General features: G+C 42.2%; 3 protein-coding genes and 2 long non-coding RNA genes across 7 annotated transcripts; 3 read left to right on the top strand and 2 right to left on the bottom strand.

Moving 5' to 3' along the window:
* Nucleotides 1-632: 632 nt before the first annotated feature.
* LOC144710672 (uncharacterized) lies at nt 633-3,224 on the bottom strand. The gene is made up of 4 exons (XR_013583368.1): nt 2,962-3,224; nt 1,161-1,335; nt 973-1,044; nt 633-807 (listed from the first exon to the last, which is right to left on the bottom strand). It is a non-coding gene; the product is annotated as an uncharacterized LOC144710672 (long non-coding RNA).
* A 3,631-nt stretch (nt 3,225-6,855) lies between these two features.
* Nucleotides 6,856-9,542, top strand: LOC144710664 (nuclear transcription factor Y subunit B-4-like). The gene is made up of 2 exons (XM_078584495.1): nt 6,856-7,458; nt 9,205-9,542. Exons 1-2 carry the CDS (start codon nt 6,985-6,987, stop codon nt 9,226-9,228), a joined length of 498 nt encoding a protein of 165 aa, XP_078440621.1. The 5' UTR covers nt 6,856-6,984; the 3' UTR covers nt 9,229-9,542.
* A 6,946-nt stretch (nt 9,543-16,488) lies between these two features.
* On the bottom strand, nt 16,489-19,921 carry LOC144716688 (uncharacterized). Of its 3 annotated transcripts, none has more exons than XR_013584973.1 (4): nt 19,454-19,921; nt 17,101-17,275; nt 16,913-16,984; nt 16,489-16,747 (listed from the first exon to the last, which is right to left on the bottom strand). It is a non-coding gene; the product is annotated as an uncharacterized LOC144716688 (long non-coding RNA). The 3 variants fall into 3 exon arrangements; XR_013584972.1 differs by lacking the exon at nt 19,454-19,921 and adding an exon at nt 18,894-19,009; XR_013584974.1 differs by lacking the exon at nt 19,454-19,921 and adding an exon at nt 18,894-19,003 and having other exon boundaries at nt 17,101-17,268.
* Nucleotides 19,922-22,806: 2,885 nt separating this feature from the next.
* Nucleotides 22,807-25,493, top strand: LOC144716683 (nuclear transcription factor Y subunit B-4-like). The gene is made up of 2 exons (XM_078591890.1): nt 22,807-23,409; nt 25,156-25,493. Exons 1-2 carry the CDS (start codon nt 22,936-22,938, stop codon nt 25,177-25,179), a joined length of 498 nt encoding a protein of 165 aa, XP_078448016.1. The 5' UTR covers nt 22,807-22,935; the 3' UTR covers nt 25,180-25,493.
* A 13,265-nt stretch (nt 25,494-38,758) lies between these two features.
* LOC144716677 (nuclear transcription factor Y subunit B-4-like) lies at nt 38,759-41,444 on the top strand. The gene is made up of 2 exons (XM_078591884.1): nt 38,759-39,361; nt 41,107-41,444. The coding sequence occupies exons 1-2, from the start codon at nt 38,888-38,890 to the stop codon at nt 41,128-41,130; spliced, it is 498 nt and encodes a 165-aa protein (XP_078448010.1). The 5' UTR covers nt 38,759-38,887; the 3' UTR covers nt 41,131-41,444.
* The last annotated feature ends 30,645 nt before the right edge of the window (nt 41,445-72,089 follow it).

Raw genomic sequence — 72,089 nt, 5'->3', positions numbered from 1 at the left:
ACTTGGTTAGAGGGTAGAACGATTAGGTTTCAATAAAAATATATTAAGGTATTTCTACAATAATAATATAACTTTTTTTAAGTTCTCATATCGTAACAAATTCAAGATGCTGTTTTTTAAAACAAATGTTAGTGTTCCTAGTTTTGTCAGAGAGAGAATGCAAGAGATAAGGAAAGGGAGAGGGACAGGGAGAGAGGAGAGGGAGAGGGAGAGAGTGAGTGAAAGAGAGAAGAAGAGGAGAGCGTGAGGGTGAGTAAGGGAGAGGAAGATAGAGGGAATGAGAGCGATGGTGAGAATGTGGGACAGTGAATTGTAGAAGGAAAGGGATAGGGAGATATAGAGATGAAGATAAAGGGGATTAAAGACAGAGAAAGGAGATTTTGATAGATATAAAGGGAATAAGAGATAGTGACAAAATCAAAGAATTAAAAGGAGAGAGAGAATCGGAGATAGAAAAAGAGAAGATCAGCGAATGATAGAAAGGGAGAAAGAGATACTTAGGGAGAGAGAAAGATGGAGAAAACTGGAGACAAAGTTAGGAAATGAGAGAAAAGTAGAGTGGAGCAATAACTGTCTTCAAAATAAGTGGTTACACCATGTCTATCTTAAAGAGTACTCATTTTTAGGAAAATAACTGTCTTCAAAGTTGACGTCCCTCTACAGACCCAAACCTTCAAAATTCCAGTCAGATTTCTGGCTGGGTATTTTGAGCTGCAGAACTAGCTTTCTGCCTCCTGGCCGAATATATGTTTCGACGATGGTTGAATCCTGAGTAGCGCCCTCAGCCCAATGACGAGTACTCCTGTTCTGCACATGTAAAGAAAGAGAGATTTGAAGACAGAGTTACGGAATGATATGAAAGTGGAGAGGTTAAAGCAACGAAAAGAGAGAATCAGCTAATTTGAGAGATATAAGGAAGCGAGAATCAGAGATGAAGATAAAACCATATAATGATAGAGAGAGGAAAAAAACCAGATGAATCTCGCATTTAGACCACGGGATTCTTCCATCATTGTAGGCGGTATTGTGTGGTGGAGCGCTAATCTGCGTGTTGAAAAAAGAAATAAATTGACATCACACAATCATAGTTTTTGTTAGCGAAGGCAAAGATAAATAATAGAGCTCTCTACACAAGGCAAGGAGCAAGTACAGAGTCTAACCCGTCGGTGCATTGAGACGTATGTTAAATGGTCCATCCTCTTCATCACCGTCTTCGTCCTCATCTGCTCTCAGGTCGTCGTTGCTGTACCATGACTTCAGCATCATTAACACCTCAACACTCTCTGTCGTGAGCCTCGATCGCCAATAGTTGATTACTCGGCGACCCTCTGAAAACTGGACATTTGTTTAAAAATGCTGTTGAGATATATTAGATCATATATATGTTCCTATTATTCTATCACTCTCTATCGTTCTCTCACTTTTTTAATCTTACCCGGTGGCAACACCTTATTGGATCAAGTTCAATTAGATAAAAACAGGCCAACCAGATCACCAGTCACACTGTTGTATCAACTTCATTGATCGGATCATCTTATGGATCATTTGATCAGTCCACTAGATTGGTCATATATCAATCACACTGTTCTATTTCTCGTTTTTTATCTGGGATAAATTCTCCACAGAAGACCTCCCCCTCTGACACGATTAAATGAATCCCCAACCGCAAGGAAGGACAGGTAGATATCAGAAGAAGAAGAAATATTATAAATGCCCAAAAATAACGAAGAGAGGTGCAAGGCAAATAGAGAATATTTATATGTATATAAGGTCAGAGGATATGGAAGAGAGGCATAGGAGAGATTTGAGAAAATATGGGAGAGAGAATTGTAAGAAAGTGAGAAATAAGAATCTATTTTAAAAATTAAAAGCTCAAAGTGAGTGACAAATAAATAGACTGATATGAGAGAGAAATTATAAAAGAGTTTTAAATATGAAAGCCCAAAGAGAGACTTTAATCAGCACCAAATCCTCAGCACAAAACCCTCTAGAAGATCCACAAATATGAAAACCCAAAACAAAACAGAGCCCGTGAAGGTAGACAAACAAACAGAGAAAGAGAGAGAAATCGGATAGCATACCTTCAAAACAGAGGGAGAGACACAATTTAAAAGAGGAAGAGAGAGAGATTGGAGAGAAATGGGTGAATACACATAAAAAGCAAAGTGCGAAACCCAAAATCCCAGTGGGAGATTCATAAATTAAAAACCCAAAGATGGTAGAAAGAGAGGTACAGAGAGAGAGACACAATTTAAAAGAGAAAGAGAGAGAGAAAAAGAGAGAGGGGAGAGAAATGGGTAAATACTCATGCACAGCAAAGTGCAAAACCCAAAATCCCAGTGGGGGATTCGTAAATTTAAAAACCCAAAGAAGGTAGAGAGAGAGAGAGGTACACAGGGAGAGACACAATTTAAAAAAGTAAGAGAGAGAGAAAGAGAGAGGAAGAGAGGCGCATGAGCACATGGAGTGTGAGAAATAGAGGGCGACTTGGATAGTTTGATCTCTCGTACTCAACCTTAAATCAATAGTTTCATCTCACTTTACAATGGCCCAGAGGACATTGCAAATTCCTACAGGATTCGATCGACAAGTCTTTATTTTCTTCATCAATTCTCCTTTCCAGGATGACTATGACAATGAAAAACTAGTTTCATCATCGTTCCTACGTTAAAACTCACTCAGACGACGAAAGAAGATGATGAAATCAGAAATCGTCACCATCACGCAAGCCACAGACGATGTTGATGACGATTATGACGACTTTGTCGGATGAAGCTGAACATAAGGGGGAAAAAGAAAGAGGCAGAAATCTAACAAATGACTCGCAGGAACGGCAGAGGAAGTCAAATTTCCTAGAGAATAATCACCGCAGTTCCAACTTCCAAGCAAATGCATCGATTCAAAAAGCTAAAACGAGACATACAAGATAGATTTTTCCCGCAATCAAAAGGGCGAGGATACCTTAAAATGTCGGGAAGCTCCGTGATTGAGTGAGCAGAGAGCAGAGAGAGGCGAGAATAGAGAGTAGAGAGAATGAGAGAGAGACTCGATAGAGCTTTCTACAGGCCGTCGTCGAGTTAGAGGCGCATTAGAGGCGTGTCCACAGGCCGCCGTCGAGACTCAAGAGAGCTTGAGAGAAGGAGAAAATGAGGTAGAATGGGGGAGGCAAAGCGGGAAGCATTCTTTCTAAGTTCTAAGTTTGTTAATTTGTATAAAATATTTTACAAATACATTCGCACAAATCGCACAAAGCGAACCGCACACGAGCGTGTGCGAAGTTCTGTTTGTTTCCAGATTTGTTCTGTTCGGAAATCCGAACAGAACGAACAATTTGCTCAAGTTCGCACCAATCGAACAGAACGACCATGTCTACGCGCAGGTGAAGGCGTCCCCACTGTCCATGGGTGACAAAACAAAATCGACGATGCGAGGAGGAGCCTCCGTAAAACCACGAAGGACCTCCAAAAACAGTAAAACTGCACGAATTCAAGACAAAACAACTTGACGCGAGTGCGATTTAAACCTGGTAGGGGAAGTTTGGGTTCTTAACGTCGGCTCGGGCTCCGCATAGTGGCTGACGATGAGCTGGTGCGTTCCGGACAAGATGATCCTCCATCAGAGAGAGAGGGGGGGAGAAAGAGCGAAGGAGAGAGAGAGAGAGAGAGCAGGGGAGAGGGATAGGGGGAGAGAGGGAGAGACGGATAGAGGGAGGGAGGAGAGAGAGGGAGAGAGAGATAGACAGATGACTAATGCGAATGACGGATAGCCCTCCGTTTAGTCATCTGTCCGTCTAGGGATTGTCCATCCGATATCTGTCCGATATCCGGTATCGGACATTCGATATCCAAGAAAAAATGGGACGGTGTCTGATATCAGATATCGGATATCTGACGATATCCTTCCAATAAGTGAATACGGATATCGAATGGGTAAGGATGAGACGGATATCGGATACCAGATATTGGATTTCGATATCCAGATATCGGATTCAGTGTCAACAGAAAAAAATCAATATTCATAATCATTATAGGTACTTATGCTAACAATGCCATGTGTTTTTAACATGTATTCTACCTTGTTTAATATATAGACCTTAAACTTTTGATTTTTTTCCATATGGGATAACAGGATTCGGAGTTTAACACTAACTAAGAATCCTATTGTCCCATATGGAAGAGTACAGAAATTCTGAGCTGTATATATGAAACGAGGTAGGATATACATTAAATAATCTAATAATTTTATAATAAATAATTACTATATTATTAGCCCATAATACGTGTAACATATTTTGAAAATATATATATATTTAACATATAGTTTACTCGTTCAATAAATACAGTTCAAAATTTTCTAATTTCTTCCATATGGGACAAGAGGATTCGGAGTTTAATGTTAAATTCTGAATCCTGTAATTCCATATGGAAAGAAAAAAATGTTCGGGCTGCATATATTAAACGAGCTACAGAGCAAATTAGAAAGCTCTATGCTTACCCGCTGGCCCACGTAAATCTTCTCCGACCGTTGCACTATGATGATTTCATTATATTGTATACCACATTCTAAGTTGGATATCGAAATCCGATATCCAACTCTGATATCTGATATCGTCATCCTCCTCGAGAGAAGGAGGCAGATGACGACATCGGGACGGATACTAATATCAGATATCGGTACTGTAGCAACCGATATCCGATATCCGATATCCTTATCCGATATCCGGATATCGGAAAATAGGGATACCGAAAATTTGATTTTCGGTACCCAGTACAGCATCCCTCCCGATTCCGTAATCCGATACTGGTATCGGGACGGGCGATCCGTACGTCCCTTGCTCCGGACGATGACGGATGACAATTTTAGAATGGACAAATGATGAAACGTCATCCATCCTACAGCTCTAAGGGGAGCGAGATATAGGGAGAGAGGTAGAGTGGGAGAGAGAGTGGATGTGGTAGAGAGAGTGGAGAGGCAGAGAGAGGAGAGGCACAGAGAGAGGAGAGGGAGTGGAGAGGTACAGAGAGAGGGAGAGGAGTGGGAGAGGTAGAGACAGAGCCAGAGAGGGAGAGAGAGAGAGTGAGAGAGGGGGAGGGAGGAGGGGAGGGATAGAAAGAGAGAAAATAGAGAGGGGCGGAGCGAGAGAGAGAATAGAGAGAGGGACGGAGCGAGAGAGGGAGAGTGATAGAGGGAGAGAGGGAGAGAGGAGTGAGAGTGGGAGAGGTAGAGCGAGAGTGTGCGTGTGAGAGGGTGACAGAGGGGAGGGAGGAAGAGAATGGGTGAGCGAGAGAGGGGAAAGGGAGAAAGAGAATAGAGAGGGGAGCGAGAGGGTGACAGAGGGGAGGGAGGGAGAGAATGGGTGAGCGAGAGAGGGAAAGGAGAAAGAGAATAGAGAGGGGGAGCGAGAGAGGGTGACAGAGGGGAGGAGGGAGAGAATGGGTGAGCGAGAGAGGGGAAAGGGAGAAAGAGAACAGAGAGAGGGGAAGAGAGAGAAAGAGGGAGAGGGTGAGAGAGGGGAAGGAGTTAGAGAAGGGGTGAGAGTGAGAGAGAGGGGAGGAGAGAGGGTGACAGAGGGGAGGGGAGGAAGAGAACGGGTGAGAGAGGGAGAGGGGAGAGAGAGAGAGGGTGAGGGAGGAGAGAGCGGGTGAGAGAGAGAGGGGAGAGAGAGAGAGAGAGGAGGAGAGAGGAGAGCGGTGAGAGAGAGAGAGGGGGAGGGAGGGAGGAGGAGAGGAGGAGGAGAGAGAGCGGGTGATAGAGAGAGAAGCGGGGAGGAAGAAAGAGAGCGGGTGATAGAGAGAGAAGGGGGGAGGAAGAAGAGAGCGAGAGGAATAGAGACATTTTCGGGCCAATGGAATCTAAGCAGATAGAAAGATTTATATAAAACTGACAGAACGTACAGTAAACGGCAAGAAGATCTACTTTGTGATGTAACATCTTCTCAGCAGATCACACGCCGAAGCCCTGGTTTTAAACGTGGGCAACTGTCACAGGGCATCACGCGTCCAAAATCAATCGGCCTTGAAATCAATAGAAATAAAAGATTAATTTAAGGCGGTATAAAGAGCCAGCTATGAAGCACGTTTAAAATACTTATATATCATCTGGACGAAAGTAGCAACTAATATCATGCTGCATGTTAGATAATCCTAGAGGTGTCTCCTTAAGCCTTCAAAGGTTATAAGAACAAACTCCCATTTCGCAACCAATAGTAAGAAAGGGAGAGAGAAACAAAGACCAAAAAAGCAACAAAAGTAGGCTTGTTGTCCGGACGAAAAGGGGACTGAATGGACTTCATTTCTTTGGGATTAGTCATCAACATTTTATTTCTTCCGGAACATTTGATTTCATTTCATCATCATTCATCATCGTGACAACTCCATCATGAGTCCCATTTCGTGATTGTTACAAAAGGTAAAGCAATCCTCAAGAGAAAAGTAAAGCAATAATAAGAGAAGAAAATATATCATCCCCACTGGATCTGTCCTTTCTCCCCAAGAGACCAGGGCAATACAGAGGAGAACGCAACCGACAGCGACGTGACAACAAAGAGGAAGTAGAACTCCAGCTACCCTTTGCAAACATGGCTCGGATTATGGAGAAGCAAGGCCATTCGTTGCAAATCGTAATGACAGCCCACGCAGGAATCGCGAGAAGATCTAGATTCAGACGTAGCATCGCAGAAACTCATTTTAAACGTGGGATGACTATCACATGTAGGATAAAATCGAGCAGCATTGTATCAAAACCTAGCAGCTTGTGATCTGCATTAAAGGTGAGCTGTAGAGCCAGCTCACAGTCACGTTGAGAGGACTCAGATTCCTAAGAGTGTCATCCAGAATATGTGAACTTCTGCGGCGCCACGTGTCAGAAACGAGCTCCCATTTTCTAACCAATCGGAAAAAGTTTTGTGATGGAGTATAAGAATATCCGTCCGACAGAGAATAGCAGACAAGCTAGAGTGAGTAAGATCTGAAAAGACATCATCCCATGTCGCTCTTTCCTTTCTTCCCCCGAGAGATGATAAGCAGCGAAGTGGGGAACGCAAACGAGAGCGACGGGTCCTCAGGTTTGCCCGCGCGCCCGGAGGCCTACGTGGACAACAACGGGGAGCTCGATCTGCTGCTACCACTTGCAAACGTGGGTCGGATTATGAAGAAGATCTTGCCGCCAAACGCCAAGGTCTCGCAGGAAGCGAAGGAGACCATGCAAGAGTCCGCCACCGAGTTCGTCCGGTTCGTGACCAGCGAGGCCGCGACCAAGTGCATGAAAGAGGACCGGAAGACGATCAACGGTGATGATATTTGCTGGGCTCTCGAGAATGTTGGGTTAAACAACTACGCCTCGGCTTCCAGGAGGTACCTTCAGAAGTATAGAGACGACGAGCTTGCGAGGCTGGTCGCCTCCCAGGGCGGTCCCGCTGACGAAGAGTATCATACGCTTCGGTTATTCGAAGGAAGCAAGGTCAGAAATTAGGAAAATCCTACCTGCTCCCTCTTTGATATTTTCTTTTTTGTGGCTTCTTGCCGGATGATGCATGACTCGTAAATCAGCATTGATCTCTTCAGGGCGATCATACGTACTTTTAAATGAACAAAATATGACCTGTTTTTTAGGAACTAGGCTCTTAGAAATGTAAAGAGCATCTCAATTGGTGCGGCCGCTGTGATGGGTATCCCCATTAACAAGATGCACATTTTCTTCCTTTATTCTTGTCTTTGAACGAGTTGGAGACACCGACCTTGTTGGGGGTGATTTGCATCCCGTAGGGGAGGAAGCATCATTTCAGACTAGACATTACGTTCATGCCGTAATTTCTCTGTCTTTATTTATCAATTCGGCCAAAATATTTGATGGGTAACTTTCAGCAATGGTTTTTCGGTGGGTTCACAATTTCCTTTTATGGTTCGTTGGAGCTCTGGAAATGCAGAGTTTGTTGCTTACCAAGTTTGTAGTCGTTGACTTTTTCAAAGTAGATGAACAATTTGGTGTGCTGTACAAATGATAAATATTCTACAGGATTATTTCGAAGGAAACAAGGTCAGAAAGAAGGAAAGTGTCATCCCTTCTCTCTTTGATTTTGTGGTCAACATGCATGTTTTAGCTATTGAGCATATAAATAACTGTAGGGATAAGGCCGTAAAAAATGTAAAGAAGTCGTGCCCATCACAGAGAAGTATTAACGTGGTCTTTTCTTCTGTCCTCGGAAGGATTTCTTTGATGTGCTGGTGATCGGCCTCATCAATATATACGATGTTTTCCCCATTCTTCTTCTTGTGATATAATTGTGGTGGTTTGCTTCCTCTTGGAAAACTAGGCATCATTAAGGGCCATATTCTTTTTCTACTTAACCTATCAATTCGAAGTGTAAATTTCAATAATCTTCTTTCGGTGGGTTCACGTATTTAATCGGTTGGGTTGGAGACTTGCCTTTGATTCACTAAAGTTATTCAATTAAAGAGTTTGCCGATAACGTAACTTGAAATCAATGATTTATTTTTTTGGTACATGAGCCACACGTTGTACTGTCCAGATGATGAATAGCCTGCAGAATGAATTATAAGCATCAAGATTCTGTGTTGACGACTCAAATTGACAAAGAAAATATACGCGAAGATCAACAAATCGTCCTCATCAATCAGAGGCTCCAACAAAAAAAAATTAGATAAAAACATGAGCAAGAGTTTAGATGTCTAAATTTTTTTGTTGACGGTGGAGTTTCATTTTTTTACTCGTTCCGGGAATAACAGTGTGTTACTTTTGAACTTTGCACAATCATATCTATCAAACAGGCATTTCGTGTTGGAAAGTATTGGAAAGCTAAACTGAATTTGTCATTCCATCGACAAAGATAGATGTACTTTAGGATGAAAATAAATTCCCGATCAAAACCATTTTCTACTGTCATAAGCTCATGGTCTTTTATAAATCTGTAATTTCCAATGGCTAGCCTTACCTAATTATTTTTTTACTGTATTGCACCACATGAAATTTTAGAGGTTCCAAAGCCCTTTCCTGCCTAAGAGATAATAATTCCGTAAACAAATGGCAAAATTTCTGCGTTTTTCTCTTGTCCGTAAACAGAAACATGAAGCACTGTACAGATTATTGTGTAAAAAAGGCAATCTTTAACTGCATTTTGGATTTATTTCCTATCCCAGGTTTCCTTTCCTCTGAGTGAGTTGTTTTCCACTTTTTTTAATGAAACAGGAAACCTCGATTAATAGACGATAAAGTTAGAGGAATTGCGGTGATGCTGGCGCAAGACACGAAACCGAAGGTTATCCATTGGCCTAACACAGGATTGCTTCCTCATTCGTCATTATTTTCTATAATCGCAGATTTCATGGATGCTATTTACCTGATGCACCTTTCCATCATTTATTGTTAAATTTCGACTCGAGTAAAGATAGACTTTAAGAACCATACCGCCCAATCGGCCTCTATACCATCAATGATTTTCCAAATGCATACAAAGTTCCCTTATGAAATGTAGTGTCTTCATGGTTGCCTTTGGACATTCCCTTGGATGGAAAACCCAATATGCTATGAAAGTACCAACGTTGCCGTGCAGTTTCAGTTAATATGGAGTGATGCGTTTAAAATTGTGCAGGTAATTTTTCGTAAAATCTTATTCTTAGTACAGGTAACGTCTCTTCTGCAACTCAAAAGCTGCATTTGAAGATAGACGGATGATTGATCTCACGGGGAGTCCTTAAATTATTTTAAGGACATTTGAGGATAGAAATGTAAGGGCATTTGAGGATAGACGGATATTTTGTTTGCATGATTGTTGTTTCTAGTGACAGGATCAATCTTAGAAATGTCTGGATGCCTATTGAATTGCGCAGGGGAGTTGAATTATTTCTAGTACAGATTTTTTGTAACCCTGCCATGATCTTGAAGAGGCTCAGTATATGTGAACTGAAACCAAATTTTGGGAAGATGTTTGGAAATATATAGCAAATGAAATCCAGAGGAGACGCTTCACCTGATTGCATATCTCTTACAGGATGTATTATCCCTTTTTTCTGTACAAATGGCTTCTTCATACAATTTAACGACTAATTCTAAGCAACGAGTCGGTCGAATACTTTTTTCAGAGGAGATGAAATCGGCCACTATTTTGTGAAATTCTAGAAAAGGCGGTCTTAATAGCAATGTAATCGCCCGTTAAATATTTCCAGGTATTTCGACCAAGTCCGTAGCCCGGGACAAGGATCCGTAAGAAACAAAACCTTCTTTAGTCAGCAAAATACGACAACACCAATGCTCTGCCGCCCGATCTTTTCCTGGGTTCGAATTGCCGACATCTCGAGTAAATTCTCGAGATTTGAACTCAATGAACAGGGGATGAGCAGAAGTAAAACCCAAAATCATATGAATAATCTTTTAGTGCAGAGACGGACAACTGAAAGTTGCCACAACGCCGATCTTGTTGTTAAACTCGTGTCCCTTGCGCTTGACTCGTGTATTCAACAGACGGCGGAAATTCGACCCTCGATGTGCAAGGTGGAGTTGGGCAGCATTTCAAAACGTCATAAGAACAAAAAAGGGACACTCTTTCTCACTCCCTTACATAAGTTGAACACACGAGATTCAAAAGAAAACATCAATAAAAATTGAGCACTGTAAGATGATCTTCTCCAACCAGAGAAGTGTGAAAAACAAATCTCTCTGGATCAAACTCAAAAGTAGAAGAAAAGAGCTCAAATGTGTCGTTTGATCGTGTTCTACGATGGCGTGCAGGATAGCAGAAGAAAATACCCTTCTCCTGAAAGCTGTCTTTCTCCTTTTTCCGCTTCAGGCGTCCTCCTTAAAACCTCGTTCTCTCTCCTTCCGCCCCAAGCAGGAGAGTGGCCTGGCTATTTGTTGGCTTAAACACGTGGACCAATGTGCCACGTGGGTCAACAGGTGGGTGAGGAGTCAAATCGGTAAACAGGCTCAAGAAAGGGACGAGGCATACAAGCTAACGTATTGGCAAGGGGAGTCTTTTTTGGACACGGCTGCCCAACAGTATGCCAGAATGCATCTGTTGGATTGACAAATGAGTTCTCCAGGTAACCAGTAGGACTTAATTTGAGATTAAACCAGTAAAGAAGAAAGGTAGGCTGTTACAATTTGCGGCTAATATTCAATTGAAATCGAAACATTGATAGTTGGAAATGGAAAGATAGAGAGAGGGGCATAGGAAGGCAGGAAAGATAATATGAAAAACAGAGAGTTTGGATTACATCTAGATATGATGAAAAGTAGAGTGTTAGGGTTTAATCTATTTGGGGCTGTTAGGATTTAATCTATTACAACCATGTGTGTCGGGGACAGAATATTGAAGCCTAGAGTCCTGGTATACTCTTAATTCAGACACATGGGAACAGAGTGCCATGAAAGTTTTACAACAAATGGTCCCAGTTAGCAGCCTGGCCAGAAAAAAAACTTATAAATAGCACCACTGATACTGCTAACTGTTAAATGTTAATATCATATTTGTATATTATGAAGCTTAATATGATAAAATCTATCTTTCATTGATATTCTAATTGTTTCTATTTTCTAGTATGTCATGTAGTTTTCCTACGTCATTTCCATAATAAAATATATTTTCTCAGAGTAAATGTTTATAGAATTTCAACCCTCAGAATTAAAATGGAAATAAAAAAGATCTTTATATTGTTATGTTTTAAGTTTGGACTTGGCACATGCCATGGCCAGTCCATGGTTGTGACCAATGATGACCTTTCCAATCATTACAAAAAGTGCCATTATGACACAGTGATACATGATGCTGATAACACCCAAAATTTGGTATTTAATTCAAGTAATTAGTACATTTTATCTATTTAAAGGGTTTAAAATAGGGGTGTCATCGTATATTTGCATGTTAATTAATATTCCAAGTGAATTCTGATTTTTACCCTAATTTTTTTGTTATGGAATTTATTTAAGCTTGGAATAACTCTATTTAACTGGAAATAACAGGTTTAAAATTAATTTTAATGTTAATTAATATGAGGATTAATTACTAGATCTTTCTATAATTTTATTGATTTTTTTGGGAATTTATTCGAAGAGGAAATGCCTTTTTAAAATGAAAAAGAATATAATTATAGAGAAAATAGTAGTTTAAATCAATTTCTAAAGGCGGGAAGACTTTTCTGAAATTTTGGTTGCAAATATGCCCTTAAACAACTCTCGATTGTGCATTGCAGACATAAATATCCAATTAAAAATAGTTTGAGACTTTTCTATATTTTTTAGGGAAATATGGAGGAGAGAGAAAGCGGAGGGTATATGTACAATTACTTTTGAGCAACGTCTGTTTGTGAGGGCAAATTAAAGCAGGGACTTTTGAATAAAATGTCAAGAAATTGAGTTAGTGACATCACATGGCGAAATCACGACCTTCAGAGCGGAATGTAACATCTTTAATGCAGTCATCAGAATTACTTGTTTTAGGCGGTAAGTGCACCGCCCGTGCTGCACCTACAAAGCGCACACTCGGGAGGTGACGTGGCAACTTTTGAGTGGGTGAAGCTAGTAAAAACACAATGGTACGTGCGTTTTAAAATGTGTTTCTGTTGTTTTTTACTTTCTCTTAATATCATGAAGGCGGTACTTGGTGTGCCAAGCAAGGAGGTGCCAAAAAGACTCCAAATTTTGCCTGCCAATTAGGAGGCAACACGTGATTGCATGTAAAATTTAAATAAATAAATATTGATCTAGTGGCCATAATTGGTCAATATTCATTTATTAATTACTCTTAATCCTGAAGTCAGATTGAGCTCAAAATTTATGGGCTTGTGATAGATAAATGCATGTATATTTCCATACATTTTAGATGTTTTGGTATTATTAAATTAGAATTTATCATGTTATCACCTGAATTAACTAAATATTTATGCACTAGCTATAAATTTTAATTTTTGCACATTATGGTTATTTTTTACCAAACTCCTTGACTTATTTGAATTCAAAGAATTGTAGTGCTGATGAGTTTTCGATAGTTTCACATGTGCAGAAATTTACAGGAATGAGAAGATGGTAACTCTTAAATTGGAGATTTTTTGGATCTTAGTGATTCTAGAAAGGGGCTTGAGAGGATCAAGTGGAGTTGTGGACCTTCAAAAGAGAAATCTGGGAAGATGGGCCCTACTAGACCTGCCCATTGGGCGTTGATAACATAAAATTAGATCAATAAATTTATGCTTTTATACTTAACTTTTAACAAATACTGTTAGATTTGAACTAGCATTCTTCACCATTTAAGGATAAAATGATAGATTTATGATTTATTTTCCTAAGTTCTTTTTTTATATATTTTATTGATTTTTAAGACTTACCCTACTTGATTATGTATAGTCAAGTGGATTTCTCTCATCTTCTTGGAGTTTTATTTGATAAACAGGACTTAGGTAAATATAATGGTGAATTTAAGATACAAATGGGAGGAAATTAGAAATAAAATGGATGATGAGAGAAGGCCCAAAACACAAGAAGAACATTCTAGAAGTCCATTCAAACCTCTTTAAAGCTCATTGTGGAACTAACCAAAAATTTGAATTTGAATGATCTGTTTTCAAATATATCCAATGACTGGAAGTCATGGGTCTAGGCAGGAAATCATGAAATCCTAGCCCTCCAATCCCTTGGAATTATATCCAATGATTGGAAGAGTTAGGCCACTTCTATTTATTCACTTCTCCCATCCCTTTGTATCTTATCATGGATTCTGAGGCCTTGACTTGGATGAGCAGAACAAAACGATGCCCAGCGGAAGACTTTTGCGAATCGAACGGCATCGACAAAAACCATTAAAAAGAGTACCTTTTCACGGATCGCATCCGCGATTTCTTCGATCCCGGAACGAGACGAGTCGAGCTGCTCAAATGTGCAGCCTCTAGACGTATCCACGCGGTCCTCGGCGCGTCAGATCTCCTCCTTCTCATTGAAGAGCCCCGTTCTTTCTCCGTCGACGTCGTTACGTCGTCCGATCACATCAGGGATGGAGGGGTGTAGGGAGAGTGGAGAAGAAGGGAAAGGACCCTGAACAATTCTGGCCTGAGTGAATTTCGTTCAGGGCCTTCCCCTATTTATACTAAGTGGGTATTTTTCATAAAACCCCCAAAACTTAAGTATATCTTCCAACGTCTAACAGACCATTTGCGTGTGACCCTCTAGGCCCATGTATCAGTCTATTCAACGACTCCAACGGCCCAATAACCTTTATTGGCCTTCCAAATTAATTAACTATATCATCATATAGATTAATTAACGTCGGATTGATTTAACCCAATCGATAGGTCGAGACTCCAACACGTGGGGTGTCAAGCTACACCTCGTGTCCTAGAAGATACAAAGGAGTGTGTATCGACTGACTCATGGAACTTGTTCATCATCGGTTACCGTGTATGTATAATCCGTCGTCGACTTGACGCTCCTTGTACGACTTAGGGTATGGTCAACTGTCAAACCCTAATCGGTCATCCGAGTTAGTACTGATGCATTCGAAAATCATCGGAGAACTCTTCTCCGATATTTCACTACCTTGGCCAAGGACTTCATCACATCATCTTCCTTGAGCTGTCACCTCTTATACCGAGGGTGGGCGATCCCATCTTGACCACTCAATCGTCTTCGTGTACTTCTTGATGCACCCAACTAAGACCGTTTAGAATTCCATGAGTAAAGACTCGATGGCCATAGCCAAAGTACAATCGTCCGTCCACAAGACGTCTTTGGTGACTCAGTTCTAAGGACCACTTACACCACCGTGACGTGTATCAACCGGCTTGACAGTTTGGTATAATACCATTCAGGGATTCGCGGATCAATTCAGTGAACTCTTTCCACTAAAGAGCACCCACTATCTATCCTTAGTGTCGCCACACTAATGGCTACGGGACCGGCCATACTCATCATATGAGTGAGGCTAGATAGTGCTATTCTATCATGATAGTTTGATGTCCTTCTCGCGTATCCTTTGAATAGAAATGTTTAGAACACATGCTTAAAGACTAGTGATCTCCGCATTATGATCTCATCATAATTCACTAAGTCCGATCATGTATTCATGGACTTCATTATAACCATCACACGTGCACTATAATGAATATGTTGTATTAATGAAAATGGAACGAGATATGGAATGTGTGATTGGCTTGCCGGCCACATATATTTCCATCATACACACGCAAGTAGACATGGTTGTTATGTTCTGTTCGTTTAAAATGAACAGAAAATTCGCACAAACGGACCGCACAGGGGTGTGTTCGGTGTGCTGTTCTTTTTATGTGCAAAAATTCAAACAATTCGCACAAACGAACAAAATTCGCACAACCGAATAAATTCGCACAATTGAACAAAATTCGCACAAACGAACAAATTCGAACAAACCAAATAATTCGAACAAACGACCAAATTCGAACAAAACAAACAAATTCGAACAGTCGAATAAAATTCACACAAACGAAGAAATTCGCACAGAAAGAACATAATTATTTGGAAATTGCATAAAATGCTCTAAATTGCAAAATATTGTTATGCATAAAGTATAATTTACTTCAAATAATCTAATTCAGTATGACCTTATCTTAATTTACGAATCACAAGTCATGAAACACCATATTCAGTATAATTCTATCAGTATAAATATAACAGTCATTAAATCTAGTGATAATGGCATTTATGCCATTGTTGTAGCTTAGATTTAAGAAAAAAATTTGGAATGATTTAACGAATTCATTTGGCAATTTAATCAGAGGAGGAGATTGTACTGAATTAATTTTGGTAATTCATTTCATTTCATTGGGTGACATAACTGAATTCATTCGTTCTTAAAGGGAAGGAATTAATTGATTTAATACATTTTTTAGAATTAATTTCATTAAAATGACATGCATGAAACAGAGTGTACTTCCATATTTTCTAGGACTTGGTTAGAGGGTAGAACGATTAGGTTTCAATAAAAATATATTAAGGTATTTCTACAATAATAATATAACTTTTTTTAAGTTCTCATATCGTAACAAATTCAAGATGCTGTTTTTTAAAACAAATGTTAGTGTTCCTAGTTTTGTCAGAGAGAGAATGCAAGAGATAAGGAAAGGGAGAGGGACAGGGAGAGGGAGAGGGAGAGGGAGAGGGAGAGAGTGAGTGAAAGAGAGAAGAAGAGGGAGAGCGTGAGGGTGAGTAAGGGAGAGGAAGATAGAGGGAATGAGAGCGATGGTGAGAATGTGGGACAGTGAATTGTAGAAGGAAAGGGATAGGGAGATATAGAGATGAAGATAAAGGGGGGATTAAAGACAGAGAAAGGGAGATTTTGATAGATATAAAGGGGGAATAAGAGATAGTGACAAAATCAAAGAATTAAAAGGAGAGAGAGAATCGGAGATAGAAAAAGAGAAGATCAGCGAATGATAGAAAGGGAGAAAGAGATACTTAGGGAGAGAGAAAGATGGAGAAAACTGGAGACAAAGTTAGGAAATGAGAGAAAAGTAGAGTGGAGCAATAACTGTCTTCAAAATAAGTGGGTTACACCATGTCTATCTTAAAGAGTACGACTCATTTTTTTAGGAAAATAACTGTCTTCAAAGTTGAAGTCCCTCTACAGACCCAAACCTTCAAAATTCCAGTCAGATTTCTGGCTGGGTATTTTGAGCTGCAGAACTAGCTTTCTGCCTCCTGGCCGAATATATGTTTCGACGATGGTTGAATCCTGAGTAGCGCCCTCAGCCCAATGACGAGTACTCCTGTTCTGCACATGTAAAGAAAGAGAGATTTGAAGACAGAGTTACGGAATGATATGAAAGTGGAGAGGTTAAAGCAACGAAAAGAGAGAATCAGCTAATTTGAGAGATATAAGGAAGCGAGAATCAGAGATGAAGATAAAACCATATAATGATAGAGAGAGGAAAAAAACCAGATGAATCTCGCATTTAGACCACGGGATTCTTCCATCATTGTAGGCGGTATTGTGTGGTGGAGCGCTAATCTGCGTGTTGAAAAAAGAAATAAATTGACATCACACAATCATAGTTTTTGTTAGCGAAGGCAAAGATAAATAATAGAGCTCTCTACACAAGGCAAGGAGCAAGTACAGAGTCTAACCCGTCGGTGCATTGAGACGTATGTTAAATGGTCCATCCTCTTCATCACCGTCTTCGTCCTCATCTGCTCTCAGGTCGTCGTTGCTGTACCATGACTTCAGCATCATTAACACCTCAACACTCTCTGTCGTGAGCCTCGATCGCCAATAGTTGATTACTCGGCGACCCTCTGAAAACTGGACATTTGTTTAAAAATGCTGTTGAGATATATTAGATCATATATATGTTCCTATTATTCTATCACTCTCTATCGTTCTCTCACTTTTTTAATCTTACCCGGTGGCAACACCTTATTGGATCAAGTTCAATTAGATAAAAACAGGCCAACCAGATCACCAGTCACACTGTTGTATCAACTTCATTGATCGGATCATCTTATGGATCATTTGATCAGTCCACTAGATTGGTCATATATCAATCACACTGTTCTATTTCTCGTTTTTTATCTGGGATAAATTCTCCACAGAAGACCTCCCCCTCTGACACGATTAAATGAATCCCCAACCGCAAGGAAGGGACAGGTAGATATCAGAAGAAGAAGAAATATTATAAATGCCCAAAAAATAACGAAGAGAGGTGCAAGGCAAATAGAGAATATTTATATGTATATAAGGTCAGAGGATATGGAAGAGAGGCATAGGAGAGATTTGAGAAAATATGGGAGAGAGAATTGTAAGAAAGTGAGAAATAAGAATCTATTTTAAAAATTAAAAGCTCAAAGTGAGTGACAAATAAATAGACTGATATGAGAGAGAAATTATAAAAGAGTTTTAAATATGAAAGCCCAAAGAGAGACTTTAATCAGCACCAAATCCTCAGCACAAAACCCTCTAGAAGATCCACAAATATGAAAACCCAAAACAAAACAGAGCCCGTGAAGGTAGACAAACAAACAGAGAAAGAGAGAGAAATCGGATAGCATACCTTCAAAACAGAGGGAGAGACACAATTTAAAAGAGGAAGAGAGAGAGATTGGAGAGAAATGGGTGAATACACATAAAAGCAAAGTCTGAAACCCAAAATCCCAGTGGGAGATTCATAAATTAAAACCCAAAGATGGTAGAAAGAGAGGTACAGAGAGAGAGACACAATTTAAAAGAGAAAGAGAGAGAGAAAAAGAGAGAGGGGAGAGAAATGGGTAAATACTCATGCACAGCAAAGTGCAAAACCCAAAATCCCAGTGGGGGATTCGTAAATTTAAAAACCCAAAGAAGGTAGAGAGAGAGAGAGAGACACAGGGAGAGACACAATTTAAAAAAGTAAGAGAGAGAGAAAGAGAGAGGAAGAGAGGCATGAGCACATGGAGTGAGAAATAGAGGGCGACTTGGATAGTTTGATCTCTCGTACTCAACCTTAAATCAATAGTTTCATCTCACTTTACAATGGCCCAGAGGACATTGCAAATTCCTACAGGATTCGATCGACAAGTCTTTATTTTCTTCATCAATTCTCCTTTCCAGGATGACTATGACAATGAAAAACTAGTTTCATCATCGTTCCTACGTTAAAACTCACTCAGGCAGCGAAGAAGATGATGAAATCAGAAATCGTCACCATCACGCAAGCCACAGACGATGTTGATGATTTATTATGACGACTTTGTCGGATGAAGCTGAACATAAGGGGAAAAGAAAGAGGCAGAAATCTAACAAATGACTCGCAGGAACGGCAGAGGAAGTCAAATTTCCTAGAGAATAATCACCGCAGTTCCAACTTCCAAGCAAATGCATCGATTCAAAAAGCTAAAGAGACATACAAGATAGATTTTTCCCGCAATCAAAAGGGCGAGGATACCTTAAAATGTCGGGAAGCTCCGTGATTGAGTGAGCAGAGAGCAGAGAGAGGCGAGAATAGAGAGTAGAGAGAATGAGAGAGAGACTCGATAGAGCTTTCTACAGGCCGTCGTCGAGGTAGAGGAGAATTAGAGGCGTGTCCACAGGCCGCCGGCGAGACTCAAGAGAGCTTGAGAGAAGGAGAAAGTGAGGTAGAATGGGGGAGGCAAAGCGGGAAGCATTCTTTCTAAGTTCTAAGTTTGTTAATTTGTATAAAATATTTTACAAATACATTCGCACAAATCGCACAAAGCGAACCGCATACAGCGCAAAGCGTAAGTTCTGTTTGTTTCAGATTTGTTCTGTTCGAAATCCGAACAGAACGAACAATTTGCTCAAGTTCGCACTAATCGAACAGAACGACCATGTCTCACGCGCAGGTGAAGGCGTCCCCACTGTCCATGGGTGACAAAACAAAATCGACGATGCAGGAGGAGCCTCCGTAAACCACGAAGGACCTCCAAAAACAGTAAAACTGCACGAATTCAAGACAAAACAACTTGACGCGAGTGCGATTTAAACCTGGTAGGGGAAGTTTGGGTTCTTAACGTCGGCTCGGGCTCCGCATAGTGGCTGACGATGAGCTGGTGCGTTCCGGACAAGATGATCCTCCATCAGAGAGAGAGGGGGGGAGAAAGAGCGAAGGAGAGAGAGAGAGAGAGAGCAGGGGAGAGGGATAGGGGGAGAGAGGGAGAGACGGATAGAGGGAGGGAGGAGAGAGAGGGAGAGAGAGATAGACAGATGACTAATGCGAATGACGGATAGCCCTCCGTTTAGTCATCTGTCCGTCTAGGGATTGTCCATCCGATATCTGTCCGATATCCGGTATCGGACATTCGATATCCAAGAAAAAATGGGACGGTGTCTGATATCAGATATCGGATATCTGACGATATCCTTCCAATAAGTGAATACGGATATCGAATGGGTAAGGATGAGACGGATATCGGATACCAGATATTGGATTTCGATATCCAGATATCGGATTCAGTGTCAACAGAAAAAAATCAATATTCATAATCATTATAGGTACTTATGCTAACAATGCCATGTGTTTTTAACATGTATTCTACCTTGTTTAATATATAGACCTTAAACTTTTGATTTTTTTCCATATGGGATAACAGGATTCGGAGTTTAACACTAACTAAGAATCCTATTGTCCCATATGGAAGAGTACAGAAATTCTGAGCTGTATATATGAAACGAGGTAGGATATACATTAAATAATCTAATAATTTTATAATAAATAATTACTATATTATTAGCCCATAATACGTGTAACATATTTTGAAAATATATATATATTTAACATATAGTTTACTCGTTCAATAAATACAGTTCAAAATTTTCTAATTTCTTCCATATGGGACAAGAGGATTCGGAGTTTAATGTTAAATTCTGAATCCTGTAATTCCATATGGAAAGAAAAAAATGTTCGGGCTGCATATATTAAACGAGCTACAGAGCAAATTAGAAAGCTCTATGCTTACCGCTGGCCCACGTAAATCTTCTCGACTGCACTATGATGATTTCATTATATTGTATACCACATTCTAAGTTGGATATCGAAATCCGATATCCAACTCTGATATCTGATATCGTCATCCTCCTCGAGAGAAGGAGGCAGATGACGACATCGGGACGGATACTAATATCAGATATCGGTACTGTAGCAACCGATATCCGATATCCGATATCCTTATCCGATATCCGGATATCGGAAAATAGGGATACCGAAAATTTGATTTTCGGTACCCAGTACAGCATCCCTCCCGATTCCGTAATCCGATACTGGTATCGGGACGGGCGATCCGTACGTCCCTTGCTCCGGACGATGACGGATGACAATTTTAGAATGGACAAATGATGAAACGTCATCCATCCTACAGCTCTAAGGGGAGCGAGATATAGGGAGAGAGGTAGAGTGGGAGAGAGAGTGGATGTGGTAGAGAGAGTGGGAGAGGCAGAGAGAGGAGAGGCACAGAGAGAGGGAGAGGGAGTGGGAGAGGTACAGAGAGAGGGAGAGGGAGTGGGAGAGGTAGAGACAGAGCCAGAGAGGGAGAGAGAGAGTGAGAGAGGGGGAGGGAGGGGGAGGGAGGGATAGAAAGAGAGAAAATAGAGAGAGGGGCGGAGCGAGAGAGAGAATAGAGAGAGGGACGGAGCGAGAGAGGGAGAGTGATAGAGGGAGAGAGGGAGAGAGGGAGTGAGAGTGGGAGAGGTAGAGCGAGAGTGTGCGTGTGAGAGAGGGTGACAGAGGGGGAGGGAGGAAGAGAATGGGTGAGCGAGAGAGGGGAAAGGGAGAAAGAGAATAGAGAGGGGGGGGGGGAGAGAGGGTGAGAGAGGGGGAGGGAGGGAGAGAATGGGTGAGCGAGAGAGGGGAAAGGGAGAAAGAGAATAGAGAGGGGGAGCGAGAGAGGGTGACAGAGGGGAGGGAGGAGAGAATGGGTGAGCGAGAGAGGGAAAGGGAGAAAGAGAACAGAGAGGGGGGAAGGGAGAGAGAGAGTGGGAGAGAGGGTGAGAGAGGGGGAAGGAGTTAGAGAAGGGGTGAGAGTGAGAGAGGGGGAGGGAGAGAGGGTGACAGAGGGGGAGGGAGGAAGAGAACGGGTGAGAGAGGGAGAGGGGGGAGGGAGAGAGAGAGGGTGAGGGAGGGAGAGAGCGGGGGAGAGAGAGAGGGGGGGGGAGAGAGAGAGGGGGGGGGGGGGAGAGAGGGGGGGGGGGAGAGAGGGGGGGGAGAGGAGGAGGGAGGAGGGAGAGAGCGGGTGATAGAGAGAGAAGCGGGGAGGGAGAAAGAGAGGGGGTGAGAGAGAGAGGAGGGGGGAGGAAGAAGAGAGCGAGAGGAATAGAGACATTTTCGGGCCAATGGAATCTAAGCAGATAGAAAGATTTATATAAAACTGACAGAACGTACAGTAAACGGCAAGAAGATCTACTTTGTGATGTAACATCTTCTCAGCAGATCACACGCCGAAGCCCTGGTTTTAAACGTGGGCAACTGTCACAGGGCATCACGCGTCCAAAATCAATCGGCCTTGAAATCAATAGAAATAAAAGATTAATTTAAGGCGGTATAAAGAGCCAGCTTCATAAGCACGTTTAAAATACTTATATATCATCTGGACGAAAGTAGCAACTAATATCATGCTGCATGTTAGATAATCCTAGAGGTGTCTCCTTAAGCCTTCAAAGGTTATAAGAACAAACTCCCATTTCGCAACCAATAGTAAGAAAGGGAGAGAGAAACAAAGACCAAAAAAGCAACAAAAGTAGGCTTGTTGTCCGGACGAAAAGGGGACTGAATGGACTTCATTTCTTTGGGATTAGTCATCAACATTTTATTTCTTCCGGAACATTTGATTTCATTTCATCATCATTCATCATCGTGACAACTCCATCATGAGTCCCATTTCGTGATTGTTACAAAAGGTAAAGCAATCCTCAAGAGAAAAGTAAAGCAATAATAAGAGAAGAAAATATATCATCCCCACTGGATCTGTCCTTTCTCCCCCAAGAGACCAGGGGCAATACAGAGGAGAACGCAACCGACAGCGACGTGACAACAAAGAGGAAGTAGAACTCCAGCTACCCTTTGCAAACATGGCTCGGATTATGGAGAAGCAAGGCCATTCGTTGCAAATCGTAATGACAGCCCACGCAGGAATCGCGAGAAGATCTAGATTCAGACGTAGCATCGCAGAAACTCATTTTAAACGTGGGATGACTATCACATGTAGGATAAAATCGAGCAGCATTGTATCAAAACCTAGCAGCTTGTGATCTGCATTAAAGGTGAGCTGTAGAGCCAGCTCACAGTCACGTTGAGAGGACTCAGATTCCTAAGAGTGTCATCCAGAATATGTGAACTTCTGCGGCGCCACGTGTCAGAAACGAGCTCCCATTTTCTAACCAATCGGAAAAAGTTTTGTGATGGAGTATAAGAATATCCGTCCGACAGAGAATAGCAGACAAGCTAGAGTGAGTAAGATCTGAAAAGACATCATCCCATGTCGCTCTTTCCTTTCTTCCCCCGAGAGATGATAAGCAGCGAAGTGGGGAACGCAAACGAGAGCGACGGGTCCTCAGGTTTGCCCGCGCGCCCGGAGGCCTACGTGGACAACAACGGGGAGCTCGATCTGCTGCTACCACTTGCAAACGTGGGTCGGATTATGAAGAAGATCTTGCCGCCAAACGCCAAGGTCTCGCAGGAAGCGAAGGAGACCATGCAAGAGTCCGCCACCGAGTTCGTCCGGTTCGTGACCAGCGAGGCCGCGACCAAGTGCATGAAAGAGGACCGGAAGACGATCAACGGTGATGATATTTGCTGGGCTCTCGAGAATGTTGGGTTAAACAACTACGCCTCGGCTTCCAGGAGGTACCTTCAGAAGTATAGAGACGACGAGCTTGCGAGGCTGGTCGCCTCCCAGGGCGGTCCCGCTGACGAAGAGTATCATACGCTTCGGTTATTCGAAGGAAGCAAGGTCAGAAATTAGGAAAATCCTACCTGCTCCCTCTTTGATATTTTCTTTTTTGTGGCTTCTTGCCGGATGATGCATGACTCGTAAATCAGCATTGATCTCTTCAGGGCGATCATACGTACTTTTAAATGAACAAAATATGACCTGTTTTTTAGGAACTAGGCTCTTAGAAATGTAAAGAGCATCTCAATTGGTGCGGCCGCTGTGATGGGTATCCCCATTAACAAGATGCACATTTTCTTCCTTTATTCTTGTCTTTGAACGAGTTGGAGACACCGACCTTGTTGGGGGTGATTTGCATCCCGTAGGGGAGGAAGCATCATTTCAGACTAGACATTACGTTCATGCCGTAATTTCTCTGTCTTTATTTATCAATTCGGCCAAAATATTTGATGGGTAACTTTCAGCAATGGTTTTTCGGTGGGTTCACAATTTCCTTTTATGGTTCGTTGGAGCTCTGGAAATGCAGAGTTTGTTGCTTACCAAGTTTGTAGTCGTTGACTTTTTCAAAGTAGATGAACAATTTGGTGTGCTGTACAAATGATAAATATTCTACAGGATTATTTCGAAGGAAACAAGGTCAGAAAGAAGGAAAGTGTCATCCCTTCTCTCTTTGATTTTGTGGTCAACATGCATGTTTTAGCTATTGAGCATATAAATAACTGTAGGGATAAGGCCGTAAAAATGTAAAGAAGTCGTGCCCATCACAGAGAAGTATTAACGTGGTCTTTTCTTCTGTCCTCGGAAGGATTTCTTTGATGTGCTGGTGATCGGCCTCATCAATATATACGATGTTTTCCCCATTCTTCTTCTTGTGATATAATTGTGGTGGTTTGCTTCCTCTTGGAAAACTAGGCATCATTAAGGGCCATATTCTTTTTCTACTTAACCTATCAATTCGAAGTGTAAATTTCAATAATCTTCTTTCGGTGGGTTCACGTATTTAATCGGTTGGGTTGAGACTTGCCTTTGATTCACTAAAGTTATTCAATTAAAGAGTTTGCCGATAACGTAACTTGAAATCAATGATTTATTTTTTTGGTACATGAGCCACACGTTGTACTGTCCAGATGATGAATAGCCTGCAGAATGAATTATAAGCATCAAGATTCTGTGTTGACGACTCAAATTGACAAAGAAAATATACGCGAAGATCAACAAATCGTCCTCATCAATCAGAGGCTCCAACAAAAAAAAATTAGATAAAAACATGAGCAAGAGTTTAGATGTCTAAATTTTTTTGTTGACGGTGGAGTTTCATTTTTTTACTCGTTCCGGGAATAACAGTGTGTTACTTTTGAACTTTGCACAATCATATCTATCAAACAGGCATTTCGTGTTGGAAAGTATTGGAAAGCTAAACTGAATTTGTCATTCCATCGACAAAGATAGATGTACTTTAGGATGAAAATAAATTCCCGATCAAAACCATTTTCTACTGTCATAAGCTCATGGTCTTTTATAAATCTGTAATTTCCAATGGCTAGCCTTACCTAATTATTTTTTTACTGTATTGCACCACATGAAATTTTAGAGGTTCCAAAGCCCTTTCCTGCCTAAGAGATAATAATTCCGTAAACAAATGGCAAAATTTCTGCGTTTTTCTCTTGTCCGTAAACAGAAACATGAAGCACTGTACAGATTATTGTGTAAAAAAAAGGCAATCTTTAACTGCATTTTGGATTTATTTCCTATCCCAGGTTTCCTTTCCTCTGAGTGAGTTGTTTTCCACTTTTTTTAATGAAACAGGAAACCTCGATTAATAGACGATAAAGTTAGAGGAATTGCGGTGATGCTGGCGCAAGACACGAAACCGAAGGTTATCCATTGGCCTAACACAGGATTGCTTCCTCATTCGTCATTATTTTCTATAATCGCAGATTTCATGGATGCTATTTACCTGATGCACCTTTCCATCATTTATTGTTAAATTTCGACTCGAGTAAAGATAGACTTTAAGAACCATACCGCCCAATCGGCCTCTATACCATCAATGATTTTCCAAATGCATACAAAGTTCCCTTATGAAATGTAGTGTCTTCATGGTTGCCTTTGGACATTCCCTTGGATGGAAAACCCAATATGCTATGAAAGTACCAACGTTGCCGTGCAGTTTCAGTTAATATGGAGTGATGCGTTTAAAATTGTGCAGGTAATTTTTCGTAAAATCTTATTCTTAGTACAGGTAACGTCTCTTCTGCAACTCAAAAGCTGCATTTGAAGATAGACGGATGATTGATCTCACGGGGAGTCCTTAAATTATTTTAAGGACATTTGAGGATAGAAATGTAAGGGCATTTGAGGATAGACGGATATTTTGTTTGCATGATTGTTGTTTCTAGTGACAGGATCAATCTTAGAAATGTCTGGATGCCTATTGAATTGCGCAGGGGAGTTGAATTATTTCTAGTACAGATTTTTTGTAACCCTGCCATGATCTTGAAGAGGCTCGGAGTATATGTGAACTGAAACCAAATTTTGGGAAGATGTTTGGAAATATATAGCAAATGAAATCCAGAGGAGACGCTTCACCTGATTGCATATCTCTTACAGGATGTATTATCCCTTTTTTCTGTACAAATGGCTTCTTCATACAATTTAACGACTAATTCTAAGCAACGAGTCGGTCGAATACTTTTTTCAGAGGAGATGAAATCGGCCACTATTTTGGGAAATTCTAGAAAAGGCAGTCTTAATAGCAATGTAATCGCCCGTTAAATATTTCCAGGTATTTCTACCAAGTCCTTAGCCCGGGGACAAGGATCCGTAAGAAACAAAACCTTCTTTAGTCAGCAAAATACGACAACACCAATGCTCTGCCGCCCGATCTTTTCCCTGGGTTCGAATTGCCGACATCTCGAGTAAATTCTCGAGATTTGAACTCAATCAACAGGGTATGAGCAGAAGTAAAACCCAAAATCATATGAATAATCTTTTAATGCAGAGACGGACAACTGAAAGTTGCCACAACGCCGATCTTGTTGTTAAACTCTTGTCCCTTGCAATTAAATCGTGTATTCATCAGACGGCGGAAATTCGACCCTCGATGTGCAAGGTGGAGTTGGGCAGCATTTCAAAACGTCATAAGAACAAAAAAGGGACACTCTTTCTCACTCCCTTACATAAGTTGAACACACGAGATTCAAAAGAAAACATCAATAAAAATTGAGCACTGTAAGATGATCTTCTCCAACCAGAGAAGTGTGAAAAACAAATCTCTCTGGATCAAACTCAAAAGTAGAAGAAAAGAGCTCAAATGTGTCGTTTGATCGTGTTCTACGATGGCGTGCAGGATAGCAGAAGAAAATACCCTTCTCCTGAAAGCTGTCTTTCTCCTTTTTCCGCTTCAGGCGTCCTCCTTAAAACCTCGTTCTCTCTCCTTCCGCCCCAAGCAGGAGAGTGGCCTGGCTATTTGTTGGCTTAAACACGTGGACCAATGTGCCACGTGGGTCAACAGGTGGGTGAGGAGTCAAATCGGTAAACAGGCTCAAGAAAGGGACGAGGCATACAAGCTAACGTATTGGCAAGGGGAGTCTTTTTTGGACACGGCTGCCCAACAGTATGCCAGAATGCATCTGTTGGATTGACAAATGAGTTCTCCAGGTAACCAGTAGGACTTAATTTGAGATTAAACCAGTAAAGAAGAAAGGTAGGCTGTTACAATTTGCGGCTAATATTCAATTGAAATCGAAACATTGATAGTTGGAAATGGAAAGATAGAGAGAGGGGCATAGGAAGGCAGGAAAGATAATATGAAAAACAGAGAGTTTGGATTACATCTAGATATGATGAAAAGTAGAGTGTTAGGGTTTAATCTATTTGGGGCTGTTAGGATTTAATCTATTACAACCATGTGTGTCGGGGACAGAATATTGAAGCCTAGAGTCCTGGTATACTCTTAATTCAGACACATGGGAACAGAGTGCCATGAAAGTTTTACAACAAATGGTCCCAGTTAGCAGCCTGGCCAGAAAAAAAACTTATAAATAGCACCACTGATACTGCTAACTGTTAAATGTTAATATCATATTTGTATATTATGAAGCTTAATATGATAAAATCTATCTTTCATTGATATTCTAATTGTTTCTATTTTCTAGTATGTCATGTAGTTTTCCTACGTCATTTCCATAATAAAATATATTTTCTCAGAGTAAATGTTTATAGAATTTCAACCCTCAGAATTAAAATGGAAATAAAAAAGATCTTTATATTGTTATGTTTTAAGTTTGGACTTGGCACATGCCATGGCCAGTCCATGGTTGTGACCAATGATGACCTTTCCAATCATTACAAAAAGTGCCATTATGACACAGTGATACATGATGCTGATAACACCCAAAATTTGGTATTTAATTCAAGTAATTAGTACATTTTATCTATTTAAAGGGTTTAAAATAGGGGTGTCATCGTATATTTGCATGTTAATTAATATTCCAAGTGAATTCTGATTTTTACCCTAATTTTTTTGTTATGGAATTTATTTAAGCTTGGAATAACTCTATTTAACTGGAAATAACAGGTTTAAAATTAATTTTAATGTTAATTAATATGAGGATTAATTACTAGATCTTTCTATAATTTTATTGATTTTTGGGAATTTATTCAAGAGGAAATGCCTTTTAAAATGAAAAGAATATAATTATAGAGAAAATAGTAGTTTAAATCAATTTCTAAAGCGGAAGACTTTTCTGAAATTTTGGTTGCAAATATGCCCTTAAACAACTCTCGATTGTGCATTGCAGACATAAATATCCAATTAAAAATAGTTTGAGACTTTTCTATATTTTTAGGGAAATATGGAGAGAGAAAGCGGAGGGTATATGTACAATTACTTTGAGCAACGTCTGTTTGTGAGGGCAAATTAAAGCAGGGACTTTTGAATAAAATGTCAAGAAATTGAGTTAGTGACATCACATGGCGAAATCACGACCTTCAGAGCGGAATGTAACATCTTTAATGCAGTCATCAGAATTACTTGTTTTAGGCGGTAAGTGCACCGCCGTGCTGCACCTACAAAGCGCACACTCGGGAGGTGACGTGGCAACTTTTGAGTGGGTGAAGCTAGTAAAAACACAATGGTACGTGCGTTTTAAAATGTGTTTCTGTTGTTTTTTACTTTCTCTTAATATCATGAAGGCGGTACTTGGTGTGCCAAGCAAGGAGGTGCCAAAAAGACTCCAAATTTTGCCAATTAGGAGGCAACACGTGATTGCATGTAAAATTTAAATAAATAAATATTGATCTAGTGGCCATAATTGGTCAATATTCATTTATTAATTACTCTTAATCCTGAAGTCAGATTGAGCTCAAAATTTATGGGCTTGTGATAGATAAATGCATGTATATTTCCATACATTTTAGATGTTTTGGTATTATTAAATTAGAATTTATCATGTTATCACCTGAATTAACTAAATATTTATGCACTAGCTATAAATTTTAATTTTTGCACATTATGGTTATTTTTTACCAAACTCCTTGACTTATTTGAATTCAAAGAATTGTAGTGCTGATGAGTTTTCGATAGTTTCACATGTGCAGAAATTTACAGGAATGAGAAGATGGTAACTCTTAAAGAATTGGAGATTTTTTTGGATCTTAGTGATTCTAGAAAGGGGCTTGAGAGGATCAAGTGGAGTTGTGGACCTTCAAAAGAGAAATCTGGGGAAGATGGGCCCTACTAGACCTGCCCATTGGGCTTTGATAACATAAAATTAGATCAATAAATTTATGCTTTTATACTTAACTTTTAACAAATACTGTTAGATTTGAACTAGCATTCTTCACCATTTAAGGATAAAATGATAGATTTATGATTTATTTTCCTAAGTTCTTTTTTTATATATTTTATTGATTTTTAAGACTTACCCTACTTGATTATGTATAGTCAAGTGGATTTCTCTCATCTTCTTGGAGTTTTATTTGATAAACAGGACTTAGGTAAATATAATGGTGAATTTAAGATACAAATGGGAGGAAATTAGAAATAAAATGGATGATGAGAGAAGGCCCAAAACACAAGAAGAACATTCTAGAAGTCCATTCAAACCTCTTTAAAGCTCATTGTGGAACTAACCAAAAATTTGAATTTGAATGATCTGTTTTCAAATATATCCAATGACTGGAAGTCATGGGTCTAGGCAGGAAATCATGAAATCCTAGCCCTCCAATCCCTTGGAATTATATCCAATGATTGGAAGAGTTAGGCCACTTCTATTTATTCACTTCTCCCATCCCTTTGTATCTTATCATGGATTCTGAGGCCTTGACTTGGATGAGCAGAACAAAACGATGCCCAGCGGAAGACTTTTGCGAATCGAACGGCATCGACAAAAACCATTAAAAAGAGTACCTTTTCACGGATCGCATCCGCGATTTCTTCGATCCCGGAACGAGACGAGTCGAGCTGCTCAAATGTGCAGCCTCTAGACGTATCCACGCGGTCCTCGGCGCGTCAGATCTCCTCCTTCTCATTGAAGAGCCCCGTTCTTTCTCCGTCGACGTCGTTACGTCGTCCCGATCACATCAGGGATGGAGAGGGGGTGTAGGGAGAGTGGAGAAGAAGGGGAAAGGACCCTGAACAATTCTGGCCTGAGTGAATTTCGTTCAGGGCCTTCCCCTATTTATACTAAGTGGGTATTTTTCATAAAAGCCCCCAAAACTTAAGTATATCTTCCAACGTCCAAAAGACCATTTGCGTGTGACCCTCTAGGCCCATGTATCAGTCTAGTTAACGACTCCAACGGCCCAATAACCTTTATTGGCCTTCCAAATTAATTAACTATATCATCATATAGATTAATTAACATCGGATTGATTTAACCCAATCGATAGGTCGAGACTCCAACACGTGGGGTGTCAAGCTACACCTCGTGTCCTAGAAGATACAAAGGAGTGTGTATCGACTCACTCATGGAACTTGTTCATCATCGGTTACCGTGTATGTATAATCCCTCATCCACTTGACGCTCCTTGGACGACTTAGGGTATGGTCAACTGTCAAACCCTAATCGGTCATCCGAGTTAGTACTGATGCATTCGAAAATCATCGGAGAACTCTTCTCCGATATTTCACTACCTTGGCCAAGGACTTCATCACATCATCTTCCTTGAGCTGTCACCTCTTATACCGAGGGTGGACGATCCCATCTTGACCACTCAATCGTCTTCGTGTACTTCTTGATGCACCCGAACTAAGACCGTTTAGAATCCCATGATTAAAGACTCGTTGGCCATAGCCAAAGTACAATCGTCCGTCCACAAGACGTCTTTGGTGTCTCAGTTCTAAGGACCACTTACACAACCGTGACGTGAATCAACCTGATTGACAGTTTGGTATAATACCATTCAGGGATTCGTACGGATCAATTCAGTGAACTCTTTCCACTAAAGAGCACCCACTATCTATCCTTAGTGTCGCCACACTAATGGCTACGGGACCGGCCATACTCATCATATGAGTGAGGCTAGATAGTGCTATTCTATCATGATAGTTTGATGTCCTTCTCGCGTATCCTTTGAATAGAAATGTTTAGAACACATGCTTAAAGACTAGTGATCTCCGCATTATGATCTCATCATAATTCACTAAGTCCGATCATGTATTCATGGACTTCATTATAACCATCACACGTGCACTATAATGAATATGTTGTATTAATGAAAATGGAACGAGATATGGAATGTGTGATTGGCTTGCCGGCCACATATATTTCCATCATACACACGCAAGTAGACATGGTTGTTATGTTCTGTTCGTTTAAAATGAACAGAAAATTCGCACAAACGGACCGCACAGGGGTGTGTTCGGTGTGCTGTTCTTTTTATGTGCAAAAATTCAAACAATTCGCACAAACGAACAAAATTCGCACAACCGAATAAATTCGCACAATTGAACAAAATTCGCACAAACGAACAAATTCGAACAAACCAAATAATTCGAACAAACGACCAAATTCGAACAAAACAAACAAATTCGAACAGTCGAATAAAATTCACACAAACGAAGAAATTCGCACAGAAAGAACATAATTATTTGGAAATTGCATAAAATGCTCTAAATTGCAAAATATTGTTATGCATAAAGTATAATTTACTTCAAATAATCTAATTCAGTATGACCTTATCTTAATTTACGAATCACAAGTCATGAAACACCATATTCAGTATAATTCTATCAGTATAAATATAACAGTCATTAAATCTAGTGATAATGGCATTTATGCCATTGTTGTAGCTTAGATTTAAGAAAAAAATTTGGAATGATTTAACGAATTCATTTGGCAATTTAATCAGAGGAGGAGATTGTACTGAATTAATTTTGGTAATTCATTTCATTTCATTGGGTGACATAACTGAATTCATTCGTTCTTAAAGGGAAGGAATTAATTGATTTAATACATTTTTTAGAATTAATTTCATTAAAATGACATGCATGAAACAGAGTGTACTTCCATATTTTCTAGGACTTGGTTAGAGGGTAGAACGATTAGGTTTCAATAAAAATATATTAAGGTATTTCTACAATAATAATATAACTTTTTTAAGTTCTCATATCAGAACAAATTCAAGATGCTGTTTTTAAAACAAATGTTAGTGTTCCTAGTTTTGTCAGAGAGAGAATGCAAGAGATAAGGAAAGGAGAGGGACAGGAGAGGGAGAGGAGAGGGAGAGGGAGAGAGGAGGAAAGAGAGAAGAAGAGGGAGAGCGTGAGGGTGAGTAAGGGAGAGGAAGATAGAGGGAATGAGAGCGATGGTGAGAATGTGGGACAGTGAATTGTAGAAGGAAAGGGATAGGGAGATATAGAGATGAAGATAAAGGGGGATTAAAGACAGAAAGGGAGATTTTGATAGATATAAAGGGGAATAAGAGATAGTGACAAAATCAAAGAATTAAAGGAGAGAGAGAATCGGAGATAGAAAAAGAGAAGATCAGCGAATGATAGAAAGGGAGAAAGAGATACTTAGGAGAGAGAAAGATGGAGAAAACTGGAGACAAAGTTAGGAAATGAGAGAAAAGTAGAGTGGAGCAATAACTGTCTTCAAAATAAGTGGGTTACACCATGTCTATCTTAACGAGTACGACTCATTTTTTTAGGAAAATAACTGTCTTCAAAGTTGAAGTCCTCTACAGACCCAAACCTTCAAAATTCCAGTCAGATTTCTGGCTGGGTATTTTGAGCTGCAGAACTAGCTTTCTGCCTCCTGGCCGAATATATGTTTCACGATGGTTGAATCCTGAGTAGCGCCCTCAGCCCAATGACGAGTACTCCTGTTCTGCACATGTAAAGAAAGAGAGATTTGAAGACAGAGTTACGGAATGATATGAAAGTGGAGAGGTTAAAGCAACGAATAGAGACAATGCGCTAATTTGAGAGATACAAGGAAGCGAGAATCAGAGATGCAGATAAAACCATATAACGATAGCGAGAGGAAAAAAACCAGATGAATCTCGCATTTAGACCACGGGATTCTTCCATCATGGTAGGCGGTATTGTGTGGTGGAGCGCTAATCTGCGTGTTGAAAAAAGAAATAAATTGACATCACACAATCATAGTTTTTGTTAGCGAAGGCAAAGATAAATAATAGAGCTCTCTACACAAGGCAAGGAGCAAGTACAGAGTCTAACCCGTGTGCATTGAGACGTATGTTAAATGGTCCATCCTCTTCATCACCGTCTTCGTCCTCATCTGCTCTCAGGTCGTCGTTGCTGTACCATGACTTCAGCATCATTAACACCTCAACACTCTCTGTCGTGAGCCTCGATCGCCAATAGTTGATTACTCGGCGACCCTCTGAAAACTGGACATTTGTTTAAAAATGCTGTTGAGATATATTAGATCATATATATGTTCCTATTATTCTATCACTCTCTATCGTTCTCTCACTTTTTTAATCTTACCCGGTGGCAACACCTTATTGGATCAAGTTCAATTAGATAAAAACAGGCCAACCAGATCACCAGTCACACTGTTGTATCAACTTCATTGATCGGATCATCTTATGGATCATTTGATCAGTCCACTAGATTGGTCATATATCAATCACACTGTTCTATTTCTCGTTTTATCTGGGATAAATTCTCCACAGAAGACCTCCCCCTCTGACACGATTAAATGAATCCCCAACCGCAAGGAAGGGACAGGTAGATATCAGAAGAAGAAGAAATATTATAAATGCCCAAAAAATAACGAAGAGAGGTGCAAGGCAAATAGAGAATATTTATATGTATATAAGGTCAGAGGATATGGAAGAGAGGCATAGGAGAGATTTGAGAAAATATGGGAGAGAGAATTGTAAGAAAGTGAGAAATAAGAATCTATTTTAAAAATTAAAAGCTCAAAGTGAGTGACAAATAAATAGACTGATATGAGAGAGAAATTATAAAAGAGTTTTAAATATGAAAGCCCAAAGAGAGACTTTAATCAGCACCAAATCCTCAGCACAAAACCCTCTAGAAGATCCACAAATATGAAAACCCAAAACAAAACAGAGCCCGTGAAGGTAGACAAACAAACAGAGAAAGAGAGAGAAATCGGATAGCATACCTTCAAAACAGAGGGAGAGACACAATTTAAAAGAGGAAGAGAGAGAGATTGGAGAGAAATGGGTGAATACACATAAAAAGCAAAGTGCGAAACCCAAAATCCCAGTGGGAGATTCATAAATTAAAAACCCAAAGATGGTAGAAAGAGAGGTACAGAGAGAGAGACACAATTTAAAAGAGAAAGAGAGAGAGAAAAAGAGAGAGGGGAGAGAAATGGGTAAATACTCATGCACAGCAAAGTGCAAAACCCAAAATCCCAGTGGGGGATTCGTAAATTTAAAAACCCAAAGAAGGTAGAGAGAGAGAGGTACACAGGGAGAGACACAATTTAAAAAAGTAAGAGAGAGAGAAAGAGAGAGGAAGAGAGGCGCATGAGCACATGGAGTGTGAGAAATAGAGGGCGACTTGGATAGTTTGATCTCTCGTACTCAACCTTAAATCAATAGTTTCATCTCACTTTACAATGGCCCAGAGGACATTGCAAATTCCTACAGGATTCGATCGACAAGTCTTTATTTTCTTCATCAATTCTCCTTTCCAGGATGACTATGACAATGAAAAACTAGTTTCATCATCGTTCCTACGTTAAAACTCACTCAGACGACGAAAGAAGATGATGAAATCAGAAATCGTCACCATCACGCAAGCCACAGACGATGTTGATGACGATTATGACGACTTTGTCGGATGAAGCTGAACATAAGGGGGAAAAAGAAAGAGGCAGAAATCTAACAAATGACTCGCAGGAACGGCAGAGGAAGTCAAATTTCCTAGAGAATAATCACCGCAGTTCCAACTTCCAAGCAAATGCATCGATTCAAAAAGCTAAAACCAGACATACAAGATAGATTTTTCCCGCAATCAAAAGCGAGGATACCTTAAAATGTCGGGAAGCTCCGTGATTGAGTGAGCAGAGAGCAGAGAGAGGCGAGAATAGAGAGTAGAGAGAATGAGAGAGAGACTCGATAGAGCTTTCTACAGGCCGTCGTCGAGTTAGAGGCGCATTAGAGGCGTGTCCACAGGCATGTCGAGACTCAAGAGAGCTTGAGAGAAGGAGAAAATGAGGTAGAATGGGGAGGCAAAGCGGAAGCATTCTTTCTAAGTTCTAAGTTTGTTAATTTGTATAAAATATTTTACAAATACATTCGCACAAATCGCACAAAGCGAACCGCACACGAGCGTGTGCGAAGTTCTGTTTGTTTCCAGATTTGTTCTGTTCGGAAATCCGAACAGAACGAACAATTTGCTCAAGTTCGCACCAATCGAACAGAACGACCATGTCTACGCGCAGGTGAAGGCGTCCCCACTGTCCATGGGTGACAAAACAAAATCGACGATGCGAGGAGGAGCCTCCGTAAAACCACGAAGGACCTCCAAAAACAGTAAAACTGCACGAATTCAAGACAAAACAACTTGACGCGAGTGCGATTTAAACCTGGTAGGGGAAGTTTGGGTTCTTAACGTCGGCTCGGGCTCCGCATAGTGGCTGACGATGAGCTGGTGCGTTCCGGACAAGATGATCCTCCATCAGAGAGAGAGGGGGGGAGAAAGAGCGAAGGAGAGAGAGAGAGAGAGAGCAGGGGAGAGGGATAGGGGGAGAGAGGGAGAGACGGAGAGAGGGGGGGAGGAGAGAGAGGGAGAGAGAGATAGACAGATGACTAATGCGAATGACGGATAGCCCTCCGTTTAGTCATCTGTCCGTCTAGGGATTGTCCATCCGATATCTGTCCGATATCCGGTATCGGACATTCGATATCCAAGAAAAAATGGGACGGTGTCTGATATCAGATATCGGATATCTGACGATATCCTTCCAATAAGTGAATACGGATATCGAATGGGTAAGGATGAGACGGATATCGGATACCAGATATTGGATTTCGATATCCAGATATCGGATTCAGTGTCAACAGAAAAAAATCAATATTCATAATCATTATAGGTACTTATGCTAACAATGCCATGTGTTTTTAACATGTATTCTACCTTGTTTAATATATAGACCTTAAACTTTTGATTTTTTTCCATATGGGATAACAGGATTCGGAGTTTAACACTAACTAAGAATCCTATTGTCCCATATGGAAGAGTACAGAAATTCTGAGCTGTATATATGAAACGAGGTAGGATATACATTAAATAATCTAATAATTTTATAATAAATAATTACTATATTATTAGCCCATAATACGTGTAACATATTTTGAAAATATATATATATTTAACATATAGTTTACTCGTTCAATAAATACAGTTCAAAATTTTCTAATTTCTTCCATATGGGACAAGAGGATTCGGAGTTTAATGTTAAATTCTGAATCCTGTAATTCCATATGGAAAGAAAAAAATGTTCGGGCTGCATATATTAAACGAGCTACAGAGCAAATTAGAAAGCTCTATGCTTACCCGCTGGCCCACGTAAATCTTCTCCGACCGTTGCACTATGATGATTTCATTATATTGTATACCACATTCTAAGTTGGATATCGAAATCCGATATCCAACTCTGATATCTGATATCGTCATCCTCCTCGAGAGAAGGAGGCAGATGACGACATCGGGACGGATACTAATATCAGATATCGGTACTGTAGCAACCGATATCCGATATCCGATATCCTTATCCGATATCCGGATATCGGAAAATAGGGATACCGAAAATTTGATTTTCGGTACCCAGTACAGCATCCTCCCGATTCCGTAATCCGATACTGGTATCGGACGGGCGATCCGTACGTCCCTTGCTCCGGACGATGACGGATGACAATTTTAGAATGGACAAATGATGAAACGTCATCCATCCTACAGCTCTAAGGGGAGCGAGATATAGGGAGAGAGGTAGAGTGGGAGAGAGAGTGGATGTGGTAGAGAGAGTGGGAGAGGCAGAGAGAGGAGAGGCACAGAGAGAGGGAGAGGGAGTGGGAGAGGTACAGAGAGAGGGAGAGGGAGTGGGAGAGGTAGAGACAGAGCCAGAGAGGGAGAGAGAGAGTGAGAGAGGGGGAGGGAGGGGGAGGGAGGGATAGAAAGAGAGAAAATAGAGAGGGGGGGGGAGGGGGAGAGGGAATGGAGGGAGGGGCGGGGGGAGAGAGGGAGAGGGAGGGAGGGAGAGAGGGAGAGAGGGAGTGAGAGTGGGAGAGGTAGAGCGAGAGTGTGCGTGTGAGAGAGGGTGACAGAGGGGGAGGGAGGAAGAGAATGGGTGAGCGAGAGAGGGGAAAGGGAGAAAGAGAATAGAGAGGGGGGGGAGCGAGAGAGGGAGACAGAGGGGGAGGGAGGGAGAGAATGGGTGAGCGAGAGAGGGGAAAGGGAGAAAGAGAATAGAGAGGGGGGGGAGCGAGAGAGGGTGACAGAGGGGGAGGGAGGGAGAGAATGGGTGAGCGAGAGAGGGGAAAGGGAGAAAGAGAACAGAGAGAGGGGGGAAGCGAGAGAGAAAGAGGGAGAGAGGGTGAGAGAGGGGGAAGGAGTTAGAGAAGGGGTGAGAGAGAGAGAGGGGGAGGGAGAGAGGGGGACAGAGGGGGAGGGAGGAAGAGAACGGGTGAGAGAGGGAGAGGGGGGAGGGAGAGAGAGAGGGGGAGGGAGGGAGAGAGCGGGTGAGAGAGAGAGGGGGGGGGGGAGAGAGAGGAGGAGGGAGGGAGAGAGCGGGTGAGAGAGAGAGGGGGGGAGGGAGGGAGAGAGGAGGAGGGAGGGAGAGAGCGGGTGATAGAGAGAGAAGCGGGGAGGAAGAAAGAGAGCGGGTGATAGAGAGAGAAGGGGGGAGGAAGAAGAGAGCGAGAGGAATAGAGACATTTTCGGGCCAATGGAATCTAAGCAGATAGAAAGATTTATATAAAACTGACAGAACGTACAGTAAACGGCAAGAAGATCTACTTTGTGATGTAACATCTTCTCAGCAGATCACACGCCGAAGCCCTGGTTTTAAACGTGGGCAACTGTCACAGGGCATCACGCGTCCAAAATCAATCGGCCTTGAAATCAATAGAAATAAAAGATTAATTTAAGGCGGTATAAAGAGCCAGCTTCATAAGCACGTTTAAAATACTTATATATCATCTGGACGAAAGTAGCAACTAATATCATGCTGCATGTTAGATAATCCTAGAGGTGTCTCCTTAAGCCTTCAAAGGTTATAAGAACAAACTCCCATTTCGCAACCAATAGTAAGAAAGGAGAGAGAAACAAAGACCAAAAAAGCAACAAAAGTAGGCTTGTTGTCCGGACGAAAAGGGGACTGAATGGACTTCATTTCTTTGGGATTAGTCATCAACATTTTATTTCTTCCGGAACATTTGATTTCATTTCATCATCATTCATCATCGTGACAACTCCATCATGAGTCCCATTTCGTGATTGTTACAAAAGGTAAAGCAATCCTCAAGAGAAAAGTAAAGCAATAATAAGAGAAGAAAATATATCATCCCCACTGGATCTGTCCTTTCTCCCCAAGAGACCAGGGCAATACAGAGGAGAACGCAACCGACAGCGACGTGACAACAAAGAGGAAGTAGAACTCCAGCTACCCTTTGCAAACATGGCTCGGATTATGGAGAAGCAAGGCCATTCGTTGCAAATCGTAATGACAGCCCACGCAGGAATCGCGAGAAGATCTAGATTCAGACGTAGCATCGCAGAAACTCATTTTAAACGTGGGATGACTATCACATGTAGGATAAAATCGAGCAGCATTGTATCAAAACCTAGCAGCTTGTGATCTGCATTAAAGGTGAGCTGTAGAGCCAGCTCACAGTCACGTTGAGAGGACTCAGATTCCTAAGAGTGTCATCCAGAATATGTGAACTTCTGCGGCGCCACGTGTCAGAAACGAGCTCCCATTTTCTAACCAATCGGAAAAAGTTTTGTGATGGAGTATAAGAATATCCGTCCGACAGAGAATAGCAGACAAGCTAGAGTGAGTAAGATCTGAAAAGACATCATCCCATGTCGCTCTTTCCTTTCTTCCCCCGAGAGATGATAAGCAGCGAAGTGGGGAACGCAAACGAGAGCGACGGGTCCTCAGGTTTGCCCGCGCGCCCGGAGGCCTACGTGGACAACAACGGGGAGCTCGATCTGCTGCTACCACTTGCAAACGTGGGTCGGATTATGAAGAAGATCTTGCCGCCAAACGCCAAGGTCTCGCAGGAAGCGAAGGAGACCATGCAAGAGTCCGCCACCGAGTTCGTCCGGTTCGTGACCAGCGAGGCCGCGACCAAGTGCATGAAAGAGGACCGGAAGACGATCAACGGTGATGATATTTGCTGGGCTCTCGAGAATGTTGGGTTAAACAACTACGCCTCGGCTTCCAGGAGGTACCTTCAGAAGTATAGAGACGACGAGCTTGCGAGGCTGGTCGCCTCCCAGGGCGGTCCCGCTGACGAAGAGTATCATACGCTTCGGTTATTCGAAGGAAGCAAGGTCAGAAATTAGGAAAATCCTACCTGCTCCCTCTTTGATATTTTCTTTTTTGTGGCTTCTTGCCGGATGATGCATGACTCGTAAATCAGCATTGATCTCTTCAGGGCGATCATACGTACTTTTAAATGAACAAAATATGACCTGTTTTTTAGGAACTAGGCTCTTAGAAATGTAAAGAGCATCTCAATTGGTGCGGCCGCTGTGATGGGTATCCCCATTAACAAGATGCACATTTTCTTCCTTTATTCTTGTCTTTGAACGAGTTGGAGACACCGACCTTGTTGGGGGTGATTTGCATCCCGTAGGGGAGGAAGCATCATTTCAGACTAGACATTACGTTCATGCCGTAATTTCTCTGTCTTTATTTATCAATTCGGCCAAAATATTTGATGGGTAACTTTCAGCAATGGTTTTTCGGTGGGTTCACAATTTCCTTTTATGGTTCGTTGGAGCTCTGGAAATGCAGAGTTTGTTGCTTACCAAGTTTGTAGTCGTTGACTTTTTCAAAGTAGATGAACAATTTGGTGTGCTGTACAAATGATAAATATTCTACAGGATTATTTCGAAGGAAACAAGGTCAGAAAGAAGGAAAGTGTCATCCCTTCTCTCTTTGATTTTGTGGTCAACATGCATGTTTTAGCTATTGAGCATATAAATAACTGTAGGGATAAGGCCGTAAAAAATGTAAAGAAGTCGTGCCCATCACAGAGAAGTATTAACGTGGTCTTTTCTTCTGTCCTCGGAAGGATTTCTTTGATGTGCTGGTGATCGGCCTCATCAATATATACGATGTTTTCCCATTCTTCTTCTTGTGATATAATTGTGGTGGTTTGCTTCCTCTTGGAAAACTAGGCATCATTAAGGGCCATATTCTTTTCTACTTAACCTATCAATTCGAAGTGTAAATTTCAATAATCTTCTTTCGGTGGGTTCACGTATTTAATCGGTTGGGTTGAGACTTGCCTTTGATTCACTAAAGTTATTCAATTAAAGAGTTTGCCGATAACGTAACTTGAAATCAATGATTTATTTTTTTGGTACATGAGCCACACGTTGTACTGTCCAGATGATGAATAGCCTGCAGAATGAATTATAAGCATCAAGATTCTGTGTTGACGACTCAAATTGACAAAGAAAATATACGCGAAGATCAACAAATCGTCCTCATCAATCAGAGGCTCCAACAAAAAAAAATTAGATAAAAACATGAGCAAGAGTTTAGATGTCTAAATTTTTTTGTTGACGGTGGAGTTTCATTTTTTTACTCGTTCCGGGAATAACAGTGTGTTACTTTTGAACTTTGCACAATCATATCTATCAAACAGGCATTTCGTGTTGGAAAGTATTGGAAAGCTAAACTGAATTTGTCATTCCATCGACAAAGATAGATGTACTTTAGGATGAAAATAAATTCCCGATCAAAACCATTTTCTACTGTCATAAGCTCATGGTCTTTTATAAATCTGTAATTTCCAATGGCTAGCCTTACCTAATTATTTTTTTACTGTATTGCACCACATGAAATTTTAGAGGTTCCAAAGCCCTTTCCTGCCTAAGAGATAATAATTCCGTAAACAAATGGCAAAATTTCTGCGTTTTTCTCTTGTCCGTAAACAGAAACATGAAGCACTGTACAGATTATTGTGTAAAAAAAAGGCAATCTTTAACTGCATTTTGGATTTATTTCCTATCCCAGGTTTCCTTTCCTCTGAGTGAGTTGTTTTCCACTTTTTTTAATGAAACAGGAAACCTCGATTAATAGACGATAAAGTTAGAGGAATTGCGGTGATGCTGGCGCAAGACACGAAACCGAAGGTTATCCATTGGCCTAACACAGGATTGCTTCCTCATTCGTCATTATTTTCTATAATCGCAGATTTCATGGATGCTATTTACCTGATGCACCTTTCCATCATTTATTGTTAAATTTCGACTCGAGTAAAGATAGACTTTAAGAACCATACCGCCCAATCGGCCTCTATACCATCAATGATTTTCCAAATGCATACAAAGTTCCCTTATGAAATGTAGTGTCTTCATGGTTGCCTTTGGACATTCCCTTGGATGGAAAACCCAATATGCTATGAAAGTACCAACGTTGCCGTGCAGTTTCAGTTAATATGGAGTGATGCGTTTAAAATTGTGCAGGTAATTTTTCGTAAAATCTTATTCTTAGTACAGGTAACGTCTCTTCTGCAACTCAAAAGCTGCATTTGAAGATAGACGGATGATTGATCTCACGGGGAGTCCTTAAATTATTTTAAGGACATTTGAGGATAGAAATGTAAGGGCATTTGAGGATAGACGGATATTTTGTTTGCATGATTGTTGTTTCTAGTGACAGGATCAATCTTAGAAATGTCTGGATGCCTATTGAATTGCGCAGGGGAGTTGAATTATTTCTAGTACAGATTTTTTGTAACCCTGCCATGATCTTGAAGAGGCTCGGAGTATATGTGAACTGAAACCAAATTTTGGGAAGATGTTTGGAAATATATAGCAAATGAAATCCAGAGGAGACGCTTCACCTGATTGCATATCTCTTACAGGATGTATTATCCCTTTTTTCTGTACAAATGGCTTCTTCATACAATTTAACGACTAATTCTAAGCAACGAGTCGGTCGAATACTTTTTTCAGAGGAGATGAAATCGGCCACTATTTTGGGAAATTCTAGAAAAGGCAGTCTTAATAGCAATGTAATCGCCCGTTAAATATTTCCAGGTATTTCTACCAAGTCCTTAGCCCGGGGACAAGGATCCGTAAGAAACAAAACCTTCTTTAGTCAGCAAAATACGACAACACCAATGCTCTGCCGCCCGATCTTTTCCCTGGGTTCGAATTGCCGACATCTCGAGTAAATTCTCGAGATTTGAACTCAATCAACAGGGTATGAGCAGAAGTAAAACCCAAAATCATATGAATAATCTTTTAATGCAGAGACGGACAACTGAAAGTTGCCACAACGCCGATCTTGTTGTTAAACTCTTGTCCCTTGCAATTAAATCGTGTATTCATCAGACGGCGGAAATTCGACCCTCGATGTGCAAGGTGGAGTTGGGCAGCATTTCAAAACGTCATAAGAACAAAAAAGGGACACTCTTTCTCACTCCCTTACATAAGTTGAACACACGAGATTCAAAAGAAAACATCAATAAAAATTGAGCACTGTAAGATGATCTTCTCCAACCAGAGAAGTGTGAAAAACAAATCTCTCTGGATCAAACTCAAAAGTAGAAGAAAAGAGCTCAAATGTGTCGTTTGATCGTGTTCTACGATGGCGTGCAGGATAGCAGAAGAAAATACCCTTCTCCTGAAAGCTGTCTTTCTCCTTTTTCCGCTTCAGGCGTCCTCCTTAAAACCTCGTTCTCTCCTTCCGCCCCAAGCAGGAGAGTGGCCTGGCTATTTGTTGGCTTAAACACGTGGACCAATGTGCCACGTGGGTCAACAGGTGGTGAGGAGTCAAATCGGTAAACAGGCTCAAGAAAGGGACGAGGCATACAAGCTAACGTATTGGCAAGGGGAGTCTTTTTTGGACACGGCTGCCCAACAGTATGCCAGAATGCATCTGTTGGATTGACAAATGAGTTCTCCAGGTAACCAGTAGGACTTAATTTGAGATTAAACCAGTAAAGAAGAAAGGTAGGCTGTTACAATTTGGCTAATATTCAATTGAAATCGAAACATTGATAGTTGGAAATGGAAAGATAGAGAGAGGGGCATAGGAAGGCAGGAAAGATAATATGAAAAACAGAGAGTTTGGATTACATCTAGATATGATGAAAAGTAGAGTGTTAGGGTTTAATCTATTTGGGGCTGTTAGGATTTAATCTATTACAACCATGTGTGTCGGGGACAGAATATTGAAGCCTAGAGTCCTGGTATACTCTTAATTCAGACACATGGGAACAGAGTGCCATGAAAGTTTTACAACAAATGGTCCCAGTTAGCAGCCTGGCCAGAAAAAAAACTTATAAATAGCACCACTGATACTGCTAACTGTTAAATGTTAATATCATATTTGTATATTATGAAGCTTAATATGATAAAATCTATCTTTCATTGATATTCTAATTGTTTCTATTTTCTAGTATGTCATGTAGTTTTCCTACGTCATTTCCATAATAAAATATATTTTCTCAGAGTAAATGTTTATAGAATTTCAACCCTCAGAATTAAAATGGAAATAAAAAAGATCTTTATATTGTTATGTTTTAAGTTTGGACTTGGCACATGCCATGGCCAGTCCATGGTTGTGACCAATGATGACCTTTCCAATCATTACAAAAAGTGCCATTATGACACAGTGATACATGATGCTGATAACACCCAAAATTTGGTATTTAATTCAAGTAATTAGTACATTTTATCTATTTAAAGGGTTTAAAATAGGGGTGTCATCGTATATTTGCATGTTAATTAATATTCCAAGTGAATTCTGATTTTTACCCTAATTTTTTTGTTATGGAATTTATTTAAGCTTGGAATAACTCTATTTAACTGGAAATAACAGGTTTAAAATTAATTTTAATGTTAATTAATATGAGGATTAATTACTAGATCTTTCTATAATTTTATTGATTTTTTTGGGAATTTATTCGAAGAGGAAATGCCTTTTTAAAATGAAAAAGAATATAATTATAGAGAAAATAGTAGTTTAAATCAATTTCTAAAGGGAAGACTTTTCTGAAATTTTGTTGCAAATATGCCCTTAAACAACTCTCGATTGTGCATTGCAGACATAAATATCCAATTAAAAATAGTTTGAGACTTTTCTATATTTTTTAGGGAAATATGGAGGAGAGAGAAAGCGGAGGGTATATGTACAATTACTTTTGAGCAACGTCTGTTTGTGAGGGCAAATTAAAGCAGGGACTTTTGAATAAAATGTCAAGAAATTGAGTTAGTGACATCACATGGCGAAATCACGACCTTCAGAGCGGAATGTAACATCTTTAATGCAGTCATCAGAATTACTTGTTTTAGGCGGTAAGTGCACCGCCCGTGCTGCACCTACAAAGCGCACACTCGGGAGGTGACGTGGCAACTTTTGAGTGGGTGAAGCTAGTAAAAACACAATGGTACGTGCGTTTTAAAATGTGTTTCTGTTGTTTTTACTTTCTCTTAATATCATGAAGGCGGTACTTGGTGTGCCAAGCAAGGAGGTGCCAAAAAGACTCCAAATTTTGCCTGCCAATTAGGAGGCAACACGTGATTGCATGTAAAATTTAAATAAATAAATATTGATCTAGTGGCCATAATTGGTCAATATTCATTTATTAATTACTCTTAATCCTGAAGTCAGATTGAGCTCAAAATTTATGGGCTTGTGATAGATAAATGCATGTATATTTCCATACATTTTAGATGTTTTGGTATTATTAAATTAGAATTTATCATGTTATCACCTGAATTAACTAAATATTTATGCACTAGCTATAAATTTTAATTTTTGCACATTATGGTTATTTTTTACCAAACTCCTTGACTTATTTGAATTCAAAGAATTGTAGTGCTGATGAGTTTTCGATAGTTTCACATGTGCAGAAATTTACAGGAATGAGAAGATGGTAACTCTTAAAGAATTGGAGATTTTTTTGGATCTTAGTGATTCTAGAAAGGGGCTTGAGAGGATCAAGTGGAGTTGTGGACCTTCAAAAGAGAAATCTGGGGAAGATGGGCCCTACTAGACCTGCCCATTGGGCTTTGATAACATAAAATTAGATCAATAAATTTATGCTTTTATACTTAACTTTTAACAAATACTGTTAGATTTGAACTAGCATTCTTCACCATTTAAGGATAAAATGATAGATTTATGATTTATTTTCCTAAGTTCTTTTTTTATATATTTTATTGATTTTTAAGACTTACCCTACTTGATTATGTATAGTCAAGTGGATTTCTCTCATCTTCTTGGAGTTTTATTTGATAAACAGGACTTAGGTAAATATAATGGTGAATTTAAGATACAAATGGGAGGAAATTAGAAATAAAATGGATGATGAGAGAAGGCCCAAAACACAAGAAGAACATTCTAGAAGTCCATTCAAACCTCTTTAAAGCTCATTGTGGAACTAACCAAAAATTTGAATTTGAATGATCTGTTTTCAAATATATCCAATGACTGGAAGTCATGGGTCTAGGCAGGAAATCATGAAATCCTAGCCCTCCAATCCCTTGGAATTATATCCAATGATTGGAAGAGTTAGGCCACTTCTATTTATTCACTTCTCCCATCCCTTTGTATCTTATCTTGGATTTCTGCTCCCAACTTCTTGGTGGAGGCCGAGTGCATCAGATTTATTTGATCCATTCTACAAGAGTGTGGGAGAGAGAGTTCAAAGTGACCAAGATTCTTGGAGAAAGAGCACCGCTTGGCCCTTGGGGGGCATGACAACAAGGTTCGTGTGATCTCCTGATGTTTTGATTTGAATTTTCTCAACATTTTATCTAGCCCATAGGATAGCCAAGACTTCAAGCTTTCAAATGCATCAAATGACACTCAAAAATTCATCCCGTAGCAAAAGTTACAGCGACATTGATCCACTAATTTTTTTCTGCAATTTCACAATGCGACATAAGGTTCTATTCATCTTTGAAGTTTTTCTTGCCCTAGAAAAATTCGTAACAATCATGATAAATTATTAGAAGTTATAGTAAACAACATGAAAAAATATTTTATTTATTAAAAATAGTTTTGACTAGTTTTCTATCATTTAGTTGATTTCTTCTTTACAAAATAGTTAAAAATCCAAAAATATATAAAATCACAAAACAAAGTTATTTAAAAATATATTTGAATTACAGTTTAATCTCTCATTACTTGCTTCTTGAGGATTCAACCCTTACCCTACTCTAAGCAAGGAAAATTTTATAAATATTGTTGCATAAATCAGCCCCTTAAACAATTTATTAAACCAAAATTCTGGCTCTAAAAAACTGTATAAAGAGAGAAGCTAGAGATTACAAGGGGAAGATTTTGACCAATAGAGAAAAAGAGGCAAAATGGCAAGAAAAGAGAATAGAAAATGCCCAAAGGGGTATTTTAGTAATTCTCTAAATATACAAATAGACTTTTTCTACATCATTTCCCCTCATCTAGACATGCTCTACCAAGTGGGTGGCCAGTAGGACTAGACATATTTCAGAATCCAGGTTGTTCAACCTACTTAATGTAAGTTTATTGAAGTTTTCTCTTAGTCTCATCTATTGTTTGCATTGAACAACGCCTGATTTTGGTGAAATATAAGGATGCATACTTGAGAGGAAGCATTGAGGGCTTAGTAAACTTGCATTGAGGTTTTAGGAATCTAGATTTAGATTTTCCCCGTCATTATCCATCCATTTACCCTTACCCTTACAATCCCGATGAGAGAGGCCATCCCATGGCCCTCTCATAACACCATCCCGCGATGCCCGTAGGCGGCCCATCACAGCCACCTACGTCGCCCGCACAGACCGCACCCGTCGATGCGGGTGCCGCCGGACCGCCCGGGCCATGTGAGTACACCTGAGCCCACCGTGGACACTAGCGGTCCCCACGTAGTTCCCCGCGGTCACTAGGTGTCTCCTCACTTATTGACAACGGGGACAGGGCGATGATGAGTTATCGTCACCACGAGAAGGCTCCCGTTGACGAGGCTACACCCCGGGCTACCGCCGCACGCGGCCAAGGAGCAGGACGTGGCCGAGGAAGACCGCGCCAACATCACCGAGCCTAGGAGGACCCGTTCGAGGAACAAAGGGCGTATCTCCGCACCATGGCCGCCATCACTGAGGGTGGTAGAGTAGGTGCTCACACGCCCGCTACCCCTTGTATCGACGCCGGCGCTCGTGGCTCAAGAACGAGCCCGCGACCCACCCCGAGTCACGCGTGATGCATGATGACTATGAAGCGGGATGACTAGGGGAGAAGGATGCAGGATCACGAGGGGAAACTAGGTACTAGGACGATATAATGTTGGGGTAGGATAAAACAGACCATGAATCACACGATTGAATTCGAGGATTTAAATCCGGTGAAAATAATGATGGTGCAGCCCCTTTCCTCGTCGAGGGCGGTAGTACTGTCTTACAACCACCGCGGTGAAACAAAGCACCAAGGTCAATAAATTTGAACGGATGATCACTAGAAGATTCAAAGGCCTATTAAGTCTAATCACTTGAAGATTAAAAATCCAAAACTGATCCGATGGCGGTGGATAAACACTCAAAGAATACTGGATGAAGAACACGATCACCAAAGAGTGCAGAAAGTACCTCGGCACTAGAGTAGTGTGTCGTGGCGATGTGGGAAATTCTCGATGTGTAATTTGGGGGGGCGGTTCACGTGCGCTTTGACAGGGTGTCACGGATCCAACTAAACAGTAAACGAGGCGCGTTGTTGCTGGACATAGGATCTGAAGCCCTGGATTTTGATTGCAGAGGTTGTGTGGGCACGCGGTTGTGAATGGCGACCGCGTGGGCTGGTGGTTGTGTGTCGTGGCCTGGGCGCAGGCGGCGACCAAGCGGAGGGCGTGCGCAACCGTGTGCGCTCGAGTGCAAATGGCGATTGAGAGCGCCAGGCGCGAGTGGCGGTCGTGGGCGCTCGGGCGAGGGTGGTAGCTGGGAGGTGGCCTGGGCGTGGGCGGCGATCAAGCACGGGGCGTGCACGCCCGTGCGAGTTGAGCGCGAGCGGCATTCGAGAGCGCACGGGCATAGGTAGCGGCCGTGGGCGCTCGAGCGAGGGCGGCAGCCGAGAGGTAGCCTGGGCGGGGGCAACAACCAAGCATGGGGTGTGGGCGGCCGTGCACACTCAAGCGCAAGTTGTGGCTGAGAGCGCACGGGTGCGAGAGGCAACCGTGTGTGCTCGAGCGAAGGTAGCGGCCGAGAGGCAACCTAGGAGATTCTTGCAATTGGCACAAGAAGGGTCGTTGACAGGAGCGCAGGCAGGTAGTTGAAGGTCTTCCCTCGATGGTGGCGGTGGTGGCAGGAGGCAGCAGTGGTGACTCGGGATGGACGATGGCTAGGGCAAACCTTTCTTTCTGAAGAAGAAACTTCAATTCAAAGAAACATTCACCAAGTGTTTTCTTACAACTTTGGCCTATATATAGGCCTTGGAAGCAATAGAAAATAAGAGAAAATAGACGATGTGTTGACATGTCACATCAAAGGGGAGTTTTGGATCTGACATTGACGATGCATCAAGAGATGGGATATCTCGTGTGGAGGTGGAGGCACGTCCAGTAGCGATGCACAGTTGTGGTCGCCACCAATTCTCCCGAGGTCAGAAGAACTTGACTCTGCCGAGTTGCCGTTACAAAGCTCTAGTGGGACTAGCAGATCCAGGCGAAGGTGAGTCAAGTCCTCTTCTGAGATCCACGCATCATCCGTTGATGGTTTGCCCTCCCAATGAACAAGAAACTTCTACATCACCCCCCCCGGTGAAAGTGATTATCTCATCCAGTATAGCCTCGATGTTCTCTTACCAGTCGAATAGGAATGAAGGAGGGGTGGACAAGTCAAACTTGCTCACTGAAAAGTTCATGGGTAGGGATGGTCATTAAATGAGAGAGATGGGGTTTTATATTCGACCAAGTCCGAAATATTAAAAGTGGTGCTTATCCCCCATGTAGAGGAGAGGGTATACCAACGGCATATGCATTTTCCCCAACTCGCTTGAGGAATGCGAACGGCCCAACACTATGGGCATGAAGCTTGGTAACCCGCATGGGAGAAAATATCTCTGGCCTTACCCTGAGAATCACCATGTCACCTTCATTAAACTCGCAAAAATGACGGTGTAAATCTGCGGTCTATTTGTATGATGCGTTGATATTCGTGATGCAATGATGAATGTCCTCATGCAGACTTCTAATATGATTTTCAAATGACTGACCATCGTCTGAGACTCTAGCATGCAGCAACATGGGTATTAAATCAGTAGGTTTACATGGTGGATGACCATGAAAAATTTCGAAAGGACTCATGCCAGTGGTACGGTTGATAGAAGCGTTATCGGCAAACTCCGCGTGAGGAATGACAGTGTCCCAAGATTTGTGGTTATCCCCAACCAATGATCATAATAGGTTGCCTAGGCTTCTATTAATGACTTCAGTTTGACTGTCAGTTTGGGGATTATAAGCCATTGAAAATTTGAGCTTAGTCTCCAAGAGGTGCCAAAGGGTCTTCCAAAAGTAGCTAGTAAATCTGACATCTCTGTCCAATACTATACTCTTTGGAAGACCATGCAAGCAGAAAACTTCATTAAAATAGATTTGGGCCACACGCGAGGCGTCAGAAGTTTTGGAACAAGCAATAAAGTGGGCCATTTTCTAAAAGCGATCGACAACTACCATGATGGAATCATGACGCTTATGAGTGCAGGGAACTCCTAGAACAAAGTCGATGCTTACATCATCCCAGGGTTTAAGAGGGAATGGTAAGGGAGTATAGAGACCCGTGTTTTGTTTTACCTGTCTAGCGATAGCACACACACGACATTGAGCTACAATATTTATTACATCTCGCTTTAGGGATGGCCAATAAAATTTATGCTCAAGGGTTGTAATTGTCTTATCTCACCCAAAGTGACCACTTAGGCCTCTAGCGTGTATCTTCCAAACGAGAAAGTCTCTAAGTGAAGTCTGTGGGATGCATAGCCGACGGTCGTAGAAAAGGAATCCGTTTTCTAGAATATAGTCCTTGGTTTTTAGATTAGGGTATTTTCCCAAGGACTAGATGATAGGCGCCAAGTCTGGACAATCTATGTAAAGATCCTTTATTTGGTCAAAGCCAATCACCTCGATTTTCATGACATTCAAAAGGTGAACTCATCTACTTCATGCATCAATGACTCTGTTCTCGACGCCTCTCTTATGTTTCAGGTTAAAAGTATATGATTGAATGTACTCAACCCATCGAACATGCCTAGGATTCAACTTCTGCTGGGAATGAAGATACTTTAATGCCTCTTGATCAAAATAGAAAACGAATTCTTTAGAGAGAAAATAGTGGCTCGAGTGACGTAGGGATTGAACAATGGCCTAAAATTCCTTATCATAAGTAGAATATTTGAGCTTGGCATCATTCAACCTTTCACTAAAAAATGAAATGGGATGATTCTCTTGACTCAAAACTCCTCCAATTCCTAACCTAGATGCATCACAAGCAATCTCAAATACTTTACTAAAATCTGGTAAGTGGAGGATTGGAGCTTGGGTCATCTTAATCTTTATATCCTCAATGGATTTCTGTGCTAACGTAGTCCACTCAAAATGGTCACCCTTTAGGCATTCATTCACAGGTGCCATAATAGTACTAAAGTTTGAGATGAAGCGCCGATAGAAAGTCGCTAAACCATGGAAACTATGAATATCATGAACACTCCTAGGAGTGGGCCATTGGGTTATGGCATCTATTTTAGCAGGGTCGACAGAAACACCTTGTGATAAGATAAATCCAAGGAATGAGCATTTCTTTGGATGGGCATACAATTGTTTGGCCTTTAAAACTTCACATACTAGGCGTAGGTGATGGACATGATCGTTCCTAGATTTACTATAAATGAGTATATCATCAAAGTAAACAACAAAGAAATCCCCAATGAATGGTCTAAGGATATGGTTCATCAATCGTTGAAAAGTACTGGGAGCATTCGACAATCCAAAAGGCATAACCTTCCACTCATATAAGCCATCCTTGATTTTAAATGCAGTCTTCCACTCATCTCCAAGACGGATTTGGACTTGATGATAATCACTCTTTAGATCAATTTTTGAGAAAATCACTGAACCAGCCATCATATCAAACATATCATCAATGCAAGGGATTGGAAATCTGTACTTAACGGTGATCTTATTAATGGCTTGACTATCAATACACATGCACCAACTGCCATCCTTTTTGAGAGCTAACAGTGCAGGGACGGCACATGGGCTAAGGCTCTCTTGGAAAAATCCCTTATCCAATAGTTTTTGGACTTGACATTGAAGCTCCTTATATTGTGTGGGATCCATACAATAGTGAGGAAGATTTGGTAAGGATGAACCGAGAATAAAATCAATGCCATGCTGAATATCATGCATAGGGGGTAGGGTGTTGGGTAAATCCTCGAGAAAGACACTCTGAAATTCAGCTATAATTTAGAGACCTCCGGTGGTGGTTGAGTGGAATTTTCTGGAGAATGACCAGGAATCATGGCTAGGCAGATGGACTGCTCACTATCTAATTCCTTTTGAAATTGACACTCGTTGAGGATACATAGACTTAATGACATAGATTTTGGTGTAGGTCTCTAAATTATAAGCATGTCATGGGTATAAGCATGCCATGTGATTTTCTTACCCTTATAAATGAACGAACAAGTGTTACTCCTACCAAAAATATGTACATCATTATCACAAAGCCAAGGATGACCAAGGATAATGCTTCCAACCTTCATGGGTAATACATCACACAATACCTCTTCCTCATATGATTGTACTTTGAGAGAAATGAGGCATTGATTCTTCACAGGGATCGATGTAGCATCGATCCATGATACATAATAGGGATGAGGATGATCAGTAACCCCAAACGTGAAGTCATAACATTGGATACAACATTGATACAACTACACTATCTATGATCGTTTTGCACATCTTATCACCGATCTTAAAATAAGTGTAAAATATGGATGTCCACAATGCAGAATCATTGGAAGATGGTTGATTCAGGGTGCACCGAACAACACCCCTAACTGAAGTAGATGGGTCACATCGTGGGATGGATGGTGGGTAGTCACTGATACCAATGAAACTCACCAAACCATCTTAGTGCACGAATTCATCTACTACATAGTTCTCTACCCTATATTCTTCCTCATCGATAGGTTGTTCTTCCAAGGTCGGCTCACCCTCAATGGACTCATGTCTTATGTGCAAGGCTCAAGAGGGCCACTTGGAGGCTCTATGACCATGTCTCTAGTACTTAAAGCATGTTGCCGGACGGACCGATTTGTGCTAGGTTAGATTGCGGTTGGGCCCTTGCGGTAGAGTCGATGGAGGAAGTGGTACGACTGCTGGGCTTTAGCGGAGTAGAGGATTATGGTGTAGGGGCAGGAACACGGTGCTCTGCGGGAATGCGATTCAGAGTGGGCACTGGCACTGGGAGAGCTAGAGGCGGATTGCGTGGAGCTGATCTGTTAGAGTTGGAGGGATAGGCGCGATTGGTAAGGGCGGGGCGGCCACTAACTACAGGAGTGTTATATAGAGTTTGGTAGAGCTCAAGATCCTCTACAATCTGATAGGCCTGCTCAAGTGTGGCAGCCTTGCGAACAAGTAACTCCGTCTCCAAATATGGATTAAGTCCTGTTCTAAATCGAGATATGACAACTCAAGGATTCTCCTCAACTCGACACCTCATGTAAAACTCTTCAAATTGGGTAATGTAATCAGACGCGGGGCATCTATCTTGTTGTATATTATGCCATTGATCTAGGAGATTATCTAAACAGGCAATGGGGACATATTTCTCACACAATTTGTCTTTCATTTGACGCCACATATCTATTGGTGCTTCTCGTCGATTATAGATTAAAAATTCAAGGTTCTCCCAAAACATTTTGGCTTGACCCCCTAACTTCATTTTGGCATATTGAACTTTCTGCCACTCAAGCATATTATACCATTTGAAATAACTATTGAGCTTAGACTCTGAAACAAGATATTCCTTAGGGTCCCTAGATCCCTCATAATAAGGGACATCGACTTTGACACTCGTTTGAATACATTGCCAATGATTGTCATGATCCAGACGATGGTAATCTTGAGGTGGAGCCCGATCCTCAGGAGGATAGGGATTTTCCAGTTCAGAATAATTCCCATTCCAACCTCGGCGCCTATCATCATGCGGATAGGGCTCATTCTACGGGGGATGATTCCTATCACGACCTGGGATCCTATCCTCTGGCAGATAGTAATCGTCATGGGGAGGACGATTTCTATCTTGTACCGGGTTTCTATCCTCAAGTGGATAGGGATTGTCCTATAGAGGACGATTCCTATCACGGCCCAGGGCTCTATTCTCAAGTGGTTAGAGATCGTCTCGACGATTCCTATCGTGGCCTGGTGTTCTAACCTTAGGAAGATTCAGATCGTCTCGCTCTAGATGATTCTGATTACGACCCCTAGATCTATTCTCAGGTCGATATGGATCATCAGGTTCCTGATGATTTCTATTGTATTCTCGAGGTCTAGGCTCAGACAGGTACGGAGCATCACGATCATGGTGATTCCTATCATGACCGCGATTCTCTAATTGGTAAGTTTGCTCACTAACTGGATCAATAGAATGGGTTATACAATTGTCCACGTTGGTTAGTCGTGTGTTTACATCACAAAAACCATTCTGAACAGCGTCTAACATGCAGTCAACATCCCCACGTGATAAGGATGGTGGAGCAGATGGAGACGAGTTCTGGATAGGGATAGAGGCCTCACAATTTTCTAGGAAAGGTTTTGTCATCACGAGGACAACGAGTTTGCCTGAACTAAGATGCATGCAAATGAAATGATGATGGTTGATGTCTACAAATGGAGAGTGTGAAGGCTAACACAGGTTAGGCTCTGATACCAATTTGATGCAGGATGACTATGACGCAGGACGACTAGGGGAGATGGATGTAGGATGACGAGGGGAAACCAGGTACTAGGACAATCTAATGTTGGGGTAGGATAAAACAGACCACGAATCACACGATCGAATTTGAGGATTTAAATCTGGTGAAAATAATGATGGTGCAACCCCTTTCCTCGTCGAGGGCAGGAGTACTGTCTTATGATCACCTCGATGAAACAAAGCACCAAGGTCAATAAATTCGAACGGATGATCACTAGAAGATTCAAAGGCCTATTCAGTCTAAACGCTGAAGATTCAAAATCCAAAACTAATCCGACGGCGGTGGATAAACACTCGAAGAATACTGGATGAAGAACACGATCACCAAAGAGTGCAGAAAATATCTCGGCACTAGAGTAGTGTGTCGTGGCGATGTGGGAAATTCTTGACGCGTCATTGGCGGGGGCGATTGACGTGCGCTTCAACATGGTGTCATGGATCCAAGTGCCGGGGTATAAGGCAACACCCCAAAACCTAAATGGTAAACGAGGGATGTTGTTGCTGGACGTAGGATTTGAAGCCCTGGATTCTAATTTTGGGGGTCGCTTGGGTGCGTGGCTACGCACGGCGACCGCGTGGGTTGGCGGTTGTGTATGGAAACCTGGGCGCGGGCGGCAACCAAGCGCAAGGCGTGCGCGAGTGTGCGTGCTCGAGCACAAACAGCGGTTGAGAGCGCCGGGTGTAGGCTGCAATAGTGGGTGCTTGGGTAAGTGTGACAGAAGGGAGACATCCTGGGCGCGGGTGGTGATCAAGCGTTGGGCGTGCGCGGCCATGCCCGCTGAGCGCAACCGGTGACTGAGAGCGGACAGGTGTAGGCGGCAGTCGTGGGCGCTCATGCAAGGGCGGCAGCCGGGAGGTAGCCTGGGCATGGGAGACAACCAAGCACGGGGCGTGTGTGACCGTACACGGTCAAGCGCGAGCGGTGGCCGAGAGCTAGTGCATCACCGTTGAGTGACGAGGATGGCCCATAATTTCTTGGGTCAAAATGGTACAGAATTTGAGGAGCAAGTACGTGCCTCCATAGTACCAAATGTCATTATTCCTTACGTGGCTCGACCTAAGGCACGGTCGGCTAACTGTGACGGAGTACATAGAGGCATTCGAGGAGTGCCGGATGCGATGTCGATTCGTGGAGGACCGGCAAATCATCATCAGTCAATTTGCCTACGGGCTACGGCCGGCCCTGTACAAGGAGGTTCTTAAGTGCAACCCTGCTGAGGTCGATGAAGCCAACCACTTAGTGGAGCCCATGGAGCATCCGAGCGACGAGGTCGCCTTGCACGCCACTCACACTACGACAAACTTCAGGTGGGATGGACCTTCCACTTGTGCATGGGTGGTCAGCGATGATGCTAGCGAGTCGCCGAGCGCTAGGGCATGGAGCGGGTGCCAGAGTCGTACCGACATCCACTATTTGGATGTACCCAACCCGGGGGTCAGGTGACTTGCACCCGTTCGCGATCTCCTCGTCTGCGGGATAGTCATCATTGGGTAACGGCTCTAGTTCTCTGTTCTGGTCCTGCTCGGCCTCTCTTGTATCGATCAGGAGGCCGAGGATGGACATTGGCTAGCGCAGTGCCCTTTCCCATGGCACTTAAAGCACGTAAGTGGTGCTTGACTAATGGTGGTGCTGTGGGCTAGAGTGTCACTTGTGACGGCCCGATCAGGTGGGGTAGACCCCACGGAGGTGGGGGGGGGCAGTTCTTTGCCGCCCGGTGTTCTGGGAAGCCAGAACAGTAGCAAGCAGTGTGGTGTGAGCGGCCATTTTCTGGTCTCACCCCCCTTCCATCGAGGAATCAGAGAACAGGGAGGAAGAGGAGAAGGCCAAGAGGGGGCTAGATAGGACGACATGGAGGAAGATAGGAAGCTCTTCCTCTCCCACCGTCGTTTGGGAAGGGTGCTCGATTTCTTTCGTAACTTGTCATTGGAAATTCATTTGTCCACGGTGAGTTGTCGGATCTAGCCATCCCCCACGTTCCCCTTCTGCTGAACGCTGAATTTGAACCTTGCCGAGTGAGTCGAATCCGTGTTGAAATTGTGATCGTGCGCGAAGATTTGGTAGACTCATCATTCTGCATCCAAGAGGCATCGACGGATGATTCCATCGTGTGAAGAATCCACAATCAATGGTGCCCCTCATGATTTCATGCGACTCGCCGTCTTTCTGTCCCGGGGCAGTCAACAGCACTGCTCGCCAAGACCGCCACTTATCGTGATGCTGGAGGGTCCTTGCCCCTTACGCAGGGCTAGAGGATCAAGAGTTGGAACTTCTGGTTGGGGTTGAGGGCGCCCGACGAGGGTGATTCTTTCCCCAGGTTGCTGATTGCTTGGAAATCACTACGGACAACCCCACCCGCCCAGAAGTTCTGTCTCTACTAGTATTTATCCTTATCCATGGGAACTGTTGGATTGCACCCTGCTGAACTTCTACGGTTCTCTACCTATGCCTTCACGGTCCTGGCCTGTTGACAAGGATCATGCCACCGTTGTTGCATTGAATTCACAACCGGGGTCAACCACCCCCCCCCAATCTCTAGACCGGTGACAGCATTTGGTGTCGACCCTTCCCGCTCAATGCCCATTGAGTCTGATCGTATATTGAAAGCTCACCGGATCTGCCATCCCTGATGCGCAGCTCCTCATTTACCACTAATTGCCAGCCATCATAGGCAATTAAACGAGTGGCTCAGCAACTGCTACCACTTGCCCTACTGATCTACTAGCCTGAGCTGACTACTGAATCGTCGCTCTCCCGGTCCTAATAGACTTGCTCGAGCCATGCCTACTCCGTTGGTCCCCTCCGCCAACTCCTCTCCTCCGACCTTTACCATCTCTCCGGCATCACACCACGTGTCGAGCTGCCATTAGCTCTACGGTGCTTCTCCGCCACACCTGCTCTAATCAACGCCGATTGTCGATGGATTCTGCACTACGAGTCACACGCCGACAAGGTACGCGTATCTCTTGTAGTATAATTTCGTATTGACTCCACTGTGCTCAGGCTAGATAGGCAAAAGAGGAAAAATTGAGACAACTACGACAAATTGAGCATCTTACCAGTGTGACTGAGTCCGTCTGTTACGTGCGAGCCCTAAGGATTGACTCCTTTTCACCGTAGACATCTTCGTCACTCTGACGAGGTTTGAGAGGCCCATGTTGCCGTCACCTGGCGATCCCATCCAAGCTCAGAGTGTGGCACCTATGTCCAGTCAGAGCCTGCACGTGCGACACGTAGGATGCATCTTCATCACATCATAGTTACATCAACCCGTTAGGGTTTCATTAGTCGAACGACGACACCGTCAACGTTCGATATCACTACCTATCTTGGTACCGAGCCATCATACTCGATGCCGACCTGATGATGTCAGCAATGATGTCTGGCATCCGTTGGACTGTCACCATTGGGCAAGCCTCAGTGGACACAGCCGCCATGGACCGTGCTGCAAAGATGCTGCAATGACGCTGCGAGGAGGGTGTTTCTTAGGCCAATTCAACAACAAAAGGTTCAACGTGTCCACGTAGAAGGGGTCAATGGCAGATCGGATAAACTAGTTGCCAATCACCCGCGTTGGACGGTGAGTTATTGCCGCTAATCACCAGGTTGAACGTGTGGTGAGGTCTCTCAAACGGTTGACCGGTTTTCGAGTCTGCAACGAGGACGAAGTGAAGGGATGTCTCTATGATTCAACACGACACTCAACATGCACAGCTGTCGTCGATGACGACTGGAACAACAGTGCAGCACAAAAAGAAAGAGTCAACGTGGGGCAGGGTGATCATCTAGCAAGAACGAGTGGCGGCGAATCCAAAGACCATCGCAAAGGTGACGATGGTGCAACGGGGATTTTCGGTTGCTGCCAAGGCTGTTCCCGCAAGCTTCGTCGATCGTGGTTCCTGCCACAGCTAGGGGGACTTGATGGGCTTCCACTCCAGCATGATAATCACCATTGAATTGCACTTCAAAGGGATGACGTCCTGGCCAGAGATAGATAGATTGGAGGCAGCAACGAATCTTGTTCCCCTTCCTCTTCTTCACTTTTCCTCTCTTCCTTCTCCTCCCTCTTCCTCTCTTCTTCCTTTCGTCTAGCATGAGATCTGAACAACAAAGGAATAACTGCCACAAAGAAGTCCAGATCTGAGTCTTGACATTCTCATCTTGGTCATATATAGGGCCATGATGGGCTCATTACATAAAATTAATTATGAGGCTCTTATGATTTGGGTTTGTAAACCCGGGCATTTTCACGGACGATTTGGCATGCCGGTCGGGCTGGACGCGAATCGAGAGGGATCAATGAAGACGATACCGATGAGTTCGAACATGTGGCGATAATCTCGGGCTGGCGCTCGCCATCAATCCGCCATCGCCGACACCGCTCTGCCACTACCACTCCGACATGGCGGCTCTGCCACCGCCACGACTGCCGCCATTGTCGCTCTACCACTGTCAGACCATCGGCGTCTCTGCTCTGCGATCGCTGCTGCCGACGCTACTTCGCCGCCACTGCCTGCGATCACTAGAGCAGTTCAATTCTTCATTTTTAGCATTTAAAAATTATTAAAAATAGTAAAAACCAGGAAAAAATCTTTTCCGCATTTAACAATTCTGAAAAAATCAGAGAAAATCGAGAATATGTATAAAATAAAATTGTTGTGATTTTAACATCTAAACAACTTCTAAAAAATCTCTAACTCTTGTTTGTAATATTTCTAGTGGTTTTTGGAGTAAACTAAATTCCATAAAATAAAAAATACTAATTTCAGATTTTTCTTGTTAAGAAAATTAGGAAAATTATTGTAAAATATTTTCCAGTGTTTTTCTTTGGATTTTTATTTAATTCAAATAATATGAAATTATATAAACTACCTAAAAATCAAGAAAAATCCTAAAAAATGTATCTTCACTTTTTAAATCATTTTCATCCAAAGCTTGACAAAAATTCTGATAAGAAATTTCTAGCTTTCTGAGGATTGACCCCTCACTTGCCCTATAATAATTATAGAGTGTTTAAGCGAAAATTTTCATTATCATTGTTGGTTAAGTCTGAATGAAAACAATGACATAAACCCCTAAATTTGGACTTATCAGCTTGCTCGTCTTGACCTCATCTTTCTATCTATACGGTTTTCTATCTAGACAGTTGGATTATTAAGATCAAACCTACATCGATATATAAAATTTAATTACCTCTTGGGGATAAAATGGTAATTTTACCATTTAACCTAGGTATAAAATCAGACATTTGAGTTATGGAGGTCATTTTTGAAGAGGCTATTACACAGCTGCAAGAGAGAGAGGAGAACCAGCATGGATCAACTGCATTTGCTACTTTTTACTCCATTATATTTGTATTTGAACTTTAGTGTAATTTTGATTATGTGTTAGTGAATTTTGTGTTTATTCTTCTTGATCTTAGCTTGAAATTTAAAATCCCTTGGCTTGAGCGGCATGTACAAGCCCTTAATAGGATTAAAAGGAGTGAGTATTGAATTAATTCAACTATTCCACTTGCAAAATTAAGAAGAAAAAAATTAAATAACAAGGGGTTTAATTTCTAGGAATGACTGAATTCTGGTTATGATGTAGTAGTTGGTTATTTTAGATCATCGAAAAAACTAAAACAGATATTTTCTATGAATCCCTCTACTTGACTCATTTGATCCTTTTTATGGGTTCAAAGAAGCGACTTTAGAGATCCTTCTTATATACTTCCGATCTCTTCTACCCTCCTTTCTAAATTCTTCATCTAATTAGTGTGATTTGATCTCCATTGAAGATGAAGTTAACCCTAATTAGGGTTAAATTATTCAAGTAAATCACTTGTTTAATTGCCTTACTAGCTTCCCTTGGATGATACCCATACTTATCACTATACATCTTAAGTTAGGGTTTTATAAATTTTATTTTATAAGCTAAAATTAACAACGCTAAGGCATTTGAATTGTATAATTCACCCCTAGTTTTGGCTTATCAGATTCCATCATCCACTAATTACTTAAAGGTCAGATATTTTTTGAATACACAAAATATCTCAGATTGCACGTAGCGAGCATCTCAAACCACGCGCAAGAGCAGAGACAACAATGGTTAGTGCAAGGGTGGTCACGCACGTAAGGGCAACATCATGCACAGGCCACGCACCGAGTGGACGGCAGTCATGGAGGGTGCCATTGGCGACCAGTATGGCAATGGAAGCCAAGTCGGGGAAGGGGTCGGGCATAGTAGAGCAGTGGTCAGAGGTGGTGCACTAGAGCATGCTGGGATCGTACACGGAAGGGGTTGGTGGCTGCTAAGAATTCAACCAAAGAATGTGAGCAGCAGGTTTCAACATTGGGGGCAGGTATAGTAGCTGTTGGTGCAGGGCATGAGAGAGCGCAGGGGGCGACTGAGAACACACCCGACAGTGCAGTTAGTGTGGAGTCGTGATCAGCGGAGGGCGAGGCTGAGCTTATTCATCAATGGCTGATGAACTGATGGCCAACGGAAACAGCCCCGGTTGACATCAGAAGCAGCGAACGTGATTGAACTAGTGTCAAGAGGTAGTGATCACCTGTCCCAATACCAGTATCGGATGACAGTATTCGGACGGATGTTGTATCGGATACTGGAAAGGGAATTTCCGATATCCTTTTTTTGTCGATATTTGGATATTGGATATCAATATCGGATATCGGTTGCTAAAGTGGCGATATCTGATATTGATATCTGTCTCGATCTGCCTCCATCTCAGGTGTAGGATGACGACATCGATTTTCAATGTTGGATTTCAATATCCAACATATATAACATAATTACCTGTTTTTTCAATTCGAAAAACTTTGGCGCCTTTGCAGACGGCGGACGGCGGCATCGGCGGATGGCAGCCATGGCGGCATTGGCAGACAGGAAAGGTGGTAAGTTCTTCTTCCCTTTCTTCGCCTCTCCCACATTCCCCATATTCTCTGTTATTAACAGTTCAAATGCTTCCTTTCTTCCCCTTCTTTGCCCTGGAATTCACTTCGTCTTCTTCTTCTTCTGCTATTTCTCATCTTATTCTTCTTCCACCTATTCTCATCTTCTTCTTGTTCATTAGAATGTTGAAATTTCCAGCCTGATTGCATGTATTGAAAGATTTTAATTTCAAATTAAAATATTTGTAGCTATAATTTGTTTTATCTTCCTCAATGCATTAAGCCTTGGCCTTCTAATATTTTAATTCTAAATTATTTTTTAATTTAGACCTATTTGCCCATGGTATATATACTTTTGTGTTGATTTGTTTTAGTGTTCTTCAATGCACTTAGGAATTGTTAATTTTTCATTTTCTTCTTCTCTTCCCTTCAAAAATTTTCATCTTCTCTTGTCTTCTTAATTCTTATCCTCTTTCTTAATTTCAATGCTCTTCTTCTTTCCTCCTACTCTCTGCTCTTCTATTCTCTTTAATTGTTTCTTCTTGTCCTCTTCTACTATTCTGCACTCTTCTTCACGCCTCTCTGTTTTCTCAATTGTCTTTCCTTTTCTCCTTCTTTCTTCTCATTTTTTCTTAACTTTTCTTCTTCTATGTTTTTCAAAAACTTTCCATTGCTGCTGTTTTTTTCATCTATCTTCTTCCCCTATTTCTTTTTTCCAGTTCTCTTCTTCTTTCCCCTTCCTGTCTGGTCTTCTATTCTCTTTAATTGCTTCTTCTTCCCCTCTTCTACTTTTCTGCACTCTACTCCACGCCTTTCTCTTTTCTCAATTCTCTTCCCTTTTTCTTCTTCTTTCTTCTCATGTTTTTTCAACTTATCTTGTTCTATGTTTTTAAAACAAATTCCGTTGATGCTGTTTTTTTTCTTCTATCTTCTTCTCCTCTTTATTTTTTCAACTCTCTTCTTCTTTCCTCTTCCTGTCTGGTCTTCTATTCTCTTTTATCACTTCTTCCCCTCTTCTACTTTTCTGCACTCTTCTCCACGCCTCTCGGTTTTTTCTTTTCACTTCCCTTTTTCTCATTTGTTCTTCTCATGTTTTCTTTACTTTTTGTCATCTATATTTTCATAAAACTTCCATTGCTGCTGTCTTTTTTTCTTTTATCTTCTTCTGCTATTTATTTTTTTCAGATCTCTTCTTCTTTCCTCTTCTTGTCTGGTCGTCTATTCTCTTTTATTGCTTCTTTTACTTCCCCTCTTCTACTTTTCTGCACTCTTCTGCATGCCTCTTTTTTCTCGACTCTCTTCCCTTTTTCTCCTTCTTTCTTCTCATGTTTTCATTACTTTTCTTCTTCTACGTTTTTTTAAAGATTTCTATTGACTCTGTTTTTTTCTTCTTCTTTCTTCTTCTTCTTCTCTTTCGTTTTTCCAATTCTCTTCTTCTTCCCTCTTCTTGTCTGGTATTCTATTATCTTCTATTGCTTCTTCTTCTTCCCCTCTTCTACTTTTCCGCACACTTCTCCACGCCTCTCAGTTTTCTCAATCTGTAACCATTTTCTCCTTCTTTCTTCTCATCTTTTCTTAACTTTTCTTCTTCTATGTTTTTCAAAAATTTTCCTTTGCTGCTGTTTTTTTTTCTTCTAACTTCTTCTCCTATTTCGTTTTTTCAAGTCTCTTCTTCTTTCCTCGTCCTCTCTGTTCTTCTATTCTCTTTAATTGTTTCTCCTTTCCCTCTTCTACTCTTTTGCCCTCTTCTCCATGCCTCTCTGTTTTCTCAATTATCTTCCCTTTTTTCTTTCTTTCTTCTCATGATTTATTGAGTTTTGTCTCATTCTATCTTCTTCCGCTCTCCTCTTTCTGTAACCGGTTATCTTCTCTCCTATATCGTTTTGCTTCCCCTCTTCAACTCTTCTTCCCTCTTTTTCACTCAATTTTTTTTTGATTGTGTCTTCCCTTCTTTCTCTTTATTCCTCTCAGCTCTTATTAATTTTACTTATTATAGGGTAGTTGGAAACTGCTATACCTTCTTTAGTGTTTTAAGCATAGTGCATTAACATGTGTTGATGTATGAACCAGTCCTTGATAACCAAATTATGCTTCTTAGAACCCTGAACCCACCTAGATGTAGTGCCGCGCACAAATACTGCTCTGGGAAAGGAACCAACTGTCCTTAAGGTACCAACGCGATAACATCTTGTGCTGTACATAGTCACCCTTGTTTGAACCGTTCAGTCATCATCGACTACTTCGAACACATTGGTGATGGGCACTGCGCATGCTTATTGTTCCATGAGAAGAACCCACTGAATAAGAGAAAAGCAATCAAGTGGCAAGCTGACAAGAGCACCAACGTACTTTGGAGACATTTCTAAGTTTGTCATCCTTCTCGCCATGCAAAGCTAAAGGGCTTGGTGGTGGTCGACCATGATCCGCCGCGTATAGCGGAGGCAATGCAAGACCAACAACATGGAGAGACAAGCCAACGAGGACCTATAAGAGGGCATACGCCTGATGAGATGAAGAATGTCATTGCACGATTCATATGTTTGACGGATTCACCATGGAGTATCATTCAGAATGTCACATTCAAGGAGCTGTGGTGCTACGTGACACAATTGGACTTGGATCTCCCTAGTGCAAAGGTCATGAAGTAGTGGACAATCCAAATGCATGGACGCATGAAGGAGGAGGTGAAGAAGTTATGGGAGAACGTGGATCGAGTGTCCCTCACAATAGACACGTGGACCGTGGAAAACGGTACTGGACTTCTATGTATCACTATTGATTGGGTGGACGAGAAATGGGTGTACCGAGAGCGAGTACTTGCCATTCTAGAGATCGTCGAAAGCATGATACAGACAACATGGCGTCCATCATTCTCCAGGTCTTGGAAGAATTCTGACTATGACCAAAGGACATCATTCAACATCAAACTTATATTTGTAATTAAACATGTGATTTTATACATGACATGTGTTTATGCAGGTTTATGTTGTGACTACTGACATCGCCTCTACGAATAAGAGGATGTAGCTAGTGATTGCGAAGAAGATAAAGACTGTCAACTCGACGTGATGTAAAACAATCGAGTCAATTTGTCACGTCACACCACAATGACAATTTACTATGAACAAAATGAGTTGCAACGGAGTGAATGCAATTTAAGTGAAAGCCAATAAGAAAAAAAGGTGACCAACTAAACCGCTTGTGGATCAAGTAATGACATCAGAGGGTATCCAGCCGCATCCAAGATCTCGATGACCCGCGCGATCAGTTCAACGGCCAACGTGGTGGGGAGGGGGCTACCATCCAGTGGCATCCGAACCGTCGTCGCTAACTAACTAATCCAACACCGTCAAGAAGTATCCCCCTGCATGGAGTGAGCTGATCCTATATCGTCGTCTACAAATCACTCAAGGCAGAGGAGCAGCCGTAGACCAGCACTAAGGGGAGTAATACAACCACGATAACTTTGGGAGAGCAACGGAGTGGAGAGAAGTAACCTGAGTGGGCGTTGCCGGGCTCTACTGAAGAAGCTTGCCTGTCCGTGTTGTTCAAGGGGATGGCATGAACATAAGAACCATTAACCGCTGCCAAGAGAGAGCAGGAAAGGGACCTCCGATGTCATCTCTGTTCCTGGGAAGGGAGGGAAATTCGGTTCATGCAGTCTATATTCTAGAGCGCCAGATTGATAGCAGAAGCTGAATCCGCTAGTGTGTTGTAGTCACACCACCCAACCACAAACAAGAGGCCTCGTGGAGGACTGCTCGTCCCATAACTCAAGTGGGCCCGAAGAGGTTCCTAAAGGGTGGGGATCGATCGAGCATTCGTGTGCGGCTTTCGATCAACTGTGTCTTGGTGCCGATACACTCGGCCCACACGATAACTCTTGGTAGAGGAGCCTTCTGGGGGGGGAGGGTGATTGAGGCGGCAGAGGTCTCCCAGCGTGCAAAGTCAGACGAGGGTGGCCAGAGTTGACTATTCTCCCTCCCGGCCATGTCACCGCAAAATAACAGCGGTGCAACGATAAATTGGGAGTGACCCTGTAGCGGTAGGACTATCCCGGGCGTACCTGGGCATCGTCGATGAGGAAGAACCACCATTTGGATGGTATGGTGAGGTCGAGCACAACAACGGTGGATCCAACTCTCTAGATCCGGGTGATTGGTCTGTCGGGGCAAGAGAAGAGAAGTAGATGAAGTCCACATTGGTGCAACCGCCTCCCACTGCGGATTTAGAAGGAGAGACAGGTGCTGAATTATGGTGCACGGCCGTCCTACTGTCACACGACGGGCTTCACCACAGAAAGTCCAGAACGTTGGAAGAGGGAACGGCCCAACAGGCTCAAGAAAACCCTAAAGGCGAAGGGGGGAGGAGAAGGAAGACGACCAAGCTAACAAAACATACAATTTCCTTATGGTTTCAAAACAGCCGGTCCCAACGAAAGTTCTTCCTCTCCCCTTTATCGTGCAAGAAGAAAGGGGAAGGGGTTAAAAGGTGCCCTAATGGGATGCTCAAGGGGAGAGGACTTAGTGGGCTTTTTCCCTCCCCCAAAGGATAGTTTGAGAAGGAAAGGGGCCATGAATGGCTTTCCCCCCATTTACAACGAGTGAACAACAAGTCATGGGCACACAAATCTCATGGGGAGGGGGCTACACACGTCGGTGAAGGCCTCCCACATTCCATGGGGAACGAAACAAAACCGGTGACGTGCAGAGAAACCTATGTAAAACTATGAAGGACGTCCACAAAACGGCTAAAAGGCACAAATTTGAAAGAAAACAACACAAACGATTGTGAATTTAAGCCTGGTAGTGGAAGTTTGGGTTCTTCACATCGGCTGATGCTGGGCTGGGACGTATTGGCCGGGATGGTCCTCCATCACGACGTGTAGCGCCAAAAGGCGCATCCCTTGTTTTGCACACATTCTGAACATTGTTGTCCAAGCGGCAATGAAAAGCTTCGGCATTCCTTCAACCCACCTAGTAGAACCTGATGAAAGTGATGTACGCAAGACAGGAGAACATTATGACAGCGATGAGGAAAATGTGTATGGAGATATATACTCAGCATGATGGAGTGAGACAGCCCATTCTGTTGAAAATATCTTCAGCACCACCAACATCATCCTGGGCAACCCCACCGGCTCGCACCCCCCCTGCCTGGCACGCCAAGGCAATAGGGAAGACACCCAAGGTAAAAGCATGTCTATGCAGTTGACGTCTTGATCTTCGTCATCACGTGCTCTTTCTATTCGCTGTTTTACCATGCCCATGCATTCATTTTTCTCATGTCCGTGTTCCTCAAGTCGTATTCGTAGCATCTTGCGTTGTTTGTTTTGTCGTGTCTGCCATGTGTCATGTCATGTGTCGTGTGTAGCGTTTTCATGGCATCGATGTAAGCATTAAAATTTCTTCTATTTTGTATTAAAGAGGGGTAGTATGTATAAGACCCCCCCTAGCAAGGGCACTTTTTCCCTTTCTAAGGGCACCCCTACCCTTAGTAAGGGCCATCGTGCCCCTATAAAAGGGGGCACAATGGTGCCCTAGAACTCAGACCAGTCTATCAAATTGAGTATTTTTTATCAGAATTTGGTCTCACCAAGAAGGAAGGAGAAGGAGAGAGAAGAGGGGAAGAAGGACGATAGAAGGGGATCAGAGCCGGCCAGACACTGCCTGAGCATCGCTATCCTCCCCCCTATGCATCACCGCCCATCGAGGGCCTCCACATGGCCGTGCACGAAGCACTTGCACCGTCGACTATCATCGGGAGAGCGTATTCTGTCGCAGTCAATGGAATTGGGCCCCTTGGAGTAGTATGATATTGCATGGTGTATGAACGACCGGCTGTCGCCTTGAGGCCACCTTGACGTCACGTTGCACATGCCTATTGAGACTGCCTCGGATGAGACCGAGGGCTCCAGCTGCAACTGCTATGATGTTGGGAATCTTGCGCAGCCCGCGAAAGTCATCTAGGCGTCCCGCGAAAGTCAACCGACGCTAGCACCTGCTGGCACAAGACATCCTGTGGTTCTTGACCAATCACGGTGGGTCCTTCAGGTATTTGCTACAAGCTCCTCGCTGCCGGTGAGGCATGCGAATTGGTACCTAGGCACTTTGAACACCGGTAAGGGTTCTGCCAAACCTTCTACTAGTGGATTTGAGACGTCCTTTGGCCACCAAACATACCATCACTCTCCAATTGATGCCTGGTCAGATACCAATGCCACTGCATTCTTGCTGCTACTGTCGCACGTCCCCACCGATACTCTGCGTTGATCCTTGATCACACACTGTGGTGGCGAGCGCCATCGACGCCATCTGTCGTGTCAGTAGATCTCTCCGCTGCCGCCACAGCTTGCCACCGTTGACATCCTCCGCTTGCATCACCCTACCATAAGAGATGCACCAGCTAAGCGCAGTTGTTTGACTCAACCATTTTCATGTCTACTCTCTCCTCTCTTGACTCTTTATCACCAAACGCCCCCAACCCACTCCTGTGGCCCGCTGCCAATCGAGCTATGGTGGGTTCCTACCCAGCCCATCTATGCCCATGGACCCACACTGGCTTCTACATTGACGAAGGACTTGACGACAAGCAGTTCACCTATGAGGTACGTCGTCCTCTCGCTTGCTTGTTACATTATCTTTTACACTATATATTTGACTGCACTCCACGGTGCTCAAGTTAGTATAGGTGAGTGTTTTATCAAGAAAACTATGAGTTGAGTGTCTTTAAAGGTACGGGTTGAGCCTTTCCATTACGTGTGAGCCCTATGAAATTATTCTGTTCAGCGCCGTAGTCACCGTTGTCACTCCAACGGGGGTCAGTAGGTCACCATCACCGTCACTAGTTTCCCACCTCGCAGCTTGGAGTTTTGCGAACCTCCACGAGTCGGGCCTGCACGTGCTTCCCCATAGGACACATCAATACATAGTTACAATTTTGTAGGGAATCCCCCGTCAGATGACTTCAGTGTTGTCGTCTGACATTATCATTTAGGTATTTGAGCCTCATCTTAGTACCGACCGGATGACCTCTTGACGATGTATGGAATGACATCATTTGAAGACAATGACAAAGAATGTCGTCTGTTATATTTTGGTGATGGAGTTGCGATGGTGCGGACACTAGTGTGCATTATTTGGAGCTCTGTGCAACGAAGAGAGAAGTATGCAAAGGCATGTGAAGATGACCCCGAAGTTGAAGATTCTAACATGGTCGTGTTGGACTGTCTGACCCGCTAGAACAGCACTTATGCTATGTTATTTGTCACCGTAAAGCAACGTGATGTGATTGATGAAATCTTGAAGACTTTTGGTCGGAAGGGAAGGTCGATGAAGATGTTGAATGACGAGTGGGAGTTGTCAAAAGAATTTTTTCGCATCTTTGGGTGGTTCACTGTATCCACTGATCATGTTTGAAAGATATTGACGTTGGCCATATGTGATGTATTATTTTTCATAGACAACCTCATGCGCCACATGGAGGTGGTGGTGGCGACGACGTCACCGCATCGACACCGGATGCACCACCAACGTCATCCGACACGCCGGGCACGCAGAATCGTCAATGACATCAACCAAATAACCGCCAAACTTTAGACGTGCCACCACCACCTCTCGAGATGTCACGCATCATGACACGTCGTCAACGACAGATCCAGAACTGCCCATTGACGTGACATGATTACACGTCTCCCACATTTTATTTTTACATCATTCCCCATTTTTTCTCTTTCCTCCAAGGCCTATATGAAGACCAAAGTTGTAAGAAACTTTTAGGCAAGTTATTTTCAAGACTTTATTTATCTTCTTGGAATACTTGCCCCAACCCTAGCCTTGTTGAATCTTCGTCTCCACAGTCGCCACCATCAACGAGGAGATCTCTTTCCCCGCCATCCGCACGCCCTTCGGCCGCTGGTTTGCTAACGCCCGCACCACAAGCGCATGCACACACCAGTGCCCGTTGATCGCCCAGTCCACTTGCGCTCGCGCACGCCTGCGCCGATTGACGCCCGTGCACGCCTGCGCCCACCGGCGCCTGCACATGCCAGCGCATGGCGGCGCCCGCGCACGCCAGCACCGTCGGCGCCCGTGCATGCCACCGCCCGCCGACGCCCACGCACGCCTGCACCCGCTGGCACACGCAGACGCGGGCATCTGCTGGTGCCCCCACACGCTAGTGCAGGTCGCCTACTTCGGCTGCTTGTGCCCTGGCCACCCGTGCAGGCCACTCGCGCAGGTACCTGAGTCGCCCGCACTGTCAGCCTAGCGGGTCGCCCGCACGGTCAGCCTAGCGGGTCGCCCGCACGGTCAGCCTAGCGGGTCGCCCGCGCCAGCATCAACCGCCTGGGCTGCCGCCAAACGCCCGCACTTAGACTGCCCGCGCCAGCCAGGTTCACTTCTTGTCTGTCACTTTCACTATTCATCCCCTTGCAAGGGCTGCTCAAACGCCTGGAATCGCCGAGTTATCATCCAAGCGGGACCATACAACGCCCGGATCGCCGAGCCACGTTACGACAAGAATTCCTCGCAGCCTCAACATGCACTCAGGTGCCGAGGTACACCTGAACTCTTTGGTGTCGAGAGTTCTTCGTCCAGTATTCCATGAGAATTCTTCCACAACCGTCGGATTTGTTTTGAAATTCTTGGAATTTTCCTCGGCTAGTGGATTAGGTATTTTCGTGAGTTTTTCTGCGAACGTGAATTCGGAGTTTTTTTGATTTGGTGCTTTGGCATCGTCACGGTGGTTGAAGACAGTACCCCCACCCTCGACGAGGAAAGGGGTTGCACCACCATTATTTCATCAGATTTAAGTTTTCGAAATTGATCGTGTGGATTTGTTGTCAGATTTATCAATCCCATTCCCAAACCATTCCTACGTCTCACACCAATCGTCGTCCATCCCGTATCCTTAGTCTTCAGCACCCGTTCCTCTAGTTGTCCTGCATCAAGTGGTGGTCCAGAAATCAAAGAGGGCACTTTCTTCAACTGCGTATGGCTGTTGCATGAAGGAGATCATTCAAACATCGCCCAAGTGTGTAAGGCGATGCAACACAAGCTAGCACATTATGCAGAAATCTTGTGGGCGAATGATGCAATCACCAGCGCGGCATTGATGGAGTCATTCCACAAAGGGTGAATGCTCCGTGAGGGCACTAGAGAGGCAACAATTGTATATGTATGGTCTTTGTTACCATGTGACTCGCCGAGGCATGCAGCGGGTGGGCACTTTGAAACTGAGCACCCTAAAGGTAGAGAATTAGACTCTTGGCTATAGAGGACTACACAAAAATTTCTACTGACACCTGTGTCAATGAGGTCGGCATTGGACGAGTTCAACCAATACCTAACAAAGGTTGTGCCTAATGAGGGCCTGTTCAACCCACTATCTTGGTGGGCCATCATAGGGGAGAAATGCTTCCCTTTACTTGCCTCCATTACAATTGAGCTATTGTCCGTATGTGCAACAAACACTCCTGTTGAGTGCATGTTCTCGGCAGGCAATGCTACTGTCACGTACAAGAGAGCACATTTGTCACCGATAAGCATTGAAACACTCATCATTATGAAGTGTTAGTTGCATGTGGACAATAAGCGATGGTACACTAATGTGGAGCTGGATTCGGATGGCGAGGATGGCCAGGATGGGGTTGCTGCATCTGCTCAAGGTACACATCCCTTTCATTGACTACCTTATAATGCATATTTAACATAATCATCGTGTTTTATTTCTTCTCTTTTGCTATGCAGGAGATGCCCAAGTAAGCACAAACTGTTGACAGACCGTGGGGAAATTCTAAGGGCAAAGGCGTATTTTGATGGTCAAATATTACAGATGTAGTCAATTTTATTGCATAAATCTTTTGTTAAAAAGCTTTCAACATTTCCTTGTAAATTTCTAGATTTTTCCAACATTAAAACTTACAATTACCCATTGTAGATCCTGCAAAATCTCTAATATTAATATTTAAAAAATGCAATCCATTGACTAATATCAATATTGGGTATTTAAATAGTGTTTATGATAAAGATAGTATGGGAATAAATTGCGGATCTTTCAACATTTACCTATAATTTTCTAGATTTTTCCAACATTAAAAATTTAAAATTACCCTTTGTAGATCCTGCAAAATCAGTAATATAAATATTTAAAATTTGTACTTAATTAACTAATATAAATATTGGGTGGGTATTTAAATCGTGTTGAAGATAAAGATAATATGGCCACTAATTGCAGATCTATCAACATTTCCCTATAAATTTCTAGATTTTTCCAACATTAACAATTTACAATCATCCATTGTAGATCCTGAAAAAATACTAATATAAATATTTAAAATTTACAATTAATTGACTAATATAAATATTGGGTATTTAAATAATGTTTTAGATCAAGATAATATGGGCATTAATTGCAGAATTCTCAACATTTCGCTAAAAATTAATAGATTTTTGAACATTAAAAAATTTACAATTACCCATTGTAGATCCTGAAAAATTAAGAATTTAAATATTTAAAATTTGCACTTAAAATCACTACTATAGATCATAGCTACATTGTGTGTATGTATGGATTTAAATTATGTTTAAGATCGACATATTGTGGGCATTAATTGCAGAATTCTCAAGATTTCCCTAAAAATTTCTACATATTTGCAATATGGTAAATATTTAATTGTAAAATTTTCAACATAATGTGGGCATTGATTGTTGAGTTTTCAATATTTCCCAAAAGGTTTCTTCTTTGTATCAGGGATTTATTGGTAGATAAGGAGGCATCTTCCACGTGCATGATACAACTTTAATAAAAATAATTTGTTAGTTTAATTTCTAATTTTGAGGAAAATATTTTAAATATTCCTTAGTCCCTATAAATAATTAGGTTACACGTTACACGATTATGAATCCAAATAAATTATTTATAGGGGCTTAATGAATAAATTTTGTTTTGCGTATAGTTTTCCTAGTCAATTTTGGAGAATATGAAGTGGGAGGGGCATTTCTATAATAATGTCACAGGCCGCATCTGTTTGCACGCGCAACATAATACAGGGGTTTATATGAAAAATGGATGGACTGGATTTAAACCTTAAAAAAATCTTAGATATCTTCCATATGGTATTGCAACGGTTTTCAAAAAAATATTTGGATATCGGTTACTGATATCAGGAAATCAATTTTGATATCCCGATATC

This window comes from Wolffia australiana, chromosome 1 (genome assembly GCF_029677425.1).
Source record: "Wolffia australiana isolate 7733 chromosome 1, ASM2967742v1".
Classification (NCBI taxonomy): Eukaryota; Viridiplantae; Streptophyta; class Magnoliopsida; order Alismatales; family Araceae; genus Wolffia; species Wolffia australiana.
This window is presented reverse-complemented; position numbering and strand designations above follow the sequence as displayed.

Excerpts from the sequence above, each read along its gene's own strand:
- LOC144710664 (XM_078584495.1), top strand. The coding sequence starts at position 6,985 with ATGTCGCTCTTTCCTTTCTTCCCCCGAGAGATGATAAGCAGCGAAGTG. Across the intron at positions 7,459-9,204 it reads GGTTATTCGAAGGAAGCAAG|GAAACCTCGATTAATAGACG; the intron begins GTCAGAAATTAG and ends TTAATGAAACAG.
- LOC144716683 (XM_078591890.1), top strand. The coding sequence starts at position 22,936 with ATGTCGCTCTTTCCTTTCTTCCCCCGAGAGATGATAAGCAGCGAAGTG. Across the intron at positions 23,410-25,155 it reads GGTTATTCGAAGGAAGCAAG|GAAACCTCGATTAATAGACG; the intron begins GTCAGAAATTAG and ends TTAATGAAACAG.
- LOC144716677 (XM_078591884.1), top strand. The coding sequence starts at position 38,888 with ATGTCGCTCTTTCCTTTCTTCCCCCGAGAGATGATAAGCAGCGAAGTG. Across the intron at positions 39,362-41,106 it reads GGTTATTCGAAGGAAGCAAG|GAAACCTCGATTAATAGACG; the intron begins GTCAGAAATTAG and ends TTAATGAAACAG.